At 42.1% G+C, this 72,089-nt stretch overlaps 1 protein-coding gene across 1 annotated transcript; it reads right to left on the reverse strand.

Annotated features, from left to right (window-relative positions):
- Positions 1-14,450: 14,450 nt before the first annotated feature.
- Positions 14,451-28,601, reverse strand: LOC142142616 (adhesion G protein-coupled receptor F5-like). Its single transcript, XM_075200488.1, has 5 exons — positions 27,460-28,601; positions 20,995-21,036; positions 20,064-20,129; positions 17,870-17,936; positions 14,451-15,724 (listed from the first exon to the last, which is right to left on the reverse strand). Exons 1-5 carry the CDS (start codon positions 28,522-28,524, stop codon positions 15,651-15,653), a joined length of 1,314 nt encoding a protein of 437 aa, XP_075056589.1. The 5' UTR covers positions 28,525-28,601; the 3' UTR covers positions 14,451-15,650.
- Between the last annotated feature and the right edge of the window lie 43,488 nt (positions 28,602-72,089).

A 72,089-nucleotide genomic window follows, 5' to 3' on the forward strand; every position in this document is an offset into this window, starting at 1 on the left:
AAGAAGTTCTTATCTGCTTTCAAATTCTAAGTTTCTATGTTGAGCTACAAATATAAAGTTATATTCAAATTCCAAACCCGTTTCACATATTCATTCCTGCGTCATCAGGGAAATCCTGGCTTAGCGTACAGGGTATGGACAGATGTAATCACAGTATTTGTAAATGTTACAGTTATTTGTTTGAGACAAAGATATTTTTTTTCAGTACTGAAAGATCCTACGAGATTAAGGTTTTTGTTAATTGCTTTACTTCACATGTAATTTATTTGGTTAATTTTGACTGTGGGAAATAATACATCAACAGCATTGGAGTACAAATTAATTATATTAAACTGCAAAGCTGAAATCTAATTAAGTCAGACACTTCTATGCAAGCTGTAATGTTGATGGACAAATAGACCATTATAATTCTAAATGGCTGCAAATTGAATTGTGTAGAGGCCAAAAGAAATAACAAATCCTGATCAACATTTGATGGGAGCCTTTCAGTGCCAGTCGGAAGACATGGTAAGTTTATTGTCCGACTGCACCCCATGATACCCCATCTACGTAAGTGTATGACCAAATCTGACAAAGTTCCGGGACTCCGCCCAGTAGGATCAGCCAATGATTTCCACTGAGGAAGCACAACTGAAACATTTTAAAATTTAATTCCAGATACCAGATTCTTCTTATAAAAAGAGGGCTAAGTTGGGATTTACTAATAATCTAGTTATGACCCTAAATGGGCCATGAAAAGGTCCAGAAAGGGCTGACAGAGAACAGAAAAGTGGCTCATAGACTGCATATTGCATAATGCTATGTTTAGTATATACATTCCCCTGCCTTAGGTATAATACAGCAAGGACATTTTAGAGGTTATGGTACCTTTAAAAAAAATAAATGTGAATACCATTAAACCAAAACGATTAGCCAAAGATTCGGTAATAGTCCATCTGAGGCCCAGTAATACACATTGTAAGGAAAACACATGGACAAGCCATCTCTCCATACACAACACAGGATTTGATGCAGAACAAATTCCCAGGAGGTCACAATAACTTTGGTAAAGCCGCACATGGACTTACCAAATTAATGAAATGTTGCTGGTATGGATGAGATATCTATGTAGCCGAAACCTCACAACCCAACATCAAAGGGGGGACTGTTAGAAAATAGCTAAGTAATAATACCAAAGTCTTTTGGATTCTTTGAAGTAACTTTATTGTTCTAAGACACGGCAAGGCAAGAACAACAGAGCAACTCTTTATAATGGAGTTACTTTCCGCATACATCAGTGCATAGAAGTATTCCTAATATTCTATAACCAATTCTAGGTTTATATTGTATATAAAATCATAGTAATTTGGCAAAAAAAAAATCAAAGGACACACATAATCATGTGCATCTCTTATAAATCTTTCGACTTATCCCTTTTGGTTATATTTTGTTTTAGTTGTAAAGAATACTGCCAGACATGACATACTGTGACTAAGTTATGACTTGATTTTGACCTTTTATTCACATAATCATTTTGCAACTACCAAATCTGTCATATCTTATTGTAATATTCACCCTTTTCTTCTCATCTAGAAGAGTCTATGGGGTATATTTACTAAACGGCGGGTTTGAAAAATTGGAGATGTTGCCTATAGCAACCAATCAGATTCTAGCTGTCATTTTGTAGAATGTACTAAATAAATAATAACTAGAATCTGATTGGTTGCTATAGGCAACATCTCCACCTTTTCAAACCTGCACTTTAGTAAATATACCCCTATAAGTGATTTATATTGACGGCACAAAGTTATCCTGCAAACTGAGAGAGTGTGTTATTCCATCTGAGTTACAGAACAACAATACACAATCAAATGTTTACAGACTCTGATAAACATAAGTAGGATAAAGCATAGCTTACAAAAGCTGAGGATAAAGATGGTGATTTGCCTAAGAAGGAATCAATTTCCGCCAACCTTTGTTTAATTCAGCTGATGATTGTGCATACTTGTAATTGCTTGTTTGTAATGATTTAATTCTAAATGGGTTTTATGGCCATTCTTTTCATTCTTATGCTAAAATCTTGAAGTGACAACACAACTGCAGAGTTTATATATAAAGGTTAAAGGCAAGCAAGAAATAACAATATTCAATTTCTTCATTGCCAGCAATGTTTCATTTATTTGGTAACTGCTTCTGGGCTTTGCCAAAGTAATCTGGACTGCCTCTAATCCTGTGCTATATGACGTTTGCCAACGAGTCCTGTTGTGTTTCTTTGAAGATGCTAAAATTATTTCCATTTTTTTAAACTCATTTCTTCCCCCTAATCCTTCTGAGTTTGTCAGTATTTGGTTGCAGATCTCTAGAGATGTGTCAGAGGTCACCATCCACAGCACAAATTTTCCCCAGTAGCCTCATGAAGGCTAAAATGTTAGTTATTGGTAATACTTACATGATAGCTGTCTTCTCACTCTTTGTTTAGCAAAACGTTTTCCCTAGTTTGAAAAGACATATATAAGAATTAATACAGTATAGGAGTAATTTAATAATGCTGCTTCCGTTTGTAACTTCCTCCAGGATTCAATTCCTCTTTAACCTCAGCAATACAGCACTACCCGACCTCTCTTGTCTTCAAACATCTATTGTGACCTCCGTTCTTTCACGTCTACCCTATTCTATATCACTATCACCTCCCGCTGTTGCATACAAGACTGTGCATGTACTCTAGAACGTAGATTCTCAACCTGTGACATGTATACCCCAATTGGTACTTCATAGAGATTTAAGGGGTATTTCAGTCTGATCTATACAACTACAATTTACCTATAATCTACTAGTAAAGAATAAAATATATACAAAACTAATCAGATAGGGACATTTAAAAACATTTAAATGCATATGGAATGGCTAGGAGTGAATTTACACACATTAAGGTTTTTTTCAATGAATATACACACATTGAGAAGGTCTTAGCATAAATGAACAAACTTTTGGGAGGTACTAGGTAAACATGTACCGTCATATAGGACAGTGGTTCCCAAACTTTTGCAGTTCGCAGCACCCTTAGGGCTAGATTTACTAAGCTGCGGGTTTGAGAAAGTGGGGATGTTGCCTATGGCAACCAATCAGATTCTAGCTGTCATTTTGTAGAAGGTACTAAATAAATGAAAGCTAGAATCTGATTGGTTGCTATAGGCAACATCCCCACTTTTTCAAACCCGCAGCTTAGTAAATCTAGCCCTTAGAGTCTCCAAATTTTTTCAAGGCACCCCTCCAAAATAATTACTGAGCAGTCCTGTTTTAGTTGGGTCAAAAAATTGTAATAAGTATTTAGGTCAGGACAAAAATACTTATTTAGTTGTATGCAAAAATGCCCCTCTGCATCCAGACACTCTGCCCCCTCTGCATCGAGGGACACTGCCCACTCTGCATCCAGACACACTGCCCCTTCTGCATCCAGACACAATGCCCTCTGTCACGCTGTCCCCCCTCCTCTGCACTCTCTCATGCTGTCCCCCCTCCTCTGCCCTCTCTCACGCTGTCCCCTTCCTCTGCCCTCTCTCACGCTGTCCCCCTCCTCTGCCCTCTCTCATGCTGTCCCCCCTCCTCTGCACTCTCTCAGGCTGTCCCCTCCTCTGCCCTCTCTCACGCTGCCCTCCCTCCTCTGCCCCGCTGTCCCCCTCCTCTGCCCCGCTGTCCCCCTCCTCTGCCCTCTCTCACACTGTCCCCCCTCCTCTGCCCCGCTGTCCCCCTCCTGTGCCCCGCTGTCCCCTTCCTTTCTTTTTTCTATGGCTGGCGCGGGGCACCCCAGTGACAGTGCCGCGGCGTACACTTTGGGAACCGCCGACACAGGGTGTTCCTTCTCAAATAAAGTTGAGAAACTATTTCTATTAACTATCTCCCTTCCCTGTTCAATCAGACTGTCCCTGCCCTTCACAATTTTGAGTGATAACTTGGGATGTTTGAGATTCAGTAGACCTTTACTTTCAGCTTATTGCACGATAATGATCTCTGTCATCAGCCATGGAATAGGTTGTTATAAGAGACTGACAGTGCAGTGTTTTAATGAGATTACCAGCAGGAAGCCCGCTGTGCACAGGAAAATATATCCCCCCCCTCAACAATCACAACCTTATGTTCGATATTTTCCATTCTGATAAGCTTCTGAAAATTTTTCATATCTATTTCTAAATTTTATCTACAATCTATTAACTCTTTTATATTAAAAAACGTGTACTTTGAATTTAGTAGTTCTTTATATACAGTGGCAAGAAAAAGTATGTGAACCCTCAGATTTAATAACTGATTGACCCTCCTTTGGCAGCAATAACCACGACCAAACATTTTCTGTAGCTGCGGATCAGACCCGCACAGCGGTCAGGGGGAATTTTGGAACATTCAGTTCAGCAATGTTCTTGTGATGTCTGGAGTGAACTGCTGTCTTCAAGTCATGTCACAGCATCTAAATCGGGTTGAGGTCAGGACTCTGACAGGCCCACTCCAGAAGGCTAATTTTTTTCTGTTGAAGCCATTCAGTTGTTGATTTACTTCTGTGTTTTAGGTCGTTGTCATTTCGCGTCACCCTACTTCTGTTGAGCTTCAATTGGTGGACAGCTAGCCTTACATTTTCCTGCAACATGTCTTGACATATCTTTGGAACTCATTTTTCCGGCAATGAGAAAAAGCGGTCAAGGCTCTGAGGCAACAAAGCAGCCCCATGCCATGATGCTCTATCCACCATACTCTACAGTTGGGATGAGGTCTTGATGCTGGGGGGCTGTGCTTTTTCTCCACACATAGGGCTAGATTTACTAAACTATGGGTTCGAAAAAGTGGAGATGTTGCCTATAGCAACCAATCAGATTCTAGCTGTCATTTTGTAGAGTGCACTAAATAAATGACAGCTGGAATCTGATTGGTTGCTATAGGCAACATCTCCAGTTTTCCAAACCCGCTGTTTAGTAAATCTAGCCTGTAGTGTTGTGTGTTCCTTCTAAACAACTCAACTTTCATTTTATCTGTCCACAGAACATTTTGCCTAAAACTGTGGAATATCCAGATGTTTTTTAGCGAACGTCAGACATGCACACCCATGAGCACCATTCTTGTTCAATGTTTTACCTGTTGTAGACTCGTGAACAGATATTTGAAAATTGCAGTAATATCTATAAGTCTTTAGCAGACACCCACTCTAGGTTTATTCTTAACCTCTTTGAGCATACTGCGCTGTGCTCTTGCAGCCATCGTTGCAGGACGGCCGCTCCTAGGGAGAGTGACAACAGTGCTGAACTTTCTCCATTTACAGACCATTAGTCTTATCGTAAACTGATGAACATGAAGGCTTTTAGAAATACTTTTGTAGTCCTTTCCAGTAAATAATTTTTATTCCTAAATATTCTGAGATCTCATTTGTTCAATTTATGAGTCACATCAGACAATGCATCTTATGAATAGAAAACTCCAAATTTATGAGTGTTATTTTACAGGGCGAGGCAACTCTAACCAACACCTCCAATCTTGTCTCATTGATTGGACTCCAGGTTATCCAACTTCTGACGCCAATATATATGTCACCGTCAAGCTTCGTCGGTCCCCGCCGCAACCGTGGCACACTAAACTTACCCGCTATCTTCAAATATGCTCCTGCAGTGCAGAACGGCTCTGGAGAAAGTCACACACTCATGCTGACTTCCTCCACTTCAAGTTCATATTTGCCTCTTACAGTTTGGCCCTATCGCTCTCTAAAGAATCTTTCTTTAAAGCTCTCATTTCTTCCAAATCCTCCAACCCCCTTCGGCTTTTTGCCACCTCCAACTTCCTGCTCTCCCCTCCCCCTCTCTCACTCCCCCACACGCTCTCTGCTGTTGACTTTGCTACTTCACCTCCAAGATTGAGTCTATACGTCATGACATCTCCCAGCAGTCCCTTCTTACCCCACCCTCTCCCCCCTCCATGCCCACTCTGTCCGCCTTCTCACCTTCCTCTGCGGCTGCTATCTCCTTTTTACCCTCCCCTCCTGCTAGCTCACCCTCCTTCTCTTCCTTCACTCCGATATCTGCAGATGAAGTCCATACCCTTCTCTCTTCCTCTCCCCCCTCCACGTGCACACAGGACCCAATCCCCTCCCATCTCCGCCGCTCCATCTCTCTTGAAGCCTACTCCCACCTTGCCCACCTCCTCAACCTATCCCTCTCCTCTGGAATCTTCCCCATCTCTTTTAAACATGCTCTTGTCTCCCCCATACTCAAGAAACCGCCCTTTGATCCCGCCTCTCTCTCTAATTACTGCCCTATTTCGCTTCTTCCTTTGGCCTCCAGTACCACCTCTATGCTGATGATACCCAAATTTATCTTTCATCCCCTGTCCTCTCCCCTTCCCTTCTGTCTTGTGTCTCCTCCTGTCTCTCAGCCATCTCATCTTGGATGTCCCAACGTTTCCTTAAACTCAATTTTTCCAAGACCGAGCTTATAGTCTTCCCCCCTTCCAGGACTCTCCCCCCTCCCCCCCTCTCTATTTCTGTTAATAACACTACCCTCACTTCTGTCCCCCAAGTCCGATGCCTTGGGGTCATCCATGATTCCTCCCTCTCATTCAAGCCTCACATTCTGTCCCTCTCAAAATCCTGCTACTTCCACCTTCGGAATATATCAAAGATACGTCCCTTTCTCATTACGAAAGCTACGAAGATCCTTGTTCACTCGCTTGTTATCTCTCGCCTTGACTACTGTAACCTCCTTCTCTCTGGCCTACCTGATTCTCGCCTTGACCCTCTTAAGTCTATCCTCAATGCTGCTGCCCGCCTCATTTTTCTCCCCCGCCGCTCTCTCTCTGCTGTCTCCCTCCAACAGTCACTATACTGGCTCCCCATACCCTACAGAATTAAATTTAAACTCCTCACCCTCACCTTTAAAATTCTTAAGCAATCCTCCCCTCCCTACATCTCCAATCTCATCTTTAGCTACACTCCTACCCGCCCCCTCCAGGGGTGCACACAAGATTGTCAGTTCGTCCCCTGACCCCCCCCCCCAAAAAAAACACGCGAGAGATCTGCTGCGCATGCAACCGCGCAGCTCCATTTCGGCAGCGCTGTCCTATACAGCTGCCACGCCGCTGTCAAAGAAGCATCTTCAGAAACCCCCCCCTCCGCTAGCTAAGTGCCCACCATAGTGTCACTGTCCTATACAGCAGCCGCGTGCGCCACTGCCCTCCGCTCTGCCTGTGACCGCCGCCTCACTACTTCACTGATCACCTCCTCTCACTCTCGTCGCCAGGACTTTGTCTGGGCTGCTCCCCTGCTGTGGAACCATCTTCCACGTTCCATCAGGTTAGCATCTACTCTCAAAGGCTTCAAGCGTGCCCTTAAGACTCATTTCTTTATTCAAGTCTATCAGTCCTCCTCCTAACTTCCTTGTCCTGGCTCTTTCCCCTAGTTAGTACCACCCTATTTGTGTCTCCCCCTTCCCTTTAGGATGCAAGCTCTCATGAGCAGGGCCCTCTTTCTACTATTCTACTATTCCATCACCCTCTGTACCTCTTGGCCTGCTTCGCTAGCCCAGTTTTCCCTGTTGTCTTAAGCTTCGGCCTTTTTCTCGCTGATTTCTACCATCCCTTTCACTATCTGTCCCAGTAATAATCTGATTTGCTTTACCCTGTCACTTGTGTTTGTATATATTTTGTTCTTTCTGTTTCATGTTGTGTCTTGGTTCTCTGTTTTCTGTATATGTAATGTACGGCACTGCGGACCCTTTGTGGCGCCTTATAAGTTCTAGATAATAATATATATATATATATATATATATATACACACACACAGTTCATTGAATAGAACAGACTAGCACCAGCGTTTGTAAAGTTTTAAATAAGAGATCTATTGTACTCTGTCGATTTAAATTTTCATCATGGACTCAGCACAGTGAATTTTTTGCATCTATGTAAGTACTGAGTGCTTCCTATTCCTGAATATATACATACATATATATATATATATATATATATATATATATATATATATATATATATATATATTATACACACAAAAATACAGTGTTATATGAAAAAGCTTTTCTTGAGATTATTTTGAGATTAATTGTATTTCCTGCTTCCTCTGTGACGAAGAAAACTGCTTCTTGTTGCACCCTTAATTTTTTATTTTAACAAAACACATTTATGAGAGGTAATCATTTACCACTGACTACACTAATAACTCCCTTTTTTTGTGGTCCTGTATGCTTGATACATAAAAGGGAATTATTACCTGTACATATCACTGTTTGTAAGATTACAATATGTTATTATTGGGTCTTACCTGCTCGCTGCTTGATTGAGTCTGTTGTTTCTCATAGTGCCAATAACAATGAATTGATCCAAACATCGCCAGACACAGGAATATTGCTGAAATAGTGTCTCTCATCCTAAATCATTGCAAAGTCTTTTTATTAGAGAATAAATGCTACAAAATAACATATATGTAAATGTTTACAATTAGCTCTGCAGAACCATCCTAACCGCACATGTACTAAGTGTTGCTGATTCTCTTCATCTTCTGTGTAATCACAGCCTCACTGTCAGTACTACTTGTCTGGTTCAATGGCACTTTAATTTCAATGAGTTAGACGGGGATAATAGCAGGAGTCGCATAAATGTTTAAGACTCTGGGTCTGATGTAGAGTTGGGCTTAATTGGCGCTCAAAAAAACACTGACAAAAAAACAAGAAAGCACCAATCAGCGTCCGCTGTTAATCGGAAACAGCCAATCACAAGCGATTCCTTGGTACAGGAGACCGTCATCATCATCATTATTTGCTATTTGCACCTGCGGCATCCGCAAATTATGCGTCTCTCTCCCGGTCTGCATCAGTTCGCAATTGCGCCAACAAACCCCTACTCTACCTGGCCTACATTAGACCACCCCTGCCCCATACCATCCCGACTCTCCAGGGGAAGACTGGCGATAAGTGGCAGAATCATGCAAATCTGCATGGGCATGCGCTAAGCGATTTAATTGCGACATATCAGTGAACAGCGACAGAGACCTCCAGATACTTATACTCTAAAATATCTAATATGTTCTTTTCTCTGCAAATTGTACTGATTGGTGATGTAAGTTAAGAAGCTGGACAGCAGCAGCGTTATGTAATTAATGATATACATATGTAGATGTATTTTAATAACTCCAGAGGGTAAATTTATCAAGCTGTGGGTTTGTAAAAGTGGAGATGTTGCCTATAGCAACCAATCAGATTCTAGTTATCATTTATTTAGTACTGTCTACAAATGACAGCTAGAATCTCATTGGTTGCTATAGGCAACATCTCCACTTTTTCAAACCTGCAGCTTTATAAATTTACCCCCAGAAGTACAAGTCAAATTAAAAACAACTTTGTGAATCGTCTGTCTGAAGATGCTCTGTAAAATACCTTAATAAGAATCTGGGTAGTAGTTTGAACAAGGACATTGCATTATAAATCTCTGTAGAGGTTAGTAAACCAATAATCTGCAGATTTATTAGTATGAACAATAAAGGGACAAGTACTGCTAAAATACAAACCCAGAGGTTTTGGATTGTACAAGTTTATAAGTTCATAATGTCAGTTCCCGGAAGAAAAAAATCTTTGAGCCATAGAGGTATGTGATCACCCCTATATAATTTGGTGTAGACGCCAGGGGTATATTTACTAAACTGTGGGTTTGAAAAGGTGGAGATGTTGCCTATAGCAACCAAATAAGATTCTAGCTGTCATCTAGTAGAATGTACTAAATAAATAAATAAATAAATAAATTTTCAAACCAGCAGTTTAGTAAATATACTCCTAAGTCTTTTTATATTTGAACAAGGCACAATGGGTTTAGAGGTCAGTCTCAAGCTAGCTTCATGAAACTTTTTAGCAAGTTCAATGACAAATATTATTAAACAGTATGAAATCCCCATTCTAGTAGATAGTACTTACCTTCTAATCTAAAGAGTCCTCACCGTCCATGCATAAGGTAGGGTCTTAGTACTAATGATCTCTGTATTGCTTGTCTGTGCAGTGATCTTAGACCACATAAGAATAACACTATACTCATTTTAATAACTATTAAAGGCAAATGAACCATAATTCTTAGTTAAACATTGTAAGGCTCCTTTCGTTTGCCAGGGATTTGCTCTGTTGTATTATTCTCTTTACAAAAGGTGTAAACATGATTAAGTACAAAGAATTTCCATAAATATTTGAATGCCGAACGTATTAGGCCTTGGTAGAGAAGTGTCAGGAGCTATCCAGAGTGATTCTCAAGCTACTCCGGGTGCTGGATATTGTACAGAAAAGAACTTTAGTTGTCTCCGACAGTCTGGAACACGTAACACTGTAGAGCTAGACTATACGGGCCACTTTTAGCTGCGCAATTGTAAGTGACTAATGACATAAAACTGTGAGCTTGCTTTGTAACAAAGTGGACTCAATAGGATGTGCTACACAAGTGATTTTTAGTCGATATGGGGCTGATGCGTAAAAAAAGCTGCAGGTAAAAATAGTGTTTTTCCGACTATATTGTTGGGTCAAATCCACCCAAGGAAACATCCAGCTCTGCGTCAGTAGCTACTGGGCCAGGCCCACTTACACCCAGATGCACTTACACCCAACCATGTCATAAGAACAAGAGGTCTATTTATAAAGTAATGAATAGACTAAAATCTGGCAAAAGAGTCAGACAGAGGCTCTTTCACTGCATCGTCTCATTTAACAAAGTTAACAAAATTCTTAGCTTGATAAATTGGGCATAATCACAGTCCACATAGACACCTATGGGAACTGGATTTGTGATTGAAGAGGCTAGGACCGCAGCATACATCTAATAATAATTAGCCTCGTTACTTAAAAATGCGTCAATACCCTGAAAACTGCAGCTTTCCTGTGATTTAAACCTCTTCAGAGGTTCATAAATAGACCCATAGATAGGATTATTAAATCTTCTAAGGTGCAGACAGAAAGATATGTATCCTCACCAAAAGACCACAATGTGGTTCCAGTAAATTGTGTCACAATGTCGGTTGCTCCCAGGAATGGACCATAAGGCTGAGGCATCAGAGACCCACCATGACCAACCAAGCTGATGGGTGGAGAAGGTGAAGTTGATGGGTTGAAAAAGGTAGAATATTGAGACACAAAACCAAAGTCGATAAACAGGCAAACAGAACAAGACTCTCGATGGAAAGGAGGGAAAGGTTAATGTCTAGGTGTGAATGATTAAACATTTGTGTTAAGCACATTGTAGTATTTTGGTGCTGTATGAATAAAGATCTTGGGCTAGATTTACTAAACTGCGGGTTTGGAAAAGTGGAGATGTCGCTTATAGCAACCAATCAGATTCTAGCTGTCATTTATTTAGTACATTCTACAAAATGACAGCTAGAATCTGATTGGTTGCTATAGGCAACATCTCCACTTTTTCAAACCCGCAGTTTAGTAAATCTAGCCCAAGATCTTTATCCATACAGCACCAAAATACCACAATGTGCTTAACACAAATGTTTAATCATTCACCCCTTATCTTCAAATCTCTATGTATTCGATCTCTAATCTCTCACTTTCTTATTGTGTTTAATATGTGTGTGGTGGAGAAAGTATAGCATCTTCCTATGAACAGTTCGGAACTATTGATATCTCTAGATCGATCATCGTTCAAGTCTGTAGTGGTTCTGCTGAAATGTGTCTATCTACCAGGCTAAGGGCAGAGAAGCGTGAGATCTTCACCTGCTTCGCGAGATGTTCACCTTTTGAAACCATCTTTCCAAGGACCTTGTTATGTTTCGCAATACTTGGTTGGCCCCAGGACTTAAGCTCGGGTAGTAGCAGTTGTTGATCTAGCACTTGCCTGGTGGAGTGGACGGAACACAGTTGCAGGTAGTGAGGAATCAGAATGTATTTGGCAGAATTCAGAATCAGACAGGCAAGGGTTTGGGAGTAGAGAAGACAGCAGAGTCCTTTAAAAAAGCCAGGGGTCAGGGCAGGTAGAGATATGAGAGCAAATCCATTTACCAAAGCCAAGAGCCAGGAGTGGAGAAGACAGCAGAATCCTTCAAACAATCCGTGTCAAATACAGATAGACAGAATCAGGTCACGATACAAAGGCACACTGGATCAAACAGGAACTATCACCAGCATTGGTATGCTACCAGGAAGAAATTTATAAAGACAGCAGCACCAATCAGGAACTACAGGAAAATGAGCATGGATGTGGTAAAAGCACAGGTGCCAGACTGAGAGCTGAAGAGAAGCTTGTTGCTATTTACCTAGTAACCAGTTGAATCAGTGAACTGCAGAATTAATCGTAGACATGGTTGCAGCCGTAATGCACAGATGGCAGATCAGACAAACAGGAGAGATCCTATTTTTAACACAGGCCCATGGTAATCAGCACTGGTAGCAGGGGCGGATCTAGGCAACTGCTCTACCCCGGGCGATTTTAGGGGGGCGATTTTAGGGGGGCGATTTAGGCCCCGCCCCTTTCTGATTTCTAAGGCTGCTGACGGCTGCACAGTATGTGCAGGTCCGTTCAGCATTGGCAGTGTGCTGTCCCGCTGCTCTGATTGTGTTTAAAACACAATCAGAGCAGCCGGGCAGCACACTGTCAATGCTGAAAGGACCTGCACAGTGTGCAGCCGTCAGCAGCAAGCCCCTGCTAGGGGGGGCGATGTCTGCCTCCCTTATGGTCATCCCTCTTAATGTAGCCAGCCTCTGTCCTAGCTCTTGTGACTTGCCCACCTGGCTCTTAGAAGAAGGGGTTCTGTTGTACAAGTAAGGTTTTATCCAGTTATAGGGCTTTTCACTCAATGATCAATATGCCCCTAGATCCTAGGAAAATGATGGGCTAAATATTGGTTTCCGTCCATGAAGTATACTTTAACCGTGCTGACTGACTAACAAGGATACTGTGAGACAGTAGAAATCCTATTTGAATATCACTGTATTCTCCTTGTGACCTTGGACTGATAACTGTGCTCCAGCACAAAGATTGAAGATTGACTGAAGATCGTATACTTAAGCTGGGTACACACTACAGGATTTTCGTCCAATAATTGGACAAATCAGCCGACATCCTACCGTTTGGTCAGATATTGTGTGAATGTGTATAGTGACACGATGATCTAAAGTCGTCCCAAAGTGCCGATCATCGTTTCATTTGGTTGGTCGTACCATTTAATATTTTCCGATCAATCACCTAACGATCTTTCAGTGTGTATGCACTCATGCTGACGATCTCCATAGAGTTTACAGAATGGGGCTCTTTTCAGCCGATGTTAGCACTGAATGTCAGAGTGAATCAATGTAGAGAGTGCTGCAGAAGGAATAATTCATTTGTTCGTTCTGAGACAGAATATTTCGTTTCAGAGTCACAGATGCTAACGAAATTCGTTAGGGCATGTGGATAGCTATAACAAGACGATTTTAATCAGTGTGACAATGTGACAGTAGTGAATGAATGAATATTGTGCTGTCATTCTCCGGACTAGAGGACCAGACAAAGGACCAGATGAGGAGCACAGATCTGAAGGTAAATCGTGTCAGTGTGTATGCATGAATCGCCATACTGATCGGACCTTCAGTCGTAGGTATAATCATTTGAGATAGCACATCGGTCGGAAGAATTCTTCAGTGTGTACCTAGCTTAAGACTTGTGCAATGTGCAGAGTAAAATTATACATGTCATATAAATGTATGAAATGAATACAAGTATGACTGTACCTGCAGTTCTTAGATGGCTTCCGGTTCTCTGTGTAGGTAACATTATGAAAATATACCACAGCTAACATTATGCACACAAAGAGCAATTACATCCAAGAAGTTTGTACACAAACAAATATTTGCACAGCTGCATCTCTGCTCTTTTCAAATGCATTGTGTCATTTCCTGCATCTGCTGGTCTATATACCAGGCTTACTTTACTGGATTATTTTGTGCAGGAACAGAATATATCAAAGTATGACCATGCACTACCTAGAACCTTCAAAGTTCCCCCATTTTCTCCAGTGTCATTTTCTTTATTTGGCTCTTTATGGTAACTTTTACTTTTTGCTCTGCATGTGATCTGTTCTAGATTCTGAAACTAAATGAACCAGAGATTTACAACAATAACTCCACAGGGCCCTCCGGTGGATAAACATGGTATGACATTCCCAAAGTTAATATTACCACCCCCAAAGGTTGTTGATGTACTAATATTTTAAACTCTTAGCAAGCCAGATGTTAATCTTGGCAAGACCGTTGCAAGCTACATAGATAAATAGAAGGCTGGAGGGGGGAGAGGGAATAGACAGGGGCTGGAAACTTCTGCAAAATAATCTTTGTATAGGAAACCATGAGCGAAAGGGAGGAAAAAGGAGCAGGCAGCTATCAATTATTTGATTTTTTTTATACCTTATTTAGAAAGACCTAATACAAATATTTAAATAAAAACCAACACTACATATATATTTTTTCTTTAATTGACTCATCATATGCATTGTATGTTTGTATTACTATTTTAAAGGACAACAAAACCCCGTTCCCTTGCACCTCAAAGAGACAATATCACATACATTATTAAGTAAAATGATTGCATATTTATTACACATATAAAACCTTATAACACACAACATAGTTAGTTCCCTGGCTTCTGCATTAAAAAATGTTCTACTGAGCATGCACCGGTATGTCTCCATATGAAGCTCTTGGGGGGAGGCGAGGAGGACCGCTAGGAGCAATGAATTGTATACTCAGAGGTGTCATGCACAGGAAAAGCTTAGTAAGCATTTGTAAATGTGCTCTCTTATATAAATGTTTTAACATTTAGTGTTAATTCAAGATTTCAAATTGACCCCTAATCAACAATTTACAGTTTTGATTTTTAGAATTAACAAAAAACAGAAGCTATGTTTTGTTGATATCCTCTAAAAAGTGCTTTAAAAAAACTGATTAAATGGTATAGCTATTATAAATATTTAGATCTGCTGTTAATTTTCTCCCATTTAAGTGCTGTTAATATATTTTACAATGTAACTAAAACCAAGATAAAACAAGATGTAGGTATCACCCAATATATACACCACTGCAGTAGTAAACTTAATTTTACTCGTCCCACGAGTCATAAAATCAGTCCGCAGAGAGGATTGGCAGAATTTCATACAGCGCATTAAAACCTTTACTTACAGATTGCACATTACAAATCTAATTCCAAGAGGGGAACTATGTATCAATAACTTTCATTGCCGACTGCACTAGGAAGCCCTGCTGGGGAAACACGACTTCCCTATTTCACTATAAGACCATCTTCAGCTTCCTTTGGCTGTGTTTAATGTGACAACTAATGAATTTAGGTCAATTAATACATTTTGAGCCCATTTTTATCTCCATTTGGCTGCGTTTAATGTGGCTACTACTAACTAATGAATTTAGATAAATTTTATGGATAAAACATTTTTAAGAAAATGGTATTTTCACCTGTGATATAAACATATTACGTACATTTTTACTGTAAGAAGTAAATCACAATACATATTACTTTTTACTTTTGGACTTGTTAGTTGGTGACAGTTGACTTTTCATGGAAAAAGAAAAGTGGAGAATCGCTAATTTCATTCATAATTGACATTAGGAAAAGCAGCGTTTAATCATTTCCTTCATGTAATGAGCACAGTGTACAAAAATGCGTTTTTGTTATGTAAGTACAGAATATGAATCCGAGGAAGCTCCAGTGGACGAACTTTGTGCATTGAATAAATTGTAGGCATCTAAAATGGGAAGAAAAGACAAAAGTTAGAGACAAAGAGATTTAATTAAACTGCAAGGCTCTATCCAAAAACATTCCTTGCTAATGTCATATATATGCTCTGAAATGTTCACTCTTTTATTGAAGTCTATTGATGACAGATCATATTATTTTTTTCTGTTTTTATACAATTATTAGGAAGCACGCTGTACTGGCGTTAGGTGGATTATATATGACCCTGAAGCCAAGAAATATTGTGCCAAATATGAAAATGAATAGGAAAATATCTGCAATACCCAGTTTGAACACCAGGTGGAGATGCACTATTGTTCAATACACATTCTATGCTTATTAAGTATTATACAGTATTGTGATTGGAAGCAGGGTCTATAGCAAGTCATTAAGGGCCATCACGTGTGTACAGATAATTTCTACAGATGTAATTGCACTTTCGTTACTGGATAATTGCAGATTGTTTACTATATATATATTTTAATTATACACACTCCTCCAATGCAGTTGGAGAGCATAATATGAAGAGCCATATCCGGTGCCATTGTATAATAATAGAAAACCATACCTGTTCCATGACTAATATGCAGAGCCATAGCAGAGCCCAACACATGCCCATTATGTGTGTACTTACTAACCCTTATGCTGGCCCTCCAGTAGCCACTACCAACCAGGCTGCAAGCACTCCTATCCTGCACTCCAGCAGCCAATCAGAACTCAGTCTAGGAAAGGAACACAGATCACTGGCTGATATCCCAAACAAGATGATACCTGATAGGCACCCAGCAGGAAAAATGTGGTGTTGGGGGATGGGCAATGGGGGATGGCGGGGGTGCAATTAGCAGCAGGAGATGCTGATAATTTAAGATTTTCTTTTTAACAGAACTAAAAAAAGAAAATGGAAAATCAGCCCCCCTCCCCAGGGGTGGACCTAGACTTTTCTTTATGGGGGAGGGGGATTAGCATAGCCACGCCCTACTTCACTCTGATTGGTTGGCCGCAGCTGGTCCCGCTCCTCCTTGACTTTGATCGGACCTTTCAGCTGCAACTCAAAGGTAGGAAAATTGCTGCTACTACTAGCTGACTATGGACCATGTGATGCCTACCAGCTGATTAGAGACCATTTCATGCCTACCAGCTGATTAGAGACCATTTCATGCCTACCAGCTGACTATAGACCATGTCATGCCTACCAGCTGATTATGGACCATGTCATGCCTACCAGCTGACTATGGACCATGTCATGCCTACCAGCTGACTATAGACCATGTTATACCTACCAGCTGACTATAGACCATGTCATGCCTACCAGCTGACTATGGACCATGTCATGCCTACCAGCTGATTAGAGACCATTTCATGCCTACCAGCTGATTAGAGACCATTTCATGCCTACCAGCTGACTATAGACCATTTCATGCCTACCAGCTGACTACAGACCATGTCATGCCTACCAGCTGACTATAGACCATGTCATGCCTACCAGCTGACTATAGACCATGTCATGCCTACCAGCTGACTATAAACCATGTCATGCCTACCAGCTGATTAGAGACCATTTCATGCCTACCAGCTGATTATGGAACATTTCATGCCTACCAGCTGATTAGAGACCATTTCATGCCTACCAGCTGACTATGGACCATGTCATGCCTACCAGCTGACTAAGGACCATGTCATGCCTACCAGCTGACTATGGACCATGTCATGCCTACTAGCTGACTATGGACCATGTCATACCTACCAGCTGACTATAGACCATTTCATGCCTACCAGCTGAATATGGACCATTTCATGCCTACCAGCTGATTATGGACCATTTCATGCCTACCAGCTGATTAGAGACCAATTAATGCCTACCAGCTGACTATAGACCATTTCATGCCTACCAGCTGAATATGGACCATTTCATGCCTACCAGCTGACTATGGACCATGTCATGCCTACCAGCTGATTATGGACTATTTCATGCCTACCAGCTGACTATAGACCATTTCATATGGGAACTAATTCCTTAAAACATGTTGCAGCCACTGTGAATTTATTAGATGGATTTAATCATACAGAGAATAAATAAAAGTGTTATAATTGACCTCCACCGTGGATGAGTAGATTTAAGGAACCCAGCTACAGAAGAACATTATTTGTTACAAACCTTTTTTGGCAAATAAAGCTTTTTTTCTAATTGGCTTTGAGTGTGGAGAAGAAAGTGTAGATGTTGTCTGTGAATACAAAAATAATTGTATTGTGATCATCTATAATTATCATGTTTAATAATATATGAAAACATTTTCATCAAGATTCTAAAAACAGAGTTGTCCTGATTTGCAGATAAGAACTCATAGTGAAGTTGAATAACCAGATTTAGGTGGTGATGAATAACCAGGAATGGGGATGATAAATAACCAGGGGTAGGTAGTGATGAATAACCAGAGATGTAGAAGATGAATAACCGGGGTGGTGTGGTGATAAATAGCCAGGAATGGGGACGATGAATAACCAGGGGTAGCTGGTGATGAATAATCAGGAATGGGGATGATAAATAACTAGGGGTGACTGGTGATGAATAACCAAAAATGTGGAAGATAAATTACCAGGGGTGGCTGGTGATCAATAACCAGGAATGGAGAATATTAATAACCACAGGGGGGGGGGGGGGTGATCTGTTTTATATGATGCCAGGGAATTTTGGAAGGGGAGGTGGGGGAAACCAGAGTTTAGTACCAACAGGGACAGGGAACACCTCAGCAGACACTGTCTCCGGGCACCATGGCATCTGGCTACACTACTGGGACTGTCAATATTCCAAGGAGTAGTGAAAATGTTGCTCCTCTCTAGCATATAGGCCTGTGGACGTTCATACCTAGGGCAACACAGTTCATGGGACAACAGAAAAATAACTTTAAATAGTCCAATTTTTTTTTTTTGCTACTAATGTTTCGTGACATCTGACCATTTATCAAAAAATTGTAGAAGGTTGTATTGACCTGTGGATCATGGGAATGCTGTTTGATTGTATACATAATTATCCTTTACCTATATGTAACCAATGTATTCTACAGTGCTACACACTCACGTAACTTCTGAGGATGACATTACCAGAAGAGAGAATACCGCCTTGATGCTTGATAAATAGGCAACCCTACTAGGGTTTACCTCCGTCATTAACACATTTAATAGATAGAACACCATATAAATCAGCCCTGAAGTTCTATAACTAATACCACCTTTTATTGATGGGCTGCTGCTCATGTTCCAGTGCTGTGTACCTGACCCCAGGCTAAAATTTGTCAGCCAGCCCCTGACCACGAGTCGTTTTTTCGCAGGCATTGGTAAAACTTTAAGAAGCTGGTCTTAAAGCATAATCAGATGTTCATGTGTGCAAACCTTGGCCACCTTGCTCTGTGCCTCCAAAAATCCCCCCATTTGACTTAGTTCCCTCTGCATCCTCTGTATATGCAAATAAATATTTATTAATGTATAAAAATAAAGTGCTGGACCTGTGTCTATGCTGCCCTAGGTCCATGTCTGTATTGAGTGTCCAAAAATCTGGGCCTGTTTACTTAGGGGCTGAGGAGGGAGGGCTGTGATGTCATTAGAGGCATGGCTTAGTCAGGGCCCTCTTAAGAACATCTTGGGCCCCCGGGCACAGCAGTGCACCGGGGCCCCTATATATACAAGAAAAAAAAAAAAGATTATATATATGGGCCCTGCAGCCCAGGGGGGCCCGTCGGAGGCAGCCCAAAAAAAAAAAAACCCTGAAAAAAAAAAAAAGACAATACTTACCTTGCGGTCAGCTGGCGATCCGGCTCCCTCCATGGTCTCCTCCGTCGCGCTCCGCAATAAATGTCGGGCGGGCGTGATGACGTCACGCCCGACATGCACTGCCAGCGCAACGGAGGAGGAGACCATGGAGGGAGCCGGATCGTCAGCTGACCGCAAGGTAAGTATTGTCTTTTTTTTTCCAGGTTTTTTTTTTCTTGCTGCCTCCGACTGGGCTGCAGGGCCCTGGGCACCTGCCCATTGTGCCCAATGGGAAGGACGGCCCTGGGCTTAGTCCAGTGTATCTTTTTAATAAACTTGGCATGTTAAAGAACATCTCTGCAGCAGGTTACACCTGGAATAGGAAAGGGGCATATTCTTATAGAACCTTTACTAGCAGTTTCTATAAACGCAGTGCTGATAACACAATTTTGCAGTTTCCCGTGATCCAGTTTTCAGAAATGTTGCCAATTGACGAGTGAAGATCGTGCAGCAGGGAAGGCAGCCAAATAAAGTTATGATTTTCTTTCCATTCCTTAGGTTTTCTTACATTTAGAAAAAAATAATTTGTAAGGCAAAACACTCACCTGTTCCTTTGTCCTTCGTGTATTCATGTAGTATGATGATATACTGCTTCTTACTGCCATCCTAACCTAAAAAAATGAATAGGACAATTAGGAAATGTGGTGCTTTAAAGAACGTTTATTTTGTTCTTAATTGGGATCTGCACGCATGGGCTGGCAATGTTTGTCCTAAGGAGCTAACTTAAGGAAGTGGCCAGGAACAACCATTTATTATTAGGAGGATTGCAGAGGTAGCATCTCATGAAGACTTGCCGGCCATATCAACCTGGACAAAGGTCCTCTCCTAGAGCTCTGCTGGGAAAATATGTTGTGTTAAAGCTTGTATGGGCTCGTATTACGTATATATATACATATATATATATATATATATATATATATATATAGTGTTTATTGCACCTGTTGTATCACAGAGCGAGTGTCCTTCCATCTCCAACTGCCGAATCCTCATCTGTTAAAACAAGGGTGGCACAGTGGAGCAATAGGCCTCCTGTCCTGCTTTCTATCCCTCCTCCGCTGTCCCAGATGTCTTAGTAGTAAATTAAGCTGGTTAGGTGGTGGAGGGGGGTGGAGGGGGGATCTATAATGAGATGGACAGGGCATATCCACAACCTATACCTGTCATGACAGGTCCCACCTTCCCCCGACATCTCTATTTACTGTTACAAAAAGCCAGGACCATGGAAATAAACTCTCAGCCTTAAGAATAGGCTCAGTATGAGCCATAGGCAACAGCAGGCTGTTTAGAATGGAGGATTGCTTAGACTGACAAGGTTCGTGTGTTGGGGACATCACAAGGGATTGTGAAGACTAACCCTCCCTCCTCTACACACCCGTAGATAGTAATTTCTAGGGATACAGTCATTTGGACTGCAAATCAAATGAAATGCATATAGGTATTATATAACAAGTCATAAAAACCTGAGTTTCAACTTACTTTCTGGTCCAACCACACTGTGGATATCAAAATGAACAGACCCTAGGTTGAAAGTAAAATGCATGTGAGCGTTCAGTTTTACCAGTCCCTACTTCATAACAAACAGCTAAGGACTAACATTATTCTGTCATTAGTATTAAATGAAAATATTACACAAAGCTATTTATGTGAACATCTTCAAAGATTAAACTCCTGATTCAAGTCCGAATGCAAATTGACTGAAATTTACGTGTTTATAAAGAGTATTTAACTTTTGTGTAGTTCCACCCGTATTCACATCAAAGCTTCTTGTAACATACATTACAATTTGACTATGGGTTGAAATAAGGGCTGTATACACAATACTTTCCGTTAATATACACACGTAACAGACAGAAGTGTATGCACACACACCTTTACTCGATCGTAAATTAAAATAATAATAATAATAATAATAATAATAATAATAATAATAATAATAATTCAAAATACAAGTTTTCAAATATAATCCATATAATTTGTTTGCAGAAATTAGTTTAAATGAACTAAATAAATAATAAACTCCTCAATGCGTGCAGTGGATACAATGCATTTTGAAAATAAATATTAAATGCATACAGATGTTATGTGATGACTACTGAGACACATACATTTAATTTATTAATCAAAGACTTATGCTGTGTCGGTCCTGTAGCAAGTGTACAAGATACTGCTGAAAACAAGTGTAACTGGGATAAACACAGGATTTAAAGTTAGATGCATCTGCATTAACACACCCTTACTGTACATGGGCTCAGGGCCGCCGAGAGGGGGGGGGGAGCGGGTACAGTTTACCCGGGCCCGGCCATGCCAGGGGGCCCGGGCCGGGCCCTCGCTGATAATTAATTTTTTTTATTTTATTTTTCTCTCTTGCGCTTTTTTTTTTTTTAACTTTTTTTTTTTTTTTTCCCGCGGGGGGGGGGGGGGGGGGGGGGGGTGGTCTTGGGTTTCTTGGGAGCTGTAAGAAGAAATTAATTAAAAAAAAAAAAAAAATACTCACGTGATCGCGCGGCGCCGTGTCCCTCCTCTCCTCCATTCACACTGACTGCCGGGCGTGACGTCATCAAGTCACGCCTGTCAGTCAGTGAGGAGCGCCGCAGCCAGCAGGAAGAAAGAAGACAGAAGAGGAGACAGAAGAGCAGAAAAGAAAAGAAAGAAGTTGACAAAAGGTAAGTAAAGAAACGGAGAGGCTAGGGGAGGAAAACAGAGAGGGACAGTACTATAAAGAAAGGGGACAGAGAAACAGAGGAGGAAAAAAAGGAGAGAGCCACAGAGTAATAAAAAAAAAGTGGGAGAGAGGAACAGAGGAGGAAAAAAAGGAGAGAGCCACAGGGCAATAAAAAAAAAGTGGGAGAGAGGAACAGAGGAGGAAAAAAAGGAGGGAGCCACAGGGGAATAAAAAAAAAGTGGGAGAGAGGAACAGAGGAGGAAAAAAAGGAGAGAGCCACAGGGGAATAAAAAAAAATTGGGGAGAGAGGAACAGAGGAGGGAAAAAAAGTGGGAGAGAGGAACAGAGGAGGAAAAAAAGGAGAGAGCCACAGAGGAATAAAAAAAAATTGGGGAGAGAGGAACAGAGGAGGGAAAAAAAGTGGGGAGAGAGGAACAGAGGAGGAAAAAAAAGTGGGAGAGAGGAACAGAGGAGGAAAAAAAAGTGGGAGAGAGGAACAGAGGAGGAAAAAAAGTGGGAGAGAGGAACAGAGGAATAAAAAAAGTGGGAGAGAGGCACAAAGTAAAAAAGAAGGGGGAAAAGCAGCATGGAGGTCGCAGTGTGAGCATAAGGGGGTACAGTGTAGTTGTGATGAAGGGGCACAGTAATGTGTGTGATGGCACAGGGGGCTTGTTGCAATGTAGTGTGTGTGAGGTAGGTGGCGGCTAATTAATGGGCGCTATTTTGTTTGTAGGGTGATGGTGAGGCAATTTAATAGTAGGGACTATTAATTTAAGATGGGGTGGTTTGGGGGCTATTGAATCTTGGGATGAGTTTAGGGAGAATGAGGTCTATTTATTAAATGTGACTATGAATTATTTAATGGCAGTGATGGTTGCGGGAAATAGGTATTGCTGGGGCTGTTTGCAGGAAGTGAAATAGGTTTATTTATTAAATGTGAATACTATTATTTTAATGTTGGGGCTGGAGGAAGGCCTAATTATTAATCGTGAGTGCTATTGATTTAAGGCCGGGGCTGGCTGTAATTTTCTAAATGTAGCCATTTTTTTTTCAAAATAGGTCCTTCAACATTCCTGGATCCGGACAAGCCACAACTAAAGAAACCAGCAGCCACAGGTGGAGAAAGTGAGAAGAACAGGTAGGAGAGAGCAGCACAGTGTGTGAAATGTTGTGATTCTAGTAGGGACAATACCAATTTTTGGTGAATGTTGTGCCCAATGTAAGGTGTAGGCCAAGACTGAACTGTTTGTGTACACACTGCATTGTTTGTATACTACACTGTGGTGGTAGATGTCCTGAAAGTCAGGAGTGCTTGAACATATGTGACGCTCCGGCGAATTGAGAGCCTAGTGGTTTTTATGTTAGCCACGCCCCAATGGCACGTTTGCCACGCCCCAAATGCATGACCACACCTCCCAAAATTTTTGCACCGCCGTTTGGCTAGCCACGCCCCTGAATGTATGACCATACACCTAAATTGTTTTGCGCCGCCGTAAGGCGGTGCAAAAAAATTTTGGGGCTTACTTGAATATGAGGGGGGCCCCATGAATTTGTTGTACCCGGGCCCTGAATTCTTCTTGGCAGCCCTGCATGGGCTATGTAGGTCCGCCCCTTCCCTCCCCTGCTCCGCCTCTCAAGTCATAAGGGGTCGTAAGCATCAGATGCGTACGGATATAAATTTTGTGCAATTATGTCCAGATATGTAAGTTTGGTCTCCGCAGTGTGAAATCACGCAACCTACACTACGCAAACAGTCATATGTGCAGACTTGTCTCAGGCCCTAAATGCACAAGTCAAGAAAACCTAATTGCTGTATTCTACCTAATCCACTATATTAATTAATTTTCTGATTCTTCTACTGCATGTGTTACTGATTAATACTTAAATGCACACAGTGCATGAACCTACATAATATGGATGTAATAATTGGTGTCTGTAGCTTTAGTTTGGTTCTATTTTGCTCCTATCTCAATCACTTTACTGTAGATTCCCCAGCTATCACATTTTGCTTTTAGACTATTAAGCAACAATCCCATGAAAAAAAATTGGGTGTGTTTTTTTAAACATAAATCACTGTGACAGGCTATAAGAAGAAGATTGGCGTTTATTATTTCCATTGTTTTTATCTGCAGGCTGCTATTAAAGATTTATGATTCAGGTCTACCATGGCAACCACAGTCACATGACACATGATGTAGTGAACAGAGAGGCTTTGGAACACCCCTCTGAGCTCTGTCTGTACTGTGACATTCTCTTTCTCCAGCTTCTGCCATCATATGACATGCTGAGAGCTTTGACTATGTGTCTGGTTAGTAGACTGATTTTGTATGTGACTGGCAGCCATTTTTGTCAACCAGAAATCTATAGGAAAGGAGATTTGTAGGAGGATATCTAAAGAAAATGAAATGCATGCTTAAAAGGTACTTAACTTGCTATTTAAAGAAGAGCAAAAAATATTCTAAGTGAGATTGCTTCTTTAATATGCCCAATCCTGGTAGAATAAACAACCAAGGGTATACTCATTTTTAGTATGTCATGAAAAAAGTAGTATTATTAAAACTTGGCAGTAGTTTTTCAGGCATCATAGGAAAACAATAAAAATAAAATTCAAATGTATTATGTCTGTTTATACGGTCATGCACTCAGCAATGCTACAAAATGACATTGTTTGCAGAATGAAAACATGTCAATGTAATATCATGAGAGCTCAAAAAAAATATTGTATAGAGGATAGATACAGCAACGTGCACAAAAGAAAATGACGAGGTCTCATTTTCTGGCCTGAGATATATTATTATTTATTGTAATGCATATACAGGTGTGGAATTTGTGTATATCATTGATTTAGAGGGAGTCCACAGGGCTTTATTAAGAAGTTGAAGACGCGGCTTTCAGTGGGCACCTCTGGCTTAGTCTAGGGAGTCAAGCTGTGGTTTGCAAAATCGTAGATTTTATAAAATTTTTGGAGCGAATTGCAAAATGTAAGAAAGGGCAATTTGATTGCATTATGACCAGCCGAAAACCTGCCGCTCTCAAAATGGCCATGCTACAAACCGCTGTCATAATTTCTTGCCATTAATGAAGACAACCGCAAAACCTATCAAGCAGTGGGTTTGGAACCCTTTGGAAAGTTTGCTCCTGTTTGGCCGGCTATCTATAAAATTGGCAACATAGCGCCGTAAGCCCCAATGAGCAGTCCGCCGCATAACATTGGTTGTTGTTTTTTTCCAAAGGACTATTGCGGATCGCGACCAGAGGATTATTAACGGTAAATTCTAAAACCAATACACTACAAAAATATTTTAAAAAAATATATATTTTATCATAAAGTGAAACATATATATTTTTTTTTTACTCATTTAGGGACAACATTTTATATTTAATAAATATCTTGGGGGTCACAATTATTATTTTATTTCCAATGCTGCTTAGTGGACCGGGACCGATGCTAAGTAGCGGCCTTGTCAGGAAAGCGAAGGGAGGAATTTTTTTCCCATTTACTTACTACGATTCCCCCAAACCATTGCAGATTTAGGGGTTTCAAACCCTCCTCACAACACCAGCAATTTGAGTTTTAAACCTCAAAATTTCTGGATGATACATCTGGTGGTTGGTGGTTAAAAGCGCTGCCAATGTGCTTCGGGTTTGAACTTGCCGAATATCCCCGCAGCTTCATCGATTTGCCCCTAAGAGTGTTTTATATAGAAATCTCAATACTAGGCTGCCATTAACCAATGTAAATAAAAACTAAATGGAAAACTGAGGTAGTTGAAATTGTAATAATTATCTTAATGTTCCTTTACTGTCATGAGCCTTAAAATACTTAAATAAGAAAAAATGAGCTGCAATTTAGGGGGAAAAAAAGGAAGTTAAATTAATAAAGTGTTTGTCTATGGAAGGTGGAGGTCTAAATGTTTTAATAGCTATAGACTTGTAAATGTGCGCAATTCAGACCAAAACATGGAATATGCAGTTCAACAAATTGACCTTGGTCTCTGTCCTATGTGTATATTAGGGAATTTAGACTGTAAGCTCCAATGGGGCAGGGACTGATGTGAGTGAGTTCTCTGTACAGCGCTGCGGAATTAGTGGCGCTATATAATTAGCTAAGGAGATGGTCTGAATCCGTGTGCTCTAGATTTGCACTTCTTCCTGTTTGCATATGATGCTTTAACCTTTTTGCTGCCAGAGGTCTTCTAACTTTTTGTACTACCGGAGGCATAACCGGGTTTCACATTTTGTATGCATCAATATGATGTATTACAGACTCTGAATCTATTGCAGCCTCTCCCAACCGTAGATTTCCAGAAACCACAGAATTCAAAACTAGTATTCCCACACACTGCTCCGGCATATGATGGTCCAGTCTAGTGTTATAATAAGCAGTGCCGGTGCTAGGGTGCATGGTGCCCTAGGCATTTTGTAAAAATCGGCGCCCCCCCCCTGCAAAAATCGGCGCCACCCCCCCTGCAAAAATCAGCGCCCTCCTCCCCCCTCACCCCTTCTTTCCTTACCTTGAATCACCACCGCTGCCTCTCTGCTCCGTCTCCTCCCCTCCACTCACTGACACTGTCGGGCTGTGAGGATGATGTAACGGCCCGACAGTCAGTGAGTGGAGGGGAGGAGATGGAGCAGAGAGGCGGCGGTGGTGAGCAATAGCCTCTTCCCCCCTCCCTGTGGATGTATCTGCATGCTGTGCGGCGGCCGTGGAAGGTATAGTCAGCGGTCGCCGCACAGTTTTAAAGTAATGTTCATTCTGTGGCGCCTCCAGGCGCCCTCCAGAGCCCGGTGCCCTAGGCAAGTGCCTAACCTTGCCTAATGGGAGCGCCGGGCCTGATAATAAGGAGAATAGGGTGCCCGCCAGGGGACCAGGGAAAGAGCCCACTGCTCAAGCCATCCTGTTGTTTACTCTCACTTCCTAAACAATTATTTTTCACTTGTATTTTGTTTGTTGGAAGAGCAGATAAATGGTGAAAAAATGTCCAACATGATTTACCTTAATTACAGGCTTTATATCATTATATCTTATTGCAATTTCAATAAGGGTTGTGTAGACTTTTTATATTCACTGTCTATGACATAATTCTAACTTTTGCATCCAAGACTAGTGAGCACACTTAAGAGTTACTTCCATGGCCATTAAAGTTGTTGTTTTTTTTGTAAACTAATCATCAAAGCACGTTATATTTAATTGTACACACTACATTAAACATATATTACAATAATGCTTTTGCAATATAAACTAATGTCAGCAAGAATTCTTTTATGCTCATATTTACCTGAAAAGAGTTGAGAGCTGCAAATATTCCATGTAGGACCTTACTTGTAGGGTGGGCAACTACACCGAGGCCAAATCCCCAGGTGGTTCCAAGAAGTGGTGTCAGGACTGCAATCGTTTTGGTAATTACAACTATGACTTGTCTTTCTTCTTGCCCTGGTCTTTCTCCAATGGCAGGCCTTAGTAATTTGATGATAACCACCACCAAAATGATGACGTTAACAAACACAATAGTTAAAGCTGGCACAACAAACGCCAGGAATGACATGGAACCAATGTAGGCGAGCCAACAGAACTCTCCGCTTGTAAATCTTCCTGGTGCTGTTGAGGCCACGGTGATAGTGCATATCAACAGTGGGCACCCATAACCTAAAATGAAAGCTATCATCATCATTCTTCCCCTACTCATATCATGGAAGATGTAGATTAAACGGTAGAAGAGAACAAGTCCATTTGTCAGCATCCAGAAGAACAATGACAGGTAGAATAAAAAGCTAAAGAAAGCGGCTGTTTGGCATGCATTCGAACTTGGATACTTCTCCAGTGCGGCACCAATGATAAACCAAACATCAGCAACTAGAAGTGTTACTGCAATATTTACCAGACAAACATGGCGCAAATAGGATGTCTTATTTTTGATAACAGATCTCCATACTATAGCCTCGATGACCAGAGTGATAACCAAGCATACAAGAGATACTCCAACCCCAGCGTATGTAATTATATCTAGAAATTGTTCTTGGATGTCTCCCATGAGAACTGAGAAGGAAGTTAAGTGGTCACATGTGCATGTAACCAAATTGTCATCATTTGTGGTTTTACAGCCACTTTTATTCCAGGCTTTCTGGCCCAAGTCGAACCAGGCACATTCCGGTATCTTCTGTGATGAAGAATTCTTAGTAAATGACATTGTTATGTTAAAATCATTTTTAATGTCCTTGCTTGAGAGGTTACCGAAGACTGTTGACATAACTAATCCATTTATCTCCTTCCCCTTGCCTGGTGGCAAAATATCTTTCATTGTGGCATAAGCTATGGTGACTACTGTACTGGAGTTTCCTGGCATGGAACCATATTTGATTGCTACGCTACCATTATAATCTTGAAATGAAAAAGATCCATTATAAGTGCTGTTTGTAGTTAATATTTTTCCGATTAGCTGAATTTTGCCGGTGGTATTTGTGATCTTGATGGAATCACTGAATTGAAGATTTTTGGCAAAATTCTCCACAGATTCAAGAATTGTTGAGCTTTGGTTAGGCTTGTTTACCAAAGCAACGGGTCGGTTTATCACGATATCTACTGTTTCGATATAATCCTAGAAGAAGAAAAATCCAACACAAATATTTTAATATGAAAGAAATAAATAATAATAAAATAAATCTAAAAAAATTACAGCATGGGGTAGCATTATAAAACATTTTAAAAAGGAAAAGTGGGGGTGGTCTATGGCTATCATGTTAAAGAATGTACTAGATAAATGATAGCTAGAACCTGATTGGTTGCTATGGGCAACACCTACCCTTCTTTTTTTTTTTTTTTTATAACTTTATTTATAGAGAACCAACACACAGTGTACACATACAATGTAGAAAGCCACAGTAGGCCAAAATAGGTGCCAGCATATACAATTGAAGGGGTCTGCTTGGCAGTCCCAGCCTTTACACCAAAGAACGTGCAAAAAAAGTAACAAAAAAGCAAATAAAGTACATGTTCAATTGGGCAGACAGAACTGTATCAACATATTAAATAAAAAAACACTGAATGATATATCAAAGTATGAGGTCTATTTCCTGTAGTGTAATAAGGAGGGGAGGGAGAGAGCTGTAGCGGGGAAAGGGGGGATATACTGAGACAAGATGTGGGACTCCCGGCGGCCAGCCCTCCTCTATTTGAGCAAAACAGAAACATATAGCAACAAATTTATCAGGTTATAAGAAAAGGGATGATGTATCCTGAGAGCTAGTGCTGGTGTTGTGTGAACTGGAGAGGCTATTGCCCTGGTGAGAAAGCAGGGTTATCCCAGAGAGAAGCTAGGGGAGAGGGTATTTTGTGGGTTTAAAATGCAATCTACAATAGTCCCAAATGTGAGAAGTAAAGGAAATGGCAGGATGAGCTTTAATAGTTCTGGGTCTATCACTTGCTGTCATCCCTAATGTCGAGCCTAAGAAAGACATCCTATGGAGGAGGGGTCCAGATCTATCCACCATGGCCTAGCCCCCCTGTGAACCATGAGTGTGTTTTCAGGTTTGATAGAGAAGAAAAAGGTTGAGCTCTCCTCTAGTCGCCACTAGTTTATTATAGTCCCCGGGTTGTCCTGTGGATTTGTGGATAGCATCCAAGTTGGCAACTCATTCTGAGACCTCAAGAAATTTTTGAGTTCTCATTTTTTTTAGCAAAGGAGGCCACTTTTATTAGGCTATCACGAATCACAGCTTTATGGGCATCCCAGAGGAGCATAGGAGAGATTGATTGGTCGGCGTTTGTAGAGTAATAATTACGGACTTCATTGGCAATTTGTGATTTTAAGTTGGGATTAAGCAGGGTCCTGTCATTTACGCGGTAGGTGAATGGCCGTTGTCCAGACATCCACTACAGCTGGGCCATGGTCCGACAAAGTGCTCAGAAATATATCAACATTGAGAATATGTTGAATTAGCTCAATACACCGAAAGATCATGTCCAGATGGGTGTACAACCCATGAGCTGGAGAAAAGAAGGTGTAATTTCTAGCTGTTCTTTAACCCACCATGCGTCAAAAAAGAGGTGCTGGGAGGGAAGAGCTCTCAAAGCCTCGGAGTTAGTGGTCACACCCTGAATGGTAGTTCTAAGGGGAGGTTGGGATCTGCCCAGATGGTTACCTAATGTTGCGTTGAAATCTCCTGCCAGAACTATTCACCTATATTTTGAAAAAAGTGGTACTGGTTTGAGTTGGGGGCATACACATTAAGGAAAGTATAAGGGATGCTATCTAGTTCACCTACAAGAGGTAGGTAGCACCCCTCTGGGTGTCCGATTTCCTTAGATGGTTTAAATAGAAGTTGTTTTGCAAAATGAATTGCAGCTTCCTTTTTTTTGCCTACCGGATCCGTGATAAGAACATGAGAAGTATTTAGATTTGAGTTCAGGGTCGCGTGAACCAGAGAAGTGAGTTTCCTGTAGGAACAATTTTCGAATAGTATGAAACAGGGTAGTTATTTTACGTGGACAATTCAGTCCCTTTACATTTAAGGTCAGAATTTTAATTGCCATAAGGGGTAGGTGGAGATATTATGTAGAGGTCGAGCAAGTATGCAGGTCTCGCGCCACCGAGAGCCCATGACATTGGTCTCAAATGGAGGGGGGAGGGGGGCTGTAGTGGGGTGGGAAATTGGGGGCTTGGGTCATCAATGTGAATAGCCTGAGGAATCGGACCCAGTACCCTTCTTTATTTTTTTAAATTTTGATAAATCTACCTCGATATCTTTTTGAGAACTAGCCCTTATCAGTGACTGGGTGGAATGAGACTGTTGTATTGTTTGAGACATAGCTCTGGGAATATCGCAAGAAAGTATTGAAAGTAGGGTAAGGCAAGCTGGAATAGGGCAGGATAAGATATTTAAAGTATAATTGTGATGCAGTTCTGAAAACTCTAAGATGAATAATACACACAAGGTAAAAAAAGAATTTCAATGAACACTTAATAACATGCATACCATTCTTGAGAAGAAAATCAACTTTAAAACTTCCACATCCTATGTGTATCATAAATTAAGCTACTAGATGTTGGTGAGAGAAAGATTTTTGTGAGACTGATTTCATGTGATCATTCAGAGCCAATGTACTGAAAGCTGGCAGTGTGATGATGTCACAGGATGTTATTCAGGAGCACAGCGAGCATGCTCATGCCAGTACTTGGGCTGTTGCTATTAATACTGATGACTAGATGTACTTGCCAAGAAAATGGCTTCTTATAGATATGTAAAAAGGTGATTATAATAAAACTATACAACTTTAACATGTGTTTGGTTATATTTTGTTTCTTACGCAATTATTTGAAGGAGACAGCTACTCTTTGAAATACAGACCTAGTCATTGATTCACAAATATAAAGTAGTAAAGACTTACTTAGTATTTAGTAAAATATACTGGATGTTAGAAAACTTCTTCTTCACAAGTCATGGATACATTTTCATTGAACCGAGACATTAAGGGGCAACGTGGCTTAATGGGGTGTTGTCGTAGTGTACTGTAATGCCACTGTATAGGTCGTTGGTACGGTCTCATCTAGAATACTATGGTCGGTTCTCCAGAAGGATATAAATACATTCGAGACTGTACAAAGAAGGGCAACTAAAATGGTGCATGGTCTACAGCACAAAACTTACCCAGAAAGACTAAAAGATCTTAATATACAGGCAGAAAAGGTGAAGGGGACATGCTATATACTTTCAACTATATCAAGGATTTTACCAAGGTGCAGGAGGGAAACATTCTACAAAGGAAGAGAAGTATTAGAACACGAGGACATGTACTGACACTGGGGGGAAGAGAAGTATTAGAACACGAGGACATGCACTGACACTGGGGGGAAGAGAAGTATTAGAACACGAGGACATGTACTGACACTGGGGGGAAGAGAAGTATTAGAACACGAGGACATGTATTGACACTGGGGGGAAGAGAAGTATTAGAACACAAGGACATGTACTGACACTGGGGGGAAGAGAAGTATTAGAACACGAGGACATGTACTGACACTGGGGGGAAGAGAAGTATTAGAACACAAGGACATGCACTGACACTGGGGGGAAGAGAAGTATTAGAACACGAGGATATGTACTGACACTGGGGGGAAGAGAAGTATTAGAACACGAGGACATGTACTGACACTGGGGGGAAGAGAAGTATTAGAACACGAGGACATGTACTGACACTGGGGGGAAGAGAAGTATTAGAACACAAGGACATGTACTGACACTGGGGGGAAGAGAAGTATTAGAACACGAGGACATGCACTGACACTGGGGGGAAGAGAAGTATTAGAACACGAGGACATGTACTGACACTGGGGGGAAGAGAAGTATTAGAACACAAGGACATGTACTGACACTGGGCGGAAGTATTTTCAGAGGAAATCTGAGGAAACTACTTCACAGAAAGGGTAGTGGACAAGTGGAACAGCCTCCCATCAGAGGTTGTAGAGGCTAATACAGAAGAGCAATTTAAACATTCTTGGGATAGACATAAGGATATCCTTACAAAGAATAAAGGATCAAATAGGAGGTTACCATACGTTAAAAAAAATGGGCAGACTAGATGGGCCAAGTAGTACTTATCTGCCATCAAGTTCTATGTTTCTATGTTTCTGTAGCATACATTGTTCTTATTCTTCTTACGATTATTGCTCTCTTAATATCGTAACATTGCATTAAGCTGTAATTTTCCTCACACAGAGAGGACAGCAAAAGTCTTTATATAATATTGCTAGCCCATATTTTTCGACTCCTTCAAGTGTCCCGTCCGGGAGCTGTGTGGGGGAGGTGGGCATTTTGGGGGTGGGGCTATGCAGATCACTACATTTTGGCCCCACCTTCTCACATAATGCATCGCTGCATTGTTTTATCTAATTCTGCCCACTTCACTAGGAGCTTAATAGGAATGTCATGAGGGAAATGCATAAAGGATACCTGTTTACTTACAAGCCTTACATTTGTGTGAGCTACATACACATAATTTTGACATCTATATTAGATTGGTACCAATGATATCAGTTCATACATCCCTAAGGAAGCCCATTACTGGGTGAAACGCGTAGGTTATCGATCCCAAACGGATTTGCCAACATTCATCTGCATTTGCACTATACACTGTCAAGCCGGCTGCATGTTGACACAGACCGGACACACACCACCGCATGCGCATGCGCGAACTACTAACTTTCACTCGGCAGCTGGATGCCAAGCAGTGTGGACTAGGACTCGCACAGCGGCCTCCCCAAACGGACATCTGTGAAGCGGACTTTCTAGGAGTGGGGTGAGTTTACCTTCCTTATTCCCCCTCCTATGATGTACCGGAGCTGCTACCCTTTTAGGAACATTTATTGACTCTTGTTGACCTATTGTGACTCTAAATTGTGCAATTCAACACAGGAACTTTATGGATTTTATGTGATCCTATCACCCACAATTATTTGGGGCCTTGTTTATATGGTGACTGCAACACTGGATTGGATTTTATTATTATGTCTGCCAACAAGGTTTACTGAACAGACTGTGTTTACATCCAGTGTTTATACTTATTATCCACATGCCAGCATGATTGCTGTGTGCCTGTCATTTTAAGTTTTAGCGCCATCGCAGCATTGAAAGATGTAATACACATCTTTCTCCATCCCTGCGGTCAGGCTATTGACCAATAAACACCTATATATTATATTTCCTTTGTTTTGTTTTGTTTTGTTGAAACACTACAAGCGCCTGGGGACTACCCCAAGTTTTTTCTTGTGGTTCTCTATAAAGGATACCTGTTTACTTACAAGCCTTACATTTGGGTGAGCTACATACACATAATTTTGACATCTATATTAGATTGGTACCAATGATATCAGTTCATAATTTCAAAAAGTAATTAAAAGGAAAAGAGACACCAGACCGAGAGGAACATGGAAAAATTTCAGCAGTTTTATGCTAACAGGGTGCGTTTGGGAAAATTGGTTTAAATTTTTATCAGAAGTACACTTTAAATCTCAACTTGGAATAATTAAATAATATGGTATAACTACTCCCGTTTCCTAGCAGGATGGTTGGGAGGGGGGGGGGGGTTAAGATTCTGGGACAATTTATGTTTGTTAGATACTCATTCTCAAATTACCTCTAGATCTCAGAGGATCCACATGAGTCTTCTAGTGGTGGTGTGTGTGATCCCATACTTATATAAGAGGCTGAAGATATTTAATAATCCTGTGTGTACTAGACAATTTGTATACTTTCCTGTGATGCCATTTAGAGAATTATTGGCAAACCCTGGACGGGAAGGAAGCCAAATAATAACATATTATTCATATAACTAACCACATACCTGCATCATTGGTGCATTCACTGTTACGTTTGCATTTGCAGCAATAGATATAATCTCCACCATGAAATCTATATTTTTTGATGAACTTGTGATGTTGTCTTTCTCCTCCTTTACAAGAGTAGTGAGATTGCTAAGAAATATTTCTAGGTTAGTTTGAATCGCTGGTCCATTGATCAAATCCTATATTGAAATAATATATCAAAATTAATACAAAAAGATTGGTCAGGATCAAAGACTGTTTATCTCCCTTCTTGTTTTCCTGCCCATTCCTATGTGTGCTTTTCTGAACCCTTTTGCTATTGTCTCCTTATCATTAGGCCAATAAACAAATGTAATTAAAATGGCTGTTAAAGACCGCCACCTAGGGCCTGGTTTACATCATTGCAGCCTATAGGCATACAACCTTTGTTGCCTTAAGCAGGTCCACTATCACTAGTCACATATTGTTTACAGGGTACATTATCTAGCTCACTGGTCTTGTTGCTAAGCAAAATATAGTGGCCCTTTGTTAGGTATTACCAACATCTATAATCAATGCAGTAGTACCTATTTAAATCAATAGTTAATGTAGTACTACCTAGGTCTATAAATAAGGTATTATCAACATGTATAATCAATGTATTAGTACCTAGACCTATAGAAAAGGTACACATCTGGTAACTTCCTTAACTAGATTATGCCTGCTTACATGCTAACATTCTAAAGATTTAATAGATAAGTATAGCCAGCTCAAAGCTGCTCTTAAAGGACCATGTGCCATCTGTTGTACAGAGTAGGATTGAAGCACAGGGATCTGCACATGTAGTGGAGGGAAGAGTAGAGGGATTGTGCTGGTCTGCGGGCTTTAAAAGTAACAGCTGGACTCCGATGTGTGGCTGCCCCCCCCCACCCCACCCCTCCTCCGGACACCCAATAAAATTTTACTATGAAACTGCTTAAGAAGCCGGGGTTCTTGGGTCAGAGGCCTTGACCCAAGAACGCTCCTCAGGACTGTACCCCTCCCAATCCACAAGGAACTCAAGACCACCTTTAGATAATCGAGAGTTCAAAATGGTTTACAGATATAGAGGACGTAGGATTATTTTTAGATGTAAACTGATTAATCACTAAAGGTTTGACTAATGAAACGTAGAACACATTGGAAACATGTAATGACGCTGGTAAATCCACTGGGGTAATCTTTTGGAGAAACTTGAAAGGTCAAATGAAGCGTGGTACAAACTTCATGTAACTTCATGTACTCGTAAGAAAAGGTTCCTGGTAGATAACCACACTTTGTACCCAGGAGCTAAACTAGGAACTGTGCGTCTTCTTTTGTTAGCCGCAGATTTGTAGCGGGATGAAGCTTTGATCAGATTTGTTTAGATATTTGAGATCTTCCATAGCAGGAAGTCATTTTACAAACTACGCAACATCTGCTTGTACAGTGTACAAACAGACCGACGCTAATGAATAGAATCCAGCCGCGAGGTCTATTTATCTCAATGCGGACCTCACTCAGCGCTGAACAGCCTAGGGTTGGTTGTCATTATGGCAGGGAGACCCCTGTTGCGTGTACCTCTGCTATAGTGCCACCTACCCCGGACTGGTTTGCCTAGTGCTTGTTGCATGAAAATCGGGGGGACCCAATGCAATTTTTTCCCCAATTTTCATATAACCAGCAGTAGGCTGGCAGCACAGGGTTAATAGTGGTCGGACGGAGGGACCCCACCATTTATTTTTTTTGGAACATTTATCTATTTTTAAACTTTTGACAGCCGCGGGGACCTGCGACTCTATAGACAGGGGCAGTGTAACATTGATGTGTTTACTAATCACGCAGCTAGGAAACAGCGTGTTGTATCTAGCAATTTTTAAAGCTAACTCGGGAGAGTTTGCTTAATTGCAGCTTCATACATTTGAGACTTGTACAGCCAGAGTGGCAAACAGTCGGGAGTTTGATCTCTATCGATTTTGGAAATGGCGATTTTGACAGTAACACATCTCTGGCGATTTTACATAAACTCTCACTTTAATACATCTGCGAGATGAAATACCCGCGAGAAAATCGCAGGATATTCAAAATCTGAGCTTAATACATTTACCCCCAGGTCTTGGTTCACTCTCTCTGTTTGCCTATTTGACAGTGGGTGATAAGCAATGAAAACATTTAAATTGATGTCAAAGTTTTTGTTGAGAGATGTCCAGAATTTGGACATAGATTGCAGCCCTCGATCATAGACAATCTCTTGTGTGCAAGCATGTAATCCTTAACAAAATATCAGCTAGAGGGGGAGTGGAAGCAAGCCCCTTCAAGGGAACAAACTGGGCCGCCTTCTGAAAATCTATCCACCATGACCACCACCCAGATGGTATTGTATTCTTTACTGGAGGTAGATCAGTAACACAATCCAATGACATGTGTGTCCCAGGTCTGTATGGAACTGGTAGAGGATGTAAAGGACTGAGAGGTTTTTGACGTGGAGTTTTACGTTGAGTGCAAGTGGTACAGGCTGCAGCAAACTCCTGAACTTTCTGAGGAAGAGTAGGTCATCAATAAAAGACTGGGACAAAGTCTAAGAGTAACAAATGTTTTCCCTGGAGGAGTATTTGCTCGAGAAATAGGTGTAACTGCAATGATGTCCGGCACAAGAGTTTGACGTCATCGCAACCTGAATAAGTCTTCATTTAAAGCGGCAATGGCTGGTTAAGTGTTTCAACACTTAACCTGAGGGGTCCCACCATTGCCGCTTGAAATAAAGGTTTATTCAGGTCGAGATGACGTCAAACTCTTGCTCTTGTGCCGGACATCTGTGTAGTCGGAATAACTTGCAGGGAGCATGCTGCTGCGATCGGAGATGTAGAGCGCCGCCTTGGAGGTAAGTCTGGTTATATTCAAATCGGATTTTGACACATTCGTATTTTCCTTCGAGGTGTCCTCAGTATCGGAATGGTGGTAATCGTGAAAACGATTACCAACGTATTTTGCTGGGTCAGTAATTATTTGATTATTATAAAAATCCTAAAAATATGACCTGTTGTTGGTACTTGAGGACTGGAGTTGAGCATCTTGGACAGAGATCTCTTAGCCAAGTATTGTCACAGTAGATACTTAGCTCTTTAGCTCTACATTTTTATTTTTATTCAGTATATAATCTAGACTTTTTCAAGCTCTATTAACCATGTAGTACATAAATCTATAAAGCAGGTATTACCACCATCTATATACCAGGTATCGCCTAGATTTATACTCAGATATTAAGTAAACTTGTTACCTTGACAGATTGCAACTGATTGAATATCTTTTCAGAGTAACAGTCGTTATTCCCTGGAACCCATTTCCCGTTACTGCAGGTGTAATTTATGTTGCCCAATTGCAATGGGTTAGTAAGATAGCAAGGCTGTGAAAAGGTTGCATTATATGGAGTTTCAGGAAGGTCACCCGTTGCAAGACAAACTTCCGTCGTGTTAGCTACCGCTACAAAGGAAAGTGAAAAAATTTGTGTCAGGTATGTTATTAGTTCTCATCCTAAGGATAATAGTTCATAGTTAAATACACATATACCATATATGAATATATCTTAAAGATTTATGATGAGGACTCAGCCGTCCCTTTCTATACTCAAGATGGATTTTTTTCCATCTACTAGCAGTACCACTTCTCACTGCTCAGAGTCTCCAAGAGCTACTATTCTCTTTAGAGGAAATGAGTGAAATATTTAAAAATGCTAGCAAAATGTGTGCAATCCTTTGAATGTTCATTATCACATGTTAATTGTCTTTAGCTAATCATATTCCGACTGCATATTTGTTCTTGTGTATTAATTCTCCAGTTAATGGGAGCAAGGTAGACATTATATATATATATATATATATATATATATATATATGTCACGGAATTGCTGAGATGGCCGCTAACCGGTATTGGCGCAACTGAACAGGGAGGCGCGGAGTCTAACATACCCCCGGTATTCACCAGGAACCCCCGCAAGGGGGTTTGGGCTTAGCTGCAGAGGGTACGCTGATCGCGGTTCTCCAAAACAGTCACCAGTGTAGAGACAGTAGTAGACAGGCGTAGTCAGGCGATCCGGGTCAGAGCCAACCGAGCGGGGCAGTACAGAGGGAGGATCCAGAGAGAAGTCAGGTCAAGCCAAATAGTCAAACCAGCCGGGCAGCGAGGTACCAAAACGAAACACAGGAGAGTAGTCACATGAAGCTGAGTGAGAACCGAATAACACACTGGATCAGAAGTTCAGGAAACGCTGGAGCAGGAGTGAACCAATACTCTGGCACTAGACATGTGTCAGAGGCTGCTTTATATACCCTAAGGTGCTTTCTGATTGGGTTAGGGAGATTTTGGTGGTTAGACATGCTGGCTGCAGACAGGTGAGCAGAGATAGCGTCCCGCTGCTAGGCAACAGGACATGGTTGCTGAGATGGTGCAGACATCCGTCTTTTGCACCAAATGTCAGTGCGGAGACGGCACCTGACAGTACCCCCCTCCCCTGAAGAAGAGGAGTTGGAAATCTGGTTCTTCAAAAACTTTGAAAGCAGATGAGGGGCATGTAGGTCTTTCTTATCCACCCAGGACCTTTCTTCAGGATCATAACCCTTTCAGTGGACGAGGAACTGAGTCTTACCACGAATGGATCGGGATTTCAAGATGCGTTCAATCTCAAATTCGTCGCCCAAGGCTGTCTTGATGGGAGGAGGCGGAGGCTGAAGGTTGGAGAATTCGTTAAGAACCAAAGGTTTTAATAAGGAAATATGAAATGAGTTATACACACGGAGTGAAGGAGGTAGATGGAGCTTATAGGTAACCGCATTAATAATATGAGCAATGCGGAAGGGACTAATATATCTGGGAGCGAATTTCATTGAAGGTAGCTTGAGCCTGAAATTACGCGTGGACAGCCACATCTTGTCTCCAACAAGAAGAACTGGAATCTTCCTACGGTGACGATCAGCAAAGTGTTTATGCTATTCCGAGGACTGTAAAAGTTTAGATCGTACCTGAGTCCAAATCTTCGAAAAGTCACCGACCACCTCTTGAGCTGCAGGTACCGATGAACTTCAGAAAAGGTGGGAAGTATGGGATGTGTGCCAAAGATAGTAAAGAAGGGAGATGTTCCAGAAGATTCATGTTCATGGATATTATGTGAAAATTCTGCCCAAGGTAAATAATCACTCCAGGAGGATAGGTGATCAGAGCAGTAACAACGGAGGAACGTCTCCAAATCCTGGTTGACCCGCTCAGTCTGACCATTGGTCTGGGGATGGTATCCCAATGAGAATTTTAGCTTAATTCCTAGATTGCTGCAAAAGGATCTCCAGAATCTTGAAATTAATTGTACACCTCTGTCAGAGATGATCTCAATGGGGCAACCGTGAATCCGAAAAATATTCTTAATGAAAAGAGTGGCTAGATCAGCAGCTGATGGCAATTTCTTGAGAGGGACAAAATGTGCCCATTTGGAAAAACAATCGACCACCACCCAAATAGTATTGAAGCCATGACTATTGGGGAGATCAGTAATAAAATCCATGCTGATGCTTGCCCAAGGTGAGTCTGGAACCGGTAGCGGAACAAAAAGCCCTGCTGGTGGACGCCTAGGTGTCTTGTGACGGGCACATACACCGCAAGCTGCAACATACTTGTGAACGTCAGCAATCAAGGATGGCCACCAATAGCTGCGGGACAAAAGAGCAATTGTTTTCTTAACCCCAGTATGACCAGCAAATCTGGAATCGTGGGCCCACGCCAACAGTCTGGGACGAAGATGGGTCTCCATGAAAGAACGTCCAGCATTGGGTGTCTTAACAGAGGATTTAGTCAAAGCCAAGATCTTCAGAGGACTGATGATAGGTCTAACACCGGACTGGCAAGAATCCAAAGGATCAAAAGACCTGGAAAGTGCATCGGCCCTGGAATTCTTCGACTCAGCATGGTAAGTCAGGATCAACTGGAATCTGGAAAAAAAAAGTGACCAGCGGGCCTGATGAGGGTTAAGGCACGGAGCGGTTTCCAGATAGGTGAGGTTCTTATAATCTGTGAATACTGTGATAGGATGGAGAGCGCCTTCAAGCAGGTACCGCCATTCTTCTAAGGCTATCTTGATGGCCAGGAGCTCCTTGTCTCTGATGCTATAGTTGACCTCACCGGGTAAAAATTTCCTGGAGTGAAAGCCACATGGAGAGAAAGTGCCGGCAGAATTCTTCTGCGAGAGAACTGCTCCCATACCCACCGAAGAAGCATCCACCTTTAGAAAGAATGGTTGTAGTTGATCAGGCTGTCTCAAGACAGGAGCAGTGGAGAAAGCTTCTTTAAGAACTTTGAAGGCCAAGACTGCATCCTGAGGCTAGTTCTTGGCTAACCCACCTTTACAGGTAAGTGACGTGATGGGCTAGATCAATGAAGAGAAGTTTTTAATGAATTGCCGGTAATAGTTGCAGAATCCAATAAAACGTTGAGTAGCCTTCAGGCCAGAGGGTTAAGGCCAATAGACGACTACAGATAGATACAAAAGATCTCTGAAGATTTCGTTGATGAAATCTTGAAAAACGGCAGGGGCATTACAAAGCCCAAAGGGCATCACAAGGTACTCATAATGTCCGTCTCTTGTATTAAAAGCGGTTTTCCACTCATCACCTTGACGAATGCGGATAAGGTTATAGGCCCCTCTAAGACCCAGTTTGGTGAAAATCTGTGCTCCACGAATTCGATCAAAGAGTTCTGATATGAGAGGTAACAGGTAACGGTTCTTCACCGTAATAGCATTCAGCTTCCGGTAGTCAATACAGAGTCTAAGGGTACAGTCTTTTTTTTTGACAAAAAAGAACCCTGCACCTGCCGGAGAGGAAGACTTGCGGATAAAACCACGTTCAAGATTCTCAGCGACGTATTCAGACATGGCCTGGGTCTCTGGGAGAGATAGGGCAAAGACTCTGCCTCTAGAGATGCACTTGTCGGATATGAGGTCAATGGGTTGATGAGGAGGCAGGGACTCGGCTGCAGCTTTGCTGAATGCATCTATAAACTCGGCATAGTCTTCAGGAAGAGCAGGCTGCGGAGTAGAGGTTAGACAAGAGATTGAAGACTTAGGAGGATGTATAGCAGTCAAACAATGTTGGTTGCAGATGGATCCCCAAGAAATAACTTGGGCACGAGACCAATCGAACTGCGGATTGTGAGCTTTAAGCCAGGAAAGGCCCAAAATAACGGGATTGACGGACTGAGGAAGAATCAGGAAACTTATCCACTCAGTGTGAAGCGCTCCTACCGCCAGCCGTAAGGGACTGGTGATGCGATCAATGGAACCATTGCTGATACGATAACCATCAATTGCAGTCAGGCCCAGAGGCTGTGGCAATGGAAGAATGGAGAAACGAAGCTTGGAAGCCAACTCAGCGGAGATAAAGTTTCCGGCGGATCCAGAGTCCACAAAAGCTTTCAATTGCTGGGGGCCATTTGGAGAAAATAACGTAATAGGCATCAGAAATTCAGAATCTCTCAAGGAATAGGGAGTGTGGGACTTGGATCCTAGGACGACCTCCCTGTCATCGCCTAGGATGGGGCGTTTCCCGGCCTCTTGGAGCATGAGGAGAGGAGGTGACCCGAGTTCCCACAATAAAGGCAAAGATGATTTTTGATGAGTCTGTCACGCTCCTACTGGGAGAGGCGAGAGCGGCCAATTTGCATAGGTTCCTCCGGAAGAATCACTGGAGCTTGGAACTGAAGTGCCAGGCAAGGGAAGGAGCGCCGGGTCCGTTCACGTTCTTGAGTGCGTTCCCTGTGGTGGATGTCCACCTTGATACACAGAGAGACCAAGTCGTCAAGATTAGACGGAAGCTCACGGGAGGCCAGATCTTCTTTAATACGGTCGTTTAACCCCTACCAAAAGGTGGCTACCATAGCCTCATTGTTCCAGCAGAGTTCTGAAGCCAAAGTACGAAACTGTATGGCATACTGCCCAGCAGTGAGTGAAGCTTGAAGGAGAGCTAATAGGCCAGAAGCGGCGGAGGAAACACGGCCGGGCTCATCAACAACCCTCCGAAAATTCTTAATGAAGGTGGAAGAATCTTGGAGCGTAGGACCGTCTTGTTCCCAGAGGGGAGAAGCCCAAGACAAGGCTTGACCAGAGAGGAGGGAAATTATATAAACCACTTTAGTCCTCTCGGAGGCGAAATTTTCTGGAGAAAGCTCAAACTGAATACCGCACTGGTTAAGGAACCCACAACATTTCTTAGGAACGCCATCATATTTCTCCAGAGGTGGAATACGTAGGCTTCTGGAACTAGCGGTGCTGGCAGTAGACGTTGTGGCTGCGGAGGGAATACCAACCGAGGTCAGGAACTGGAGAAAGTTGGATACTCAATGTCACAAGCTAAGGTCAGGATTAGAGAGAGCAACATGGTCCAGATCATTAGACAATGTCAAGGGTTGGAGAAAACAGGGTGGCCAAGCACACTTAAATTAAGATATTCCCAAAATATGGTAAAATATATGTGCTGTGGTTCTAAATTATTATTTTACTTCAGCAACCAAAATGCTTGTATTTCTTTCTTAGACAGTTATGTAGTCTTTGGATTGGTTTAGGCCTACTGACCCACAAAAGCAGATGTCAAAGAGAATAGCAAAGACTAAATCCAACTCTATAAGGCATAGTTATGAAAGGGTGATAGGGCTTTAGCCAACTCATCTACATTTCTATATGAGTATGGTATGAAGTGCCACAGATTGCAATTGTACATATATTGTATATATTCTTTATGCTATTCCTTTATATTAGGAAATAAGCAATATTTTCTTACCGAAAAGAATTATAGTCATGTCCGTGCTGGTGGCCGTTTCAGCCAAGCTGTTGGAAACCACACAATTTACAGTTGATTTTCCAGCTGCACTGTTGACAGATTGTTTATATGTGTAACAGGTCTGATCTCCAAATTTTATGGGTCCTTTACCTGCAATAAAATATGCACAGTTTGAACCTCTCTTTGTGCTTTAAGATTATATTTCTGGGGAAAAAGTTAAAATAAATTTAGCACGCTCATGAATTTTGGCATAGCCCACAAAATAACTGCCCCCACTTTCTGTAAGTAAAGGGTGCACTTTTAGTTTTAATTAATAATGCACTCCCTACTAATGAGTTTATGGCTGCTTATCATAATTGTATTATTTAAATATATGTAATGGATACAAAGTACTCACATTAGTTTTGATAAATACTTGGTTTATTAGCAGGTAGTACCAAATCAGTTTAGTAAAAACCCACAATAAATGTTATTGAGACCCCTGTTTTAGGTTCTCTTCCATGTGTTAAGAACCTGTCTCTGTGGGTACAAGGTGATCAAAATATTTCCATGTAAGGTTTAATTGCTAGACTTCCAGCAATGATATATAAACTTTTAGTAGTATTAAGAGGTACTAACCGAGGCCAGTTCTAACTAGTTATACAGCCCCCTTTGTTTTCAAAGTATACTAATATAGACTTATATCTATTAAACAATATCAGCCTTTGCTGGCTGGTGGCTACCATGATGATGTGTCTAATGAGCGATACAGCACTCTAAGCAAAATATTCTACAATAACTATCTTCTCTGACTAGCATTCTCTTTGTGAGATAATTATAGCAGCTAATTTGCTTAGACTTGGGAAGTAATTTCTTGGAAAATATGGTAACACACAGTAAGAATTTAAACGGTTGATGGTAGCGCTTCATAGTGAGATGATCCAGTTCCTTGTATTGCCTAAATCCATTAACCCTCTCATCTTGGGATTACTTTGTCTCCGGACGCATTCACCACAGATGGATTGGGTCCGTGCTCAGGTTACCGTTTGGGGTCCAGAATATCGTCATAGATGCATGTCTGGGGTTCCTTCCCCCAGATCTCGGGTCATAGACCATTCTACAGTTACAGACTCTACCCTTCCCACTGCATATGCAGAGTTCCAGGATGTCTTTAGTAAAATTGAAGCAGAGATCCTGCCTCCTCATCGTCCTTGGGACTGCTCCATCGTACTGACTCCTGGTCAACCCATATCCAAGGGACGAACTTATCCATTATCCCGTCCTGAGACTTTGGCGATGTCCCAATATATTTCTGAAAACCTGCAATGGGGGTTCATATGCAAGTCTACTTCTCCTGCCAGGACAGGCTTCTTTTTTGTCAAGAAAAAAGACGTTTCACTCCGTCCATGTGTTGATTACCGTCCCCTTAATCACATCACCATCAAGAACCGATATCTTCTACCTCTCATCTCCGATCTCTTCGACAGAATCACTGAGTCCCGAATTTTCACCAAACTAGACCCTCAAGAAGGGGGATGAGTGGAAGACGGCCTTCAATACCAGAAATGGGCACTTCGAGTATCTGGTAATGCCTTTCAGCCTTTGTAATGCCCCCGCCATCTTTCAAACTTTTGTCAATGACATATTTCAGGACTTATTATATACCTCTGTGGTAGTCTATATGGATGACATACTAGTATTCTCCAAAGATCTGATTTCCCATTGGGAACAAGTCAAAGAGGTCTTATGCAGATTACGCAAATATCATCTCGACTGCAAATTGGAGAAATGTGTCTTCGTAGTGACCCAAGTACCCTTTCTTGGTTTTATTGTGTCTGGCCATGGACTACGAATGGATCCTACCAAGGTATCTGCTATTGTGGATTGGCTCCAGCCTCAGGGTCTCAAGGCTATTCAAAGGTTCATAGGCTTTGCTATTACCGGCAGCTCATTCAAGACTTCTCCTCCATTATTGCTCCTATCATCAACCAGAAAATCTGCTAACCCCAAAAACTGGTCTCCAGAAGCCAATACTGCCTTCTTTGCCCTAAAGAAAGCATTTTCCTCGGCTTTGGTTCTTTCTCAGCCAGATCAGGAACGACCTTCCTTCATGGAAGTCGATGCTTCTTCCGTAGGCATTGGAGCTGTGCTGTTCCAAAAATCTTCCTCCAGCACGCACAACCCATGTGGGTTTTTCTCCAGACGATTCCTTCCTAGCGAGAGCAATTATGGAATCGGGGATAAAGAGCTCCTGGCCATCAAAGCCGCATTGGAGGAATGGCTTCATCTACTGGAGGGCGCTCTATATCCCGTTACTGTATTCACGGATCATTGAAATCTGGTATTTATCCATGAAGCTCGGTGCCTTAACAACTGGCAAGCCCGCTGGGCATCCTTGTTTGCTCGGATCAACATGACTCTTACCTTCTGTCCTGGTGCTAAGAATGGGCGAGCGGACGCCTTATCTCGCTGTTTTGACGACTTGGATCGCCTAAACCCATTGGTGCCTCAATGTATCATTGATCCCTCTAAAATCGAGGCTCTCACCAGAACCGACAACTCCACTCCTCCACCCGTACGTTCCTTCGTGGAACCCCACTTGTGGCTTTAAGCCTTACATTGGGCTCATTCCTCCTGCATCGCCGGCCATGCCGGCATTAAAAAAAACACAGCATTACTTTGTCGCCGGTTCTGCTGGCCTACCATGCGCATGGACATAAGTAATTTAATCGCAGCTTGCACTCCCTGTGCCCAACATAAGACATCCAGGAAAGTCCCCACTGGACTTCTTCATTCACTTCCCATTCCCAATACTCCGTGGGAGAGTGTGGCTATGGACTTGATCACCGATCTCCCCTCCAGTGCTGGATTCAACACCATCTGGGTTGTCCTTGAGTGGTTTTCCAAGATGGCCCACTTCGTTCCCCTCACTGGTTTGCCCACTGCCAGTCGCTTAGCTGACATATTTATCAAGGAGATATTTAGGTTACATGGCTGTCCCAAGGAGATAATTTCTGACCGAGGGGTCCAGTTTACTTCCCGATTCTGGAGAAATTTCTGGAAAAACCTGGGTACAGATTTAAAATTCTCCTCGGGGTACCACCCCAAACCAACGGCCAGACCGAGTGAGTCAATCAGGATCTTGAAACCTTCCAACGATATTTTACTTCGGACAACCAGAGTAAATGGTCTCAATTCCTTCCATGGCCAGAATTTTCCCACAATCAGCACATCCATGAATTCACAGGGTTCTCACCATTCTTCATTGTATTTGGAGCACATCCTACCTTTCCGGATCCCTTCCCAGTCTCCAACTCCTCAGTTCCGGCAGTGGATACACTATATCGGGAATTTGCTACCATTTGGGCTAAGACCAAGACGGCCGTACAAAAAGCCACCCAACGTCACAAGACTTTTGCAGACCGCCATCGGAGACTCACTCCTCTCCTCAAAATAGGGGACCAAGTATGGCTGTCCACCAAGGACTTAAAACTAAAGGGCCCTTCTATGAAGATGGCTCCATAGTTTATTGGTCCTTATACCATCATACAAGTCATTAACCCTGTCTGCTTCAAACTAAAGCTTTCTCCTTCACTAAGATGCCACAATAAATTCCATGTATCATTACAACGACCTCTTGTGCTCAACAAATTCTTTCAACCTCCCTCCCTCCCTCCTCCGGTCCAGTCCTCCATAGCAACTGAATTTGAGATTAGCCGGATTCTGGACTCTCGTATTCGTTATGGCCGGCAACAATTTCTTGTCCATTGGAGAGGATTTGGTCCTGAAGAGAGATCCTGGGTGGACAAACAAGATCTTCATGCCCCCCTTCCCTCTTCAACAGGGAGGAGGTGGAGGAGGGTATACTGTCAGGTGCCGTCCCGCAGTCTCTCTGGGGCGGTCGCCTGCTTCATCTCTCCGTGCGTCTGGTTACCAGGCAACCAGACGCAGCACTTCCGGCTGCCCAACCTGGCCAGCCACGCATGCGCGCCTGTTGCCAGGCAACAGGACGCTTCTCTCTAATCCCGGCAGGCAGCTAATGACAGCTCTGCCACCCACTCTCCCCTCATTGGTTGCAAGACCTATTTAAGGCATATCCTGATGGACTCACAGTGCCCGAGTATCTGGTCTATTTCCTGTCTCCAGAGTTCCAGTATCTTTTGCCTTGTATTTGACCTTTCTGCCTGCCTGTGCCCTTTTGACCCGAACTGCTTAACTACCCCTTTGGATTGTCCTATTGTTCTGCATCTTCAAGAACTGTTACCGACCCGGTTTGTCTCACTATTGTCTTGGTTACCCCTTGTGTACTTCGATTGCCAGCACTGTTACCAACCCAGCCTGCCTGACCTCTCTATCTCTCTCCTCGTGCCTCGCTATCTGACTTGGAGAAGGATCGAGACCTGCGTGTTTCCTGTGGCTGAGTCCATACCTCCTTGCGGGGGTCCCTGGTGAATACCAGGGGCACGTTAGATTTTGCACCTTCCTCCAAGTAGTGTCAACACTAGCAGGTACGCTACATAAAGTTGTGACACTGGGATGCAGAAGGTGGCCAATCTTTGGCACCAGCGGTTTTACAAGTTAGGGGAATGATTAGAACTGCTAAAGTGAATTACACTTGATTAAATTACCGATAGTAATTGGCAAAGCCAAGAAATTGCTGGGCGGCTTTAAATCTGGATTGCTGAAGCCACTGTAACACTATCCTACTGTTTAGCTGCCATCCCTTCGCAGTTCACAGGCCTCTGCGCAGGTATCGAACATGACTGGCAGATCGAGAAAACAAAATAAATGCAGAGGAACACACAAAGCAAAGAAAAGCCCAGAATTCACTGGCGTGGATGGAATAACCAAGAACACACTGACTAGATGTCATATCAGAAACACACTGGAGGATGTAACAACTAGGAACACACTAGAGGACACTGAAGCTGACTTCTAAGGAAATAAACATCTTAAACTTGTGTCCTAAGCATCTGTTTATAATGGGGGGGCGAAACTAATGCGATGAGAGGAATCAAATAGATCTGGCATGTGCGCTACCCCATCTTCATGTCTCATTGGTGGCGTCAGGGAATAGGGGGATCCCTTGTCGTCATGCAACGTAAGACAGAGAGCGTGTCAGACTCCAGTAAGTATTTTGAAGAGTCTAGCGCATGACACTATGCATCTGATCCACAAAGCAAGATTTTAAATGGTCTGGAAGGGATGGAGGCAGCAAACAGTAGACAGCCAGGGAGTCCAGTACAAGCAAGGAGCTTCAGGTTTTGCCACACTATTCTACTTCAGTGGTTTATTTTAAATGAACTCCACCCAATAAAAATTCTTTAATTTTGGATGTAGTTATTCAATTATTCTTTTCACCCAACAGCATAGGGATACTAGACTCTCCAGAGGATGCCTAAGCCAGAAATCAGGAAAGCTGCATGGCTGGCCTTAACGAGATGGGCTGATGTTATGCTGTGGCCCCTCTTTGACAGCAGGGGACAAGCCCAGGAGGCGAATTCCATCTTGGTGCCCCTGCCAATGCCAACCTGCCTCTCCCTTTGTGCCGCTGCAAACCCTACACTCTTAGGACATATTTGTAGGTGTTCCTAATTTTGCGTGGCACCACAGGGATCTTTAACCAAATAACTTAACCAGAAAATATCCATGTTAGAGGAGGAGGTGCAAATCAGTGCTTTCCCAATAATTATAACTAATTCCTGACATCTATCTAAACACAAATACATTACAATTAAGGTACAATGCACATAAATAAGTGCAAAACACAATTATTCCCCTCTCCCAGTGCAAACTGCTGATCCTCCAGAAATCTGTCTTGAATGACCTCCTAGGACAGTACAGGGGCAAACGCAGGATTTTTAAGGGATTTCTTTCCCCCCCCCCAAAAAATTAATATATATAGAGCTGCTGCGCATGAGGCCGCGCATGCGCAGCAGCTCCGTTTTGGCGCTGCTGAATTGTACAGCAGCCACAGCCCTGTCAAAGAAGTGTCCGCGGCAGTGCTGTATTGTAGTTTTTTGACATTGCTGCAGCTGCTGTACAGTACAGTGCTGCTGTTTAGGGGCAAAGTCTAGTGCCCGTTCGTTCACGGAGGGGAGGGGTTTCTGAAGAACCAGAAACCCCCCTGCGTGCGCCCCTACAGTAGGAGCAAACTCTTCCCTACTTCCTCACACATATAATTACACAGGTAAATGGAACAATTTCTAACAAGACTTCCATAACTTTTTATTGAATTTATATTTATAGAAATGTGGAGCACAAAGTACCTTATTTGGTTCTGTAGAAAAACAACTAAAAGCAAACAAATTAGAATAGCAAAACAAATGTAAAAGTAAAAATAGTTAAACAATGAAACATTTGTATATATTTAGTTAAATATATAGCATAGATTTTTTTCTTACCGGGTGTAGTGATATCGCCATTTTTGAAATGTATATTATAATTAGCATCCACTACACAGCAAGTCAGCGTTTGGTTTGTTCCAGAACGTACATAGGATTGTATGGGGTAAACTTGTATTGCTTCCCTGCGAGGCAAAGCCACAACCTTCACAGTTATATTAATAGAGCTTTCCAGACTGTTCTTGTGGACGGTACATATGAAGGTGCCTTTGAAAAAAAATAGAGATTGCAGGATAATAGCAACATACTCAGGAAGCAATAGCCATAATCACAAACTGAACTGATCCTACAGAGCAGTAGAGGTGATAACTAAGTATGGGATACTGTCCTATAAACTAATTTCATCAGGTGTGCTGTGTGTGGGTAGAGGTGTTTATGGCAAAGTTGTATTAAAGTATTTTTACTAGTTTCTAGTTCTGAGATTAATTAAGCATGATGCTGTTTTGAAACAGAAATTTGCATAGAGATGTTGTATCCTTGTTAGGACTCATCAATGCAGGATAAGACTTTCCACTAGCTGCCTCAAGTGTGTAGAGGCCTCAGAGGTCTTTTCACAACTTTGAATTGCCCCCAGACACTTTGTCTGCTTGAAATGTCAGCCACACCAACAGCATCACCCCCTCAGCACCTCGCCTTTGGATAAGCTTCTTCCGCATATATCATCCCCTTGCAGGTACTTTTTCCATACCATCAGGTTAGCTTGCCAACCAAGGGGTAACATACAAAACCAACACCATCCAGGTCTCTGGCAAACCGTGACCTGACTATTTTTTACCCCATGCCAGCAGGCCCGGCGCTCCCATTAGGCAAGGTTAGGCACTTGCCTAGGGCGCCGGGCTCTGGAGGGCGCCTGGAGGGCACCACAGAATTCTAAAAGACTTTAAAACTGTGCGGCGACCGCTGACCATACCTGTCACGGCCGCCGCACAGCATTCAGATGCACGGGGAGGGGGGAAGAGGCTGTTTTGTCACCACCGCCGCCTCTCTGCTCCGTCTCCTCCCCTCCACTTACTAGTGTCAGTGAGTGGAGGGGAGGAGACGGAGCAGAGAGGCGGAGGTGGTGAGACAAGGTAAGGAGAGGAGGGAGGAGGGCGGCGATTTTTGCGGGGGAGGGGGGGGGCGCCGCTTTTTTAAAAATGCCTAGGGCGCCGTGGACCCTAGCACTGGCCCTGCATGCCAGGTTACTCCTGCAGTGCAGGTGTGCTTTCCCCTGTGATCTGATTGGAGTACTTCACTATAAATACCCTCACTGGCCACGAATGCCTGGATTGGCCTGTACTTGTACCAGTTCCTGTATTCTACATTTATTGTATCCAGATTTCTGGACTGCACCCTACAGTTTTGCTGATTCTGGCTTTGCTTATTCTGGACACTTGAAACCTGATTGCTTATTTCAGTTTGTTTCTTGCTGACATTGCTTTTGTTTTTTTTGTCTGCATTTGAGATCTTCAATAAAACCCTGCTTTGTTTGTAACTACAACATACCAAATATCTCGATACCTCTGTGATTTCCTAATGTTATCACTGGCCTGAAGAAGATTTTGTTGTTAGTTATGGAAAATCAGCCTGCTGCAATCAGCCCTTCCCGGGTGCTAGCATAGGAGCGGTCTCTTAGCCTTTCTAATACTTCATGTCAGCAGCAGGGCCCCTGTGGCGTTTGGCTCCAGTAAGTCTAGCTTGACTAGATGTTAAGCAATAGGCAGCCACTTAAAAAAACATGATCATCCTTATTTTCTAGGCATCTTGAGCCATGCCCCAATTCAACCCTCAACAGTCTTTTTAGATGCTTTCCTGCTTTGGACAGACAGTTCAGGCACGATATGGTCAACCGCTAGTGAGGAAAGACCCGCAGATTTATGTGTCAGCAGTTGGCGCTAACAGTCTGGGTCACTCTGTCTGTTGGACACATTGGTGACCTTAAGTGACTTTAGCTACTTTCGGGGACAAAGAATCTAGCAGTACATAGAGGACCCACCTGGAGATATTTAAGAACTGAGTGACAATATACACTACTGCCCTTTCTCCCCACCCATCTACACAAGTCCCCACCAATCCTCACTCTTCACCTTGCAAAATGTATTTCCCATTATACCTTCACTTGCTTAATCCTAGCTCAGTTCCCTTTCCACAATCTTCACTTGTTCCAGGGTTTTCTATTTGAGAGATGCTTTAAAGTAGCCCTTAGCCAACCTGTGGCTCTCCAGCTGTTTTGAAACTACAACCCCCAGCATGCTCTGCAAGCAGACAGACAGCCGACAACTGGCAAAGTATGCTGGGACTAGTAGTATCACAACACCTGGAGAGCCACATGTTGGCCAGGCCTCATTAGTCTAGTTTAATTATGCTCCACTAAAATGTGATCATTTGTGGGTTTAATACAAATACAAAGTACTTTACCCTGCCGCTTACATGGTGGGTAAAGCATTGACTTACACATGTAAATGGCATTTTTCAGCTGCCTCTTTTCCTAAATAGGCATATTTCAATAAAGTTCCCCCAGAATGTTAGTCTATTGCTGACATTATGGGCTGTTCATATGCGCATTCATCTCTTCTCCTTATCATCATTTTTGACAACTGAACGGAGCAAAGAGAGAATCTGACACAGAGATAGTTTATCGCTGTGGAAAGACAGGATCTAGTACACACAGCCATCTTTCCAAAGCAGATAACATGCAGGAGACATAACATGCAGGAGAGACGGAAATTATTAAACTCAATGTAAAAAAAAAAAACAATGGAAAGAAGAGAGAAAATAAAAGAGGCATGTGATAATTATATATAAAGGCATATCCTTACTCACCGGACCACCCCACGGTAGTGGACTTTATTTGAAAAATAGTGTCAAATATATTTGGTGTACTGCTTAAAATATTACTAGTGGTATCTTTGGCAATGTTTATCCGGTCAGCTTTGAAACTATTATGGCAAGTTATATCCAGGGATTTGCCTGCTGAAATGATCTGATATGGTGATGCTGTCATTTTTGCTGTAAAGGAATAAAAAAAACAGTTGGAGATACGTAGGTAATAAATAATAATTTCATGGTGTTCAAAATAAAAATGCTATCTAAAAGAAAAAGTTTTGTGTATGGCTTAGTAAAGATGGCGGCATTGTGGGGGGTGGTTAACAAAATTTGTCTCCTGATGCAAAATTTGGGCAGGATCAGGTGTTCATTTTTTGAATGACAGCTGCTGCAACCAATCCTGTGCAAGTGAATTTAGACAGGTGACACTATAAATAGCTTGTGTGCAGCTCACAGGAGGAGTTCTTGTTGGAGGTCTGTTCATTTGCAGCACAGACAAGAGAACTTCTGGGACTACTAGGATGGAGAACCACAGTGAGAGACTAACTCCTACTTCTTCCCCTTTAAAGCTGCCACCCACTAAAAGCACAGCGAGGAAAAGTTGTTGGTTTGTCCTATACACTTTGTAAAGTTACCCCATTGGGGTGACCTGAAAGCAATTTCCTCTCCACTTAACCTACTCAAAACTATGTTTAAGTTACTCAATTAATTCTGTCACTCTAAGAGTTGTGGTTCCGCACTTACAGCAAGATTCTCTGCTACACCAAAGGCCATCTGGCTGGAAAGGAAGGTTTCCTAGTCAGCTGATAGGCTGGAATCTCATGTAGATTGGTGTACTTTAAAAGAACACAACATTCCTTCAAATAACACTGAGAATAACTAGAGTGCCGTGAAGTTATGTGATTTTGTTTTTTAAAACAAAGGCATAATTGTCGTTTCAGTCATTGACTAGACTTACCTTTTGGCATATATGTCACCTCTATTGTCTTTGAAGCTGTTGCACCTTCATTTTTCTGGAATTTGCAAGTGTACGTTATCAACTGAAAGGTGTTGCATTCTGTCTCATTGGGGGTGACGGTGTATATCGCGCAGGTTGCGTTGCTAGATGGAATTCCTAGAATTCACATTGAGAGTTCAATGAGGCAATATATTTAACAGTCATTTCAGTTACATTTCATGCACATAATGGTGAGGCCTATCATTTTGTCTGTGGAGTCACACTCCATTGGGGGATATGGTTGGTGGACAATGAACTCATGGTCGTACCTTTCAAACCTTAGAAATGAAGGTAGGTCTGTCAGCAGCTCATCTTCAGAACCAGTCCAGATTAGTAGCAAATCATCAATATAACGGATGCAGGGCCGTAACTAGGGCTGTGCGACAGGGGCGACCGCCCAGGGCGCAACACTGAAGGGGGGCACAATTTAGGAATAGTTTAGGTTCATTTGATTAAAATTGAGGTCTAGGGGAGCGGCATTTGTCTTTCTCGCCCCAGGCGCTAGAATTCTAAGTTACGGCTCTGAATGGATGTATGCTAGAGGTTTTATTGTGCACGTTGATAAGAATTCCTCCTCTAGTTTAGCAATGAAAAGATTGACGATGGGCTGCTGACTTTCCATAAGAACGTCAACAAATTTCACCCAACCATCAGACTCACTCTTAACTACTCACGATCTTAGATACATTTCCTGGACATGACCCTATACAATAAAAACAATACTATACAAACATCAGTCTATCATAAAGCTACAGGCCGCCCAGCATATCTGAGATGGAACAGCTTTAACCCAGGACACATAAAGAAGTCCATCATTTACAGTCAAGCTCTGAGATGCATTTGGATTTTTTCAGACAGTGAAAACAGAAAACAACACCTGCCATCACTGAGAAATACATTCCTACAGCAAGGATACCATCCAATAGTTATAGATGAACAGATCAACAGAAGGAGGTTAACAGCAGGGTGCCCCTAGTCATCACCTACAATCCCCACATGAACATCTTGGGGAAAATCACTGCTGACCTTCAACCCATATTTCAGGAAGACTGAAGGAAATATTCACAGATTTACCTCTCCTTTCACACAAACAGCCGCCCAACTTAATAAATCTCCTCATTAGAAGTGCCCTCTCATCACCATCAGAGACTGGCACCTTCCCTTGCAAAAACAAAAAATGCAAAACCTGCACCCATGTCCTACCAACAAACACAGTCCACATACCCAACACACAACGGTGTTATAAAATCACTGACACATTCTCATGTACATCCTCCAATGTGGTGTACATGATACAGTGTAGAAGGTGCCCTGAGGGAATTTCCATTGGAGAGACCAAGCAGAAACTGCAATCCAGGATGAATCTGCACAGACATACAATAAAGAAGACTCTGGATACTGCCGTGGGTAAACACTTCTCTGGACCAGGACACAGTATGACAGATTTAAAGTCCTAATACTGAAAGGTCTTTTTAAAAATGAAGGGGGAGAGAAAATATGGGAATTCAAGCTTAGAAGAACATTTCAGTCATTGACTAAAGGACTCAATCTAACACCTGGATTTATGACCCACTTCTTGGACACATTTCAGACCCCACAGCAGAGTGCAGACCTCTAAACTCGTAGGACTTTTACTTTTACTTCCATCCATAATGAAAACTTCCTTTTTATTACTTTAGCTTATCTTAATGATGTATCCCCCCCCCCCCCCTTGTACAAATTTTTTGATGTAACAGCTCTTAAATGTTGTGCCTTTTTTCTCAGTCATTCATTTGTAAACTTGCCTGATGAAGGGGCCCCTGTGCTCTGAAAGCTAGCAAATATAATATTTTTTTTGGTTAGCCAATAAAGGTGTCACTCCTGTAATACTTTTGTCTTTTTTGACACAAAAGTATTTAACATCACATAGATTTTTCTGGCTAACACGGTACTGCAATAATAATAAAAAAATATTTTTTGCTACACACCTTTATACACAGAAAATGTACTGCACAAAATTGTTGTGATTACATTTTAAGAGCCCTTCCATATTGGACCAAGATGAACTCGTATAGCAATTATCTTACCTGTGGTCCTATCTGCAGCCCATGTCACAATAAATGCATCAATGTCTTTACTGCAGCAAGTCAAATTAAATGAAGACCCATTGCAGAAAGTTCCAATATTACTCGGCTGATCTATCCCCAGCTGAATAATATCCCCAGTGGTTATGCTTCGATCTTGTCTTGTTGCATTGAAAGTGATGGCACAGGTATAATCACCTATAGAAAATAAAAGATACAGTGGGGTAAACTTTGTCAGGCAACAATAAAAATAGGAGTAGAAAACGGACCAAACTCCAAAGAAGACATAGGGGTATATTTTCCAAACTGTGTACTCATTAGCTGCTGCTTATATTTTTGGGAGTTTCCCTGCCCGGTCTCTATTTAGCTTCTATCAAAGCAATCAAAGTGAAACATTATACGTTGAGTGGGTAATAGCCCATAGATAGATACCTTACTAAGTCTGGATCTCACTAGAGCAATATGAGTGAAGCAGTTAGTTAGCAGCCAATAGACAGATACCTTACTAAGTCTGGATCTCACTAGAGCAATTTGAATAAAGCGGTTGGGTAGTAGCCCATAGGTAGATACCTTACTCAGGCTGGATCTCACTAGAGCAATTTGAGTAAAGCAGTTAGGTAGTATCCCATAGATAGATACCTTACTCAGTCTGGATCTCACTAGAGCAATATGAGTGGAGCGGTTGGGTAGTATTCCATAGGTAGATACCTTACTCAGTCTGGATCTCACTAGAGCAATTTGAGTAAAGCAGTTAGGTAGTAGCCCATAGATAGATACCTTACTCAGTCTGGATCTCACTAGAACAGTTTCAGTAAAGCGGGTGGGTAGTAGCCTATAGATAGATACCTTACTCAGTCTGGATCTCACTAGAGCAATATGAGTGGAGCGGTTGGGTAGTATCCCATAGGTAGATACCTTACTCAGTCTGGATCTCACTAGAGCAATATGAGTAAAGCAGTTGGGTAGTAGCCCATAGGTAGATACCTTACACAGTCTGGATCTCAATGCAACAATTTGAATAAAGCGGTTAGGCAGTAGCCCCTAGGTAGACCCCGTTTTCATTCTGGACAAAGTGGACTGACAAAAGGGTTGCTTCCACTGTGCTGCCAGCTAGTTCATGTTGTATCTCATATAGACACCTGAAACCATGCACCAAAGGCACCACTTGATTGGGGGCAATAAACTCATATACTCTTTCAGGGAGCCACACTGCTGCACACTGCTAAAAGAAGAAGAGAGGAACTGCAGTGTAATGTATGGACCTGCAGTACAGAGGTGGTGGAGCTCACAGGAGTTGGGAAGATTATAAAGTTACAAGAGAGCTAAAGAAAAGTAAAATGTGAGAGCAACAAGTGAGACCAGAAACACTCAATACATATTATAAAAGAGACACGTCAGATGTGTGTAACTAACATCTACTTTCTATTTTAGTTATGTCTAATTATTATTATTATTATTATTATTATTATTAGCTATATAGGATGAGGAGAAAGATGCATCTTGAATGGCACTGGAGAGGTATTATGATTCTGGACTACCATGGCAACCACAGTCACATAGCACATTAGGTAGTGAGTAGAGAGGCTTTGGAATGCCCCTCTGAGCTCAGTGCACTGTGACATCCTCCTTCAGCCCTTTCTGCCTTCACAGCTGAGAGCTGTGAGTCTGGGTCTGTGTAACAGACTGTGTCTTTGTCTGGCAGCCATTTTTGTTTGGTAGTGAGAGAGCTTTGAAAAGGTAATAGTGATTTGCTGGAGCATAGCTAAGAAAAAAATGCATGCTAAAAGGTAATTTTTTTATTAAAAGACAAATATGTATATATATATATATATATATATATATATATATATATATATAAATATACTATGTGGGATTGCTACTTTAATGTAACATTTTTACTAGGGACTGCACTTGCCACTATGCTGGGAAACAGGTGGCTGTATTGCTGCTACTTAGCTGATAGGGATAACTACAGCATCTTGTGCAGTGGCTGAGGAACAAACTTTATCCTAATGTGTTGTACTAGGAGTAAAATATCTGTGGTACCCACCTTTATCAGAGTCACTTAAATTCGTTATCTTCAGCGTATAGATATACCTTGCACCTTGTTGACTGTAAGCAGTGTTATATTTTGAATCATTTGAAATTTCGGCGGAATTGTGGTACCAGGAAATGCTGGCTAATTCAGTGAAGTTACATGTAATTGTTAATGTGTCTCCATTAAAAAGCCTCTGCGGGGACATTGCAATGCTTAACTTTGCTGAAAGGAAGAAAAAGGGAGAGCAATTTTTTAAAAACTGTATGCCCATTATTTTTACTTTCATTATTATTGATTAATTAAACATTTATTGGTGATTTTTGCACAAGGGACATATAGCCGAGAGCCTACCAAAACCTGTGCAGACAAAATGCGACATAAAATTTCCTATCTACAAGTTTCTTATGCTTGCATCTAAAAATCTTGGCTCCTCTCTAGACTGTTGCTATTTGTGTATTTATTTTTTATTAGCTATAGAAGTGTCGTCCATTGTGTTTCCCTGAATTCTGCACAGCTTACATCCCCATTTCTACCCAGTCTCAGTTCAGTAGGTGGCATACTCACTGACCTCGGTATAAGGTTGACTGAAGACACAGCTGGGACTTCCAGTGCTGAAGGCATAGTGCTGGCTGGACCCTGAAGACCATTTCGAGTGATTGCACTCAAAATAGCTAGCAAGCCCACGTCACAAATCATTCCCAAGGATGGCCTCTGCATGGAGCTCCACATCTACTGTGCATTTGTCATGTCGCCAGTCCAAATATTTTTGAGCCACGGAGATGTTATGTAGCTTTCCTCCTGAGGGCAGCATCTTGAAGCCTTGGAAGAACCTATTCATAGGTTCAGGATCTCGTCTCGCAGATCCTCCCCAGTTGGGTCTCTTGCACGCAATCTCACCTGGTAGTGTGACTGCTTGTTCCAGGGTGTCAGGTTTACTGTATGACACCCACTCTAAAATCCTCTGGAGCCATTTTCAGTAGTAGTTGCTCAAGCACTATGAGAGCCTACATCTCCTCCACAAAAAAATCACCTGCTGGCCTTCCAACATTTGGGCACAGGCTACCCAAAGCAAGCTAGCATGTTCTGTATAGGAGCTTCCTCTACTTTTGGCTAGAGTTCTAAATTTTTTGATAGGTCTCAGTGGTTACTGCATAACAGGCTAACAGTGCCCTTCGTACAACTTGTATGCAGCGAGGTACAGTGCATGATAGGCTTCCAAAGCCCCGTTCCGACTAGTCCATAGGTATCGGGACCAGTCTGCCTCCTCGATTCCATGCACCACCTTCATCGTCTCAAATAATTGCAAGTGGGTATCGATGCAATAGCTGATTTATTAAACAAGGGAATCCCAGATGTGGTCCAGCTCTGTCCCCCCCCCCCCTCCAGTCACTTCTTTGATGACAGATGGCACTTTCAATGCTCCATAGCACAAGCTCTCTAACTCTGTAGCATTTGGTCCCAAGGCAACCAGTTGATCCACACTTCTCACTGACCCCTTATTTGAAGCTCTCTCCCTTATCAGAGACGCACTTCCCCATCTCATAGGGGACTCCTGGGGGTATATTTACTAAACTGAGTGTTTGAAAAAGTGGAGATGTGGCCGATAGCAACCAATCAGACTCTAGCTGCCATTTTGTAGAATGTACTCAATAAATGAAAGCTAGATTCTGATTGGTTGCTATAAGCAACATCTCCACTTTTCAAACTCGCAGTTTAGTAAATATACCTCCTGGTCCCATTTGGTGTGGAGATGAGCTTCTCTCGCAAAACTCACCCACCGTAGCTGGCATAACTCTTGAAGGTGCCTCTTTTTCGATCTCCTATAGGACTGCTCTATCTCAGTAGGAACTTCAGCGCTCTCCTTGTGGGACATACTTAGTTACTCCTAGCAAGGAAACTCTTCAGCTGGTATGGTGAGCTGGTTATGAAGGGCACACTAATTGCGGAGATACTGAGCATATCTTTTATACGGTTCTCCTGCAGCACCAGAGTAATGTTTAGCTCTTTTTTGCTGCCAGTCGACTGGTAGGCCATTCAGGCAGCTCAGAGGGAAGTAGTGTCAGGTAGAAAGAGCACAGTGAGGGAAGCATGGATGCAATAGCTCCCTTAAACTTATGATGGAGTGCACCTCAGGCCAATGTTGTCGGTGGGATCGTAGGAATGCTACCACCCCCAGTGAGGACAAATACCCCATTCCTTGTGAGGATGTGGTCCAAGTAGTTCCACTAGAAGTAGGATATCTGGGTCAGTGTGGTCAAAGAGGTACAGGTGAATGACCTTTTGTACTGGGATGAGTGGCATCTAGAGTTAACTAGGGGAGTTCAGCATGACAAACTGGTAGATTTAGACACAGGGAGAAAATGCGTACGGTTTGAATGGAGGCTTGGGGGGTTACCTTAAGCAGGAAATGAAGGGCATTGGAGGAATCAATATGTGTAGACTTTCTAGTTGCTCCCATTGGAGAAGTTTAACCTGACCAAGTGGGAAGGCACAAGAGCATAAGAGAGGATGACAAAGGCCGGAAGCAGTGGCGGATCCAGGGGGGGCGATCGGGGCAATCGTCCCCCCTAGAAGGAGCTTGCTGCCAGCGGCTGCACACTATGTTCAGGTCTGCTCGGCAGTGACAATGTGCTGCCCGGATGCTCTGATCACAATCAGAGCAGCCAGGCAGCCCATTGTTACTGCTGAGCAGACATGCACATACTGTGCAGCCGCCGGCAGCCTTAAAAGTCAGAAAGGGGGCGGGGCCTAAATCGCCCGCCCCTAAATCGCCCGGGGTAGAAAATATCTCTAGATCCGCCCCTGGCCGGAAGACTGCTCGGCCCTTTTATCGGTACCTAGATACAATAGGTGAAACCAACAGGGTCTACGGGGTCGGGGCTGGTTATACTTTGAGTAGTATAGATTAAGGATGGGGTCCTGTCCGGGATAACATGGACGAGGCCTGTGGACGAGGTTTCGATTCTCAGAGAGAGGCTGGCTGCAGCCTTCTTCAGGGCCTTTTCCGCTCTTTTCCTCTATATTCACCTTCGGGCTCCCACCTTGCACGGCCATCTGACGTGTGTAGCCAGAGGATATAGGAGTTTGTGTAAGTGCACGTTGTGCCGCTTCCTCTCCTCCTCTTCCTTCTGTTCCATTTTTCAGCAGAGCTATGTTATATACAGTATAATCCAACGTTACATATGGCGACTCTGCTTCAAAACAGTACTGAGGCTCCATGTACAATGTTATTAATTCAACAGTCCTATTAGTCACACTGTTATACTATATCAATAATTGATAGTAGTTTCTAAGGAGCCATAAATCACTCCATTAACTATTTTCTAGTCACTCTCATACTGGCACACTGTCTAGGAAGCTACTATTGTTTAAAAATACACTACTCTGATAACTAAGTGTAAATTTATGTTATAAGAGTCCCATTCATGAAGATAATGGGGTAAATGTATCATACTCCGGTTTCTTCAACTCGCGGGAGTTCGGCGAGATGACAGCTAAAATATAAACCGGCGCTGCCTTGTAAAGGGAAACTTGCCTTTACAAGGCAGCGCCGCTTTAAATTGTGTTATTGCCCAATACAAGAAAGGGCTTATTGCTGGCATTAAGAAGTAGTTATTTTTTACTGCCGTGATAAAAAAATGAGGTGAATAATTAAAAAGAAACCTTTACATTTAATATTCTTTCCTGGTTGAACATTCCTCCCTATTGCAGGCCCCTCCCCCTGATGTACATGTTAATACTTCAGAATGCTGTCGTACATCATACTTGTTAAGGGTGGATCAGACCAACAAACCTATCAATTGCGCCTGTAGTTAAACTATGCAAGAAATTAGGTTAATAATGAGGAACTGTAAAGAGTGATAATGCCTAGCAATGCAGTCAGCGCCGCCCAAGGTTACTCAGAAAAAATTGGGCAATGTAATGCAGACAAATCAGCAGTGCCAAAGGGAAAAAAAACATTGTATTGTTGAAATTGGTCAATACAAAATACAACTTTGGATCCTAACCTACAGGTTGGGTCCCCCTAAAGGATAGTCACAAACATTTAAAGGGACACTGCATTGAAGCATGCCGCATGCAGCATTTTCTAGGCAACCTTGGTGCACTATAACTTTCTAGGCTGTCTTGGTGCAATAATAAACACTATAAAATGTATATATATATTATAAAACCAATCACACAGAAGAAGGAAAAGGCAATGTATTTAATAAAAGTTGGAGCATTGCATGCACACACGAATAAATGAAACTCATCCAAGGCGGAAAGTCACTTAAGTTCTGTTAATGTATGTAGATTTATTTAAACATTAATGAAGGTTACAAAATGAAATGTTGGATAAAGTTATAGCTTAGATTTGGTGCCAAATTCATAAAGTGCCGGCAAAGACAATCCTGGTTAGTAAATGTGCGGTAAGTAAAATATTGAATTAATAAATATGTATAACTTTTCAACAGACACAACATCTGCATGACTTGGGTTCAATGGCGGCGTTTAAGGGGCTAAGAATTCCGGCAATCCTGGTTCACCTGCTCCAGTGGCTTCAGAAACTGAAGGACTGGCATTACGGGCACCCCGCTAAAAATTTTGCTCTGGGTGTCGGTGATTGCTAAATATGCCCTTAAGTAGGGATAAAACACTCATAGGGTGAAACACTCTATTGCCGGACTGGCAGCTGATTATGGGGCTCATTATTGTTAGACCTAATACAAGAAAGGGGGCACCACTGGCGATGACCCTGCCAGCATAAGTTTCACTGACAAAGGCTTCCCTATGTCTTTGCAAGGGAAATGCTATTTAATAAGGATCATGTTTTGGAGGTAGCACGGTGGCTCAGTGGTTTGAACTTCTGCCTTACAGCACATGAGTTCAATTCCCTACCACACTCCAAAAACATACTGGTAGGTTAATTGGCTTTTAATTGGAATTAGTGGCGTTATATAAATAAATGGTGATGATGATGATGCTGTAAAAAAATAATTATCCGGGTAGCCTATTTCAAATCTCCAAAGCTGCAGGCATTGATTGATGAAGTGTAACCTGGATAAAATAGTAATTGAAATGTCACCCACTGTTAGATGCAGATTATACTGAATTTATCAGTTCTGAAAGGCAAGGTAGATCTCAGACAAATCTTCCTTGCAGAAGCCTGAGCTTCCTTATACTGAGGGATATCCCTGGTAATGTCACTACAGGGTAAATTCTCATCAATGGGGAAAGCATATCTGACTTTTGCACTGTGGCACCATGGTTATGCACATTGAAATTGACCCTCAAAAGATACTGAACACATTAAACAGCCTGTTTACTATGGAAACAACCACAGCACAGCAGGGGGTATATTTACTAAACTGCATGTTTGAAAAAGTGGAGATGTTGCCTATAGCAGCCAATCAGATTCTAGCTGTCATTTTGTAGAATGTATTAAATAAATGATCACTAGAATCCGCAGATTAGTAAATATACCCCCAGGAGTGATTTAGGGATATAAACAAAGATATGCAAATTTGTGATAATCCATTACAGCCATAAGTAAAAGAAAGGAAATTAAACCATTGTTGCGTTGTCTTACGTATGCAGTATCTTTGCAGCGGAAGTGTGGTGATGCATATGCAGCCCGTATCATTACACGGACCTAATGTTCCAACACAGTCAAAGTCCGTTCCACAGCTGCATGTGGCGATGGACCCATTCAAGTTGCAGGCTTTAAAAGAGAAAGCGAGAATGTGATATTAGCTATATAACAATATGACTATAAATTGCACTGTACCCATTACCCCTTGTTCCACACCTAAACATGTAACTTGCAACTTGTAAAACCGACACGATTCGCTTACAAATTATTCTCGACCTGGTTTTACTCATTGAAGAACTCTAATTGTAATGTCCACGCCTAATCCGACCATACACACTTACTAATCACCCACCCACATACCACTTTTACACAACGCAGGACTCCAACCTGAAATGTCTGGGTGTAAATTTGAGCTCATTGCAGAACTCTAATAGAAATGTCCACTTGGCCCAGAGCAACAACCCCCATCTTTCTGCAGGAGATATAACAATAAACAGAATGGCTGTCCCAGTCACAAACGTCTTGTGTCTTTCAGCAATCACCTATATTGTTTCATTTTTTATTTATAAGGCGCCACAAAAGGTCAGTAACGCCGTACATAAGATTTATAGTAATAGAGTACACGGACAACAACGATCCATAACACATTACATAATACATAAATAACTAAATAATACAAAGACTAGACATCTACTATTTTAACAGATAAATTGATAATAGAGATCAAGCTATTTATCGGACAGTGAGTGAGAGTAGTGGTAATGTCCGGTATCAAGTAGGCCTGGACTCAAGAAAACAGGGCTAGGGAAGCAGGCCCAGAAGTATAGAAGGTGATGCATTGGTAGAGGGAGAACATGAGGCAAGAGAGTCCTGCTTGTGAGAACGTACATCCTAAAGGGAAGGGTTAGACACAAATTGGGTGGCATCGAATGGAGGGAGTGGAGGTGAAAGCAGAGGTAAAGGAGTTAATAGGAGGGTTGAAAGGCTTGAATAATGAAATGAATTTTAGGGCATGATTGAATCCTTGGAAAGTAGAAGCTAACCTGATAGGGCATGTGAGATTGTTCTCTAGTAATAAACCCACCCAATAAAAACCCAGAACTGAATAACACCCACATCTCACCTGGTGAAAAATCAATACTGGTTACTGTAGTTGAGTCACTCAAGAGCGATTGGTACAGACTTGTGTTTTGCAGAAAACTTTTGATTTCCGCATCCAAACTAGCATCTGGAAAGCTTATTTCAATATCGGCCACGTAGGATAACAGGGGATCACTGGCTGCAATTGTAAGAAAACAAATATTTTGAATACATATGTGGTGCACACAATGTAACTGCTCAGGAAATCATGATATACTTCCCCTGAGTTAGAGATTGAACTCTGTCCTAGGTTCAAATGTAGTAACAGAAATGAACTGTATAGACTGCACATGGGTCATGTTTATAAGCCCTTCTTAATGAGTTTACATTATACAGGAAAAATAGAGGAAACAATATACGTATCTGTGGTTAAACTGATTACTGTTCATTGCCAACACTTGAGGAGGGGCCGCCAAAATTATGGTGTTTCCTTTTTTTCATGGCAAAATTACACCCCTTTTCAGATAACAACAAGCAGATAATAACAAAGGTAATGTAAGTTGTATGTATGAACATGGTTTCATATTGAGGACGTGTTACACTCTGGCCTCTACTGTAAAGTGGAGGCTGGTACTTGCAGAATTCAATCCAATGAATAGAGTCCATCAAATGATGCTCTATTTAGAGATCGCGGAACAGGAACTGAATCTTTCACCGCACATCAAAACCATATGAGCGATGTGCATGCTCAGATATAAGGACATCACCAGAGGGAATGTAATACACTGGCACTCAATTGTAATTTACCTAAAAACAATGTTACACTATTTTATACCCCACCTGTCAAGTTCATTATTACAGGTGTAATATGTGATGGTATTTTGATCGGGCAGACAGAAATATTTGTTGCATATAAATTTGCCATGAGCACAGCCAATAAGAGGAAGCTTTATCTCATGTAACCAATAGGATTGCTGCATGATGTTGTACGATCCATATATGCTGCATTTATTAATCAACTTGAAACTTCTCAGCTTTATATTACATTCATTACCCCCATATAAAACCAGAGGAAACCATGACATACAAGGTTTTTCTGTTAACAATGAGCTGGGGCTCCTCCTATCAGATAGTCGCCGTTCTCTAGTTTATTGTCTCATCCTTTTCAAAACGCATGGCGTGATGATGCCTTCCCAATTACTCTAAAGTCTCTGACAATACATTTGAATTTTCTGCAAAACTCTGCAGGCAAGCCTGCTATTTGTTCAGTCTGTCTCCCTTATTGTACAACATTGTGGTCTGTGTTAGTGCCGTGTCAATACAGATTGGTAGCAATGCTTATAAGAGGCAGCGTTTGGGGGTACTGTGCTCAGTAATGTCTTCTACTTAGGCTGGGCACACACTACAGATTCTTCAGCCGGTTGTCGGGCCAAACACCCGATAAACGACCGTTTGGCCCAATATTGCAAAACTCTGATCGTTGTATCATTTGATTATTCAGCCGAACTTAAAATCTCGTTCAGCTATGGAATGACATCCTTCCAATCCTGCAGTGTGTATGGACCCACGATCAGTATCTCCATAGACTTTACAGAGTCGTGATCTTTCAGCCGATGGTTATGAAAGATGAAGATCTGAGGGTAGATCTTTAAAAACATGTATAGTGTGTACACAAGAATCGACATGCTGATTGGGACTTTGTTTTTCTTTCAGTCTTTTGTACAATCGTTGTAGATAACACATTGGTCGAAAATCTCTGCAGTGTGTACCCAGCCTTAGGAGCAAGATCTCAATATACATGAACAATGTGAATGATGCTTCCTTGTTCAATGGCTATTTTTTTGTAGTAAACAAACAAAGGTATAAAACACAGCGTCCATATAAATTACAGTATACTGCAAGTTTAAATCGACCCATACAGATGAGCAACGAAATGGAAAGAGTTAGCTTGTTTTAGGTTATTGTTATTTCTTGTTTTTCTAAACAAAATAAGATATACCTTTCAAAAAATGTACATTGCTCAAAGACATTTGTAAAAATATCTCTGAAAGTACAGTTGTCTACCAGGAAACATCATTTCGCAAAGCAGACACCTCAGGGACAAGGTTTCCCGTATGCAGGAAAAGAGACGATGGGTGAAGATATTTATGAATATATGTGTAGCTGTATACACATCTGTAGATCTCTTCAGACCTTGTAGCAGTTTGAATGTATGAACAGTGGAGAAACTACCACTGTTGTGAAGGTTGAAATGGCGACGAGCCCCCAGCGATTCCATCCATCTGCTGCCAAGGTTCTGAACTAAGACCAAAAGTGGCTTATTGCATATGCGCTGACCCACGTTGAATGCTCAGAAGAGTGATGGAATGTTACGCTCCTGACTTTGTGTTTAACATCCCAATCTTTCAGTATCTGTGTGACAAGATAATCACATCACTACTTCATGTTGTTGGTGTCCTTGTTCCTTGGACTATTTAACTCTATTTGTGCCTTCCTGTTTGTCTCCATTCCTCTCCTCACATCATGTCACTGTCCCTGTCACATGCGACCTTGCCCTCAATAACACATCACTCATCTCCTGATATACTCTGTGCTGCTGGATACCCTGCTCCTTCCATTAGATAACTCTCAGTCTGTGGCTTCCTGCTGCCTCCATTCCCCTCCTCACATCATGTCACTGCCCCTGTCACATGCCGTCCTGTCCTCACTAACAAAAGGGTCTATTTATTATACTCTCGTAACACTGTATAATTACTTATTGCTGCAATTTGCTAAAAATATCCAGAGCAATAAGGGTTACTTATTACTCTGGAGGCATCCTAAGAGACTTCCAGTTCCAAAATAAAATCTTTATATACAGAAAATGGTAGATATGGTAGATATATAAATCATACTTGCCTACTCTCCGGGAATTTCCGTGAGGCTCCCGAATTTCGGTGAGATCTCCCAGACTTCCAGATGTGATGGAGTCGGTGCTTAATTATGTGATTTTGCGTCGATAAGTCCCCCCTACTATGAAATGCTGTGAATTTTCAGTTGATGTCATTTTGGCTTCACAAAAATCAAGGTGTCCCTCTTTTCCTATTACAGTCTCTCTTTGTTCCTCCCAAAATCTTTAATCCACAATACTTATTTTTCTATTACCTCCTGATGAATCCAAATTTGATAAGTAGGAATAGGTTTCTATAAAAACTGTATTTTACCGTATTATTGAAGTATGCATTAATGCTGCGGTCAGGGCTGGCAGAAGCTATGTGTGCGCCAGAGGCGGAGCTCACCACTTTGGAGGTGGAGCACCTCAGAGGCATCGGCACCCTAACCATTAGGCTCTGCGCCTCCCCTCGCTGCTTCTTACCTCAGTAGGAAAGATGTGGAAGGCATGCCTAGGTTCACCTAATGGTATCACGTTGTTGTCTTACCAGGGGAGTAGTAGGTTTTTTTTTATTAATTGCTTAGGCAGTTTTATATATGTTTAATGGGGGTAACTTTAGTGTATGCTCATTTCAGGTGCCATGGCTCCTTACACCACTGGTTATGTGCAAATGGGTATCCATTTTTCCATTTCAGAGAGCCTTTTTCTGAACAGAACCAGTCACCTACACAGACTGGAGGCAGCCATTTTGTGTGCTACAGCCAGGGCCGGATTAACCATAAGGCTAACTGGGCTACAGCCCAGGGGCCTATGGCATCCAGGGGGCCCTTGAAAATGCTCAGCAGCAGTATTTATCGGTCGGGGGAGGGGGCGCCCCCGGCGAGATCAATGCTGCTGAGCACTTTTACTGCGGTCCTTCCCCGGCGAGCTGTAGTCTGCTTACTGAGGCAGCTCGGATCACGGGGGGTCACTAATACCTTAGTGACTAAGCCACCCCTTACTTATATGTTATTGTTGGTGATGTCACCTGTTCCTGTGGAGGCAGAAGCAAAAATACTGGTTGCTGTTTGTGGAGTGTTCGGTAGGGGGCGCTGTAGGCGCCATCTAGTGCACAGTACATTACATACCAGCAGGGCAGCCATCATGTGTGTGTGTGTGTGTGTATGTGGGTGTCCTCCTTCATGTTCTCACAGGTCAGTACAAATACATAAATAAGCCAACCAGACACTACTACATGCTGCATAATAAGAGGCTAAATAACAGTTGTGCTACAAAAGTGTGTTTATTTAAGCTGGGAAAACTTGTAGTTTTACTGTAAACTTGGTTAAAAGTATAATTGTGAAGAAGAAATTGGTGATTTTGTGGGTAAACTACAAACTGCCATGGAAATAAGTGAATATAATGGCGAATTATGACTTTGTAAACTGGGTTCAGTGTGGTTTTAGTCAGTGACACCAGAGTAAAAGAAACAAAATGGCTGTAAGAAGACCACAAAATGGTGGCTGAACAAAATGGTGGATCCTCCCCTATACTGCTAGTGACATGCTGAAATCGTTCAGTGTGGATTATCTGCCTTTTTATTAAAATATGGTAATTAGTAGGTTTCTCTGGCAACAGGATGTAATATTGTAAATGTAATTTTTACAGTATTATGATGTCTTATTACTGAACAGTGATGGCTTATTCACACTGACATACTGTTTATGGGTAAATACTCACAAAGCTGATATTGTTGTTTTAGGCTGGTATGTTTAAGAAAGAGCATGCTTGCCAACTCTCGGACTCCCGGGAGAGATGGCAAATCTCCCGCATCCCGCTACTGCCGTCCCAAAATGACGCCATTCGCTGTGAATCGCGTCATTTAGGCCCCGCCCCCGCGACAAAACAACATTTCCTTCGCAGGGACGGGGCCAAAATTATGCATTTGGTCGCGCCCCGCCCTTCATGTCCTCCCGCCACGCCCCTCTCCCGGAAAGTACTTGCCCAAAGTAGGCAAGTATGAGAAAGAGGGTGTGAAACATATGTGCAGTTAGTTCTCAGTATCAGAAGTTCTTTAACCTACAGTAAACATGATGGATCTAATTAATCTACAAACGCGTTTTTAAAAGCCTGGCGTAAATTGCACGTACACCATCATATTCAAGTACAAGCAGATATCAAGATATGTTTCCATTTGAATTTGAGTATAAGTACGCTCTGGGTATCGTTACTTGCAGTATACAGACAGATCACTGTGCAGGATACGCACACTGCATATGAGCAATATCAAGTCCCATCAGAATGCATGGAAAATAAAAATAGCAATTCTTAATACTATAATCATTAATAATACAGTTTAAAAAAAATGTTGGGTTTTAGTTGTTTTTTTTTTTTACATAAAATGCATAAATCAGGATGTTCTTAATGAGTACTGTACATAATATGATTTTTTACCTATAAACACATGTTCTGGCATGCATACGTGTAGTCATCACTATCATTCGACCCTTACATGTGCCATGTAGCTGGTGAAAATGCTTGAATCGGAAGAATGTGCGTAACCTTGACCTTGGCACGCCATTACTGTACCTAGGCTACGTCATACTTGCCAACTCCCGGAGAGGGGGCGTGACTGGAGGGCGGGAGGGAGCGGGGCGAGGCCAATCGCGTCATTTTTGCCCCGTCCTCGAGACCAAAATGAAGCGATTGGCCTCGCCCCGCCCCCTCTTGCCCTCCAAAATGGCATGAATCACAGAGAATCGCGTCAAATGACGCAATTCTCTGTGAAACCTGGGATGCGGGAGAAATGCCAGCTCGCCGGGAGACTGACCCGAATTTGGGGAGTCTCCCGGACTTTCTGGGAGAGTTGGCAAGTATGGGCTACGTGCCTCTGCCTCTTCCCTCCCCTGTTCCACCCGTCAAATCGTAGACAGTCTAAATGTCATTTGCGTTTCCACTTGAATTGCACGCAAGATACAGCACGCAAAGGGAATTACGTTTGAAGATGAATCAGGCCCGAAACATGTAAACTAGGAGTAATACCTAATATGATACTTCGCTAGGCGAGGTAAATACTTCTGAACGGAGCAATGGTGCCGGCAGCCATCTTGGGCTCTGGAACTATATGCCCCAGTAGGCAGGGTAGCAGTAGAGTCAATCTGAGTCAATCTGGGAGAAGGAGAGATTTGATTAGGAGACAGGAGAGAGAGAAAGGGACAATTCACTGAGACGAGTGATGATTAGAGAGGACATTGATAAAAAGAGAGAGAGACAGGGCTGGAGAGATCAGACTGAGAAGAGCGCTGGAAGTAAAAGCGACCGGGAAGAAATTTGTGACAAAACAGGGAGAGACACGTGTAAATAAGTAAGATGGCTTTAGAAGTAAAAAAACAGGAGCCATATTTATTATTATTAGGGATGTGCACCGGCCACTTTTGGTGTTTTGGGTTTTGGGTTTTGGGTTCTGATTAGCTTGATTTTTGGGGTTCTGATATGTTTTGCCAAAACACCTGACGAAAGGTTTTGGTTCTGATTTATTTTTAAAAAAGCATAAAAATTGCTAAAACCAATTTTTTTTGTTTGTTTTTCACTCCTACGCTATTTTTAACCTCAATAACATTCAATAACAATCATTTCCACTAATTTCCAGTCTATTCTGAACACCTCACACCTCACAATATTTATTTTAGGCCAAAAGGTTGCACCGAGGTAGCTGGATGTCTAAGCTAAGCGACACAAGTGGGCGGCACAAACACGTGGGCCATCTAGTAGTGGCACTGCAGTGCACTGCAGGCTTGAATGGCCTTTTGCTGCTCCTCCATCCTCTGCAGCATATAGAGGGTGGAGTTCTAGCGCGTCACTACCTCTTGTTTTCGTTGATGACAGGGCATCTTCATTCTTTTTTTTATTTGGCAGTAACATTGAACGTAGTTTTATATCTGATACTAATATTTCTGGACTGCAAGAAGAGTGAACGTATTTTAATTGAGCAGTACTAATATTTCTGGACTGCAACAACAGTGAACGTAGGTAAATGTAGCAGTACTAATATTTCTGGACTGCAACAACAGTGAACGTATTTTAATTTAGCAGTAATAATATTTCTGGACTGCAAGAAGAGTGAATGTATTTTAATTGACCAGTACTAATATTTCTGGACTGCAACAACAGTGAACGTAGGTATTGCAGTACTAATATTTATAGACTGCAACAATATATTGCTCTAGAATTTTTGTTATACTTTTTAAATCATTTTTTTTATATTTTTTTGTAATTATTTTTGTATAATTTTTTTTTTCTTTTTTGTAAAATTTTTTAATATTTTTTAATATTTTTAAAATAACTATGGACTTAGCAGAACAAAGCACAGGACAAAAGCACCACTGGACTCAGCAGGACAGAGCAATGGCTAAAGCACCACTGGACTCAGCAGGACAGAGCACAGGACAAAAGCACCACTGGACCCAGCTGGACAGAGCACTGGCCAAAGCACCACTGGACTCAGCAGGACAGAGCACAGGACACAGCACCACTGGACTCAGCAGGACAGAGCACAGGACACAGCACCACTGGACTCAGCAGGACAGAGCACAGGACAAAAGCACCACTGGACCCAGCAGGACAGAGCACTGGCCAAAGCACCACTGGACTCAGCAGGACAGAGCACAGGACACAGCACCACTGGACTCAGCAGCACAGAGCACAGGACACAGCACCACTGGACTCAGCAGCACAGAGCACAGGACAAAAGCACCACTCAACAGGACAGAGCACAGGAGAAACTAACTAACTAGCTAACCAGTGGACACAGGAGCACCACTACACTATCTACAACCTCCCTCTTCCCTGATCTCAGCCCGAATGAAGATGGCGGCCGCAAGCGGGGAATTTATGCAATCCGAGTCTCGCGAGATCCGACGCGAGACGTGGACGTCAGAGCCTCGTTTTCATTTTTTTGCCCGCCGGAAATATTCGAACAGTACTCGGATCCCGT

This window comes from Mixophyes fleayi, chromosome 3 (assembly GCF_038048845.1).
Source record: "Mixophyes fleayi isolate aMixFle1 chromosome 3, aMixFle1.hap1, whole genome shotgun sequence".
Taxonomy (NCBI): Eukaryota; Metazoa; Chordata; class Amphibia; order Anura; family Limnodynastidae; genus Mixophyes; species Mixophyes fleayi.

Coding starts and splice junctions, on each gene's coding strand:
- LOC142142616 (XM_075200488.1), bottom strand. CDS start 28,524: ATGCCAGGAAACTCCAGTACAGTAGTCACCATAGCTTATGCCACAATG. Junction 21,037..27,459: donor CAGCTCTCAACTCTTTTCAG/GTAAATATGAGC, acceptor CTTTCAACCTAG/GGTCTGTTCATTTTGATATC. Junction 17,937..20,063: donor CACGAAGGACAAAGGAACAG/GTGAGTGTTTTG, acceptor TTGTATTCACAG/ACAACATCTACACTTTCTTC.